This window comes from Choristoneura fumiferana, chromosome 8 (assembly GCF_025370935.1).
Source record: "Choristoneura fumiferana chromosome 8, NRCan_CFum_1, whole genome shotgun sequence".
NCBI classification, from domain to species: Eukaryota; Metazoa; Arthropoda; class Insecta; order Lepidoptera; family Tortricidae; genus Choristoneura; species Choristoneura fumiferana.
Genome location: NC_133479.1, coordinates 14291919 through 14364007, shown reverse-complemented (window position 1 = coordinate 14364007; position 72089 = coordinate 14291919). Strand labels below are relative to the sequence as shown.

General features: G+C 38.4%; 1 protein-coding gene and 3 non-coding genes across 4 annotated transcripts; 1 reads left to right on the top strand and 3 right to left on the bottom strand.

The window, feature by feature from the left end:
* Window positions 1-5084: 5084 nt before the first annotated feature.
* Window positions 5085-5157, bottom strand: TRNAR-ACG (transfer RNA arginine (anticodon ACG)). Its single transcript has one exon. It is a non-coding gene; the product is annotated as a tRNA-Arg (tRNA).
* Window positions 5158-13005: 7848 nt separating this feature from the next.
* TRNAS-AGA (transfer RNA serine (anticodon AGA)) lies at window positions 13006-13087 on the bottom strand. Its single transcript has one exon. It is a non-coding gene; the product is annotated as a tRNA-Ser (tRNA).
* A 10259-nt stretch (window positions 13088-23346) lies between these two features.
* TRNAR-ACG (transfer RNA arginine (anticodon ACG)) lies at window positions 23347-23419 on the top strand. The gene has a single exon. It is a non-coding gene; the product is annotated as a tRNA-Arg (tRNA).
* Window positions 23420-25047: 1628 nt separating this feature from the next.
* emc (Basic helix-loop-helix domain-containing extra-macrochaetae) lies at window positions 25048-30776 on the bottom strand. The gene is made up of 2 exons (XM_074091368.1): window positions 30313-30776; window positions 25048-26734 (listed from the first exon to the last, which is right to left on the bottom strand). Exons 1-2 carry the CDS (start codon window positions 30670-30672, stop codon window positions 26693-26695), a joined length of 402 nt encoding a protein of 133 aa, XP_073947469.1. The 5' UTR covers window positions 30673-30776; the 3' UTR covers window positions 25048-26692.
* Window positions 30777-72089: the final 41313 nt, after the last annotated feature.

Below are 72089 nucleotides of genomic sequence, written 5' to 3'. Positions count from 1 at the left end.
GTATTACGAGTACAGAAAATAAAGCAAGATCTAACTGTTGAGCAAGGTAATAATTAAAATGAGGCGAGTCGTCAAGTACCACTCAACATTTAACGTTTACGTAATTTACAAACTAGTTTAGAGTAGGTATCACATGTTCCAAATATGACTTTTTAACACGTTTTTTATGAAAGAAAACGTTTGTAAGTACAACATCTCGAACGGTACTGCATTGAACGCTTGGGGTGTGAATGAATGGTAATCGAATAGCTCACGGTCCGCAGCACTTGAAAGCGGCGCGGGCGCGGCGGCTCTCGCGCGGGAACAGCAGGGCTACTACAAAACTCGAAACTCGAAGTTCGTATCGTACCGTCCCTCTCGCTCTCGTATTAAATAGTATAAGTGTCAGAGGGACCGCACGAAACGAACTTCGAGTTTCGAGTTTCGTAGTAGCCCTGCAGTGACAGCGCATGATTGACGTGATTATCTCTTGGCGCATCTACACTCCATGTATCTAAAACCGCGAAGTTTTGTTTGATAAAAAATGTACACTAATCTTTTTTGCTAGTCTTTTGCTATCGCTTCACTACCATAGAACAATAAAAAAAAAGTAAATTCCCTATCCCAATGAATTTACCATAATGTCATTTGATAATATTCCTTCTGTGCACCTCTGGTACTCAAGGCGGTCATATAACCGCCAGGATACTAATTTTTCTCAAAAATCTCCGTAAAAGTTGACATTATTCTTTTCATCTCTCCTGTTCGGAAAGTTTGATTTTAGCCGGGTGGAAAATAACTATTATATATCAGGTGAAGTGCATAATTTATGGTCAGCGAAAAATTAAAAAGTTAAAAAGATTGCAGGCGCACTAGCTCGACATAGTACATTACTGTAGAGGCCGGCAACCCCACGTTCCGGCCGAGGCTTTTATAATGTTTTTCTCAAACATGACATGAAACAAAATAAAAAAAATAAGAAATCAAGCATGGCGGGATGCTAGTCTGGTCGCCCTGTTGCGTGCGCGCGTGTCGCACTGGCTGCTGGTGCGGCGGTTGCGGAGCGGGTGCGCTGAGCGCGGCGGCTGCGGAGCGCGTTGAAACAAAAGACGGTCGCATTGCCGGCCAGCGGCCTGCAAAGTTGTATGAAATCTCTTTGCAGGCCGCTAGAGAGGCCGCGGGTAGCCTGGCGAGCCGCAGCGCCTGCAGCGTGATACTATATTTCATGTCATGTTTGAGAAACTAAATTAGCGCGGCTATTTTTTTATTAATTTAAAAAGGCATTGAAAATGTTGGCACAAGTCGTATACAGCCAAGTATAATGGCCGTTATCACATATTTTGTTGGAACTCCGGATTTCTTTTATTGGGTCTGAAACAGCTTGTGCTGTTTTCGGTGGAAAAATACACCTGCAGTTTATTTTTAATGGAAAAAGGCGGGAAAGCATAAGAAAAATAAAATAAAATATTATAATATATATTGAGCAAAAGTTTATTTTATTTCAGAATTATTCCAACATTTTTGAGAAAAGCTTTAAGTATACTAGTCTCGGCTGGAATACCAATTGCTGGCTTCGTATTCATTAAATGGACTCGCAAGTCAGCCAGCAATTGCCTACTTCCAGGCCACGACAATAATCCACTTTTAATGATTTAGGGCCTAAATCATTAAAACCTTAGGCTGTGTTTTGTAAGCATGTTAGTCAGTCTGCTAGCTAGTACTTACCTAAGTCACGTTACTGTTTTGTAGGCATATGAGATAACAATTTTAATTCGCTTAGACGTAGCTCACAGGATGTAACCTACTATTTTTTCGTGAACCATGAAGATTATCGCATCAATAAAAAGCAAGACGTTTGTAAGGCAAAAGATCCAAGATGAGCGTTTAGCGCATCTTAGCGATGTCCGGTGCAGATAGGATTGCCATACATCAGGATTTGTCCGGACATGTCCGGATTTTTGATCCTTTGTCAGGATTGAGGCCGGACTTACCAAGTGTCCGGATTTGACCTCATTGAAACAAAATTAAATACTTTTTTGTTTTCATGATACATTAATTACACCGTTTTTTATTGCATACATTTAATTGTTTTTTGTTCGTATTGCATAAATTTTACTTAGATTTAAGTACAGTACGATTACTTGGAGTTAACACTTGACAGATGGGCGTGCCTACAGTAAATTTTCAACTTTTTCAAGTTTTTACATAATCTGCAAAACGTGGGTAGCGGTACACTAAAAATGGCTTTATTTGTATGACGTCAAAGTTGAAAATTGACTGAAGGCATCTGTCAAGTGTTAACTCCAAGTAATCGTACTGTATATTCTTGTTTTGTTTTTAATTTTTATTATTGAATTGAACTCTAAATTGACATTCTAAATTCTATTTTGTATTTTGGCTGACAATTTATTGTAATATGATTTATTTTTTGTATACATTTGACGATCCTTTTGTGAATTTCTTGTAATTAACTGGCATATGTTTATAATGTATTTTTTCAAAAGGTAATAAATAAATCTAATCTAATCTAATCTATGAGTGAAATGATAAATTAAGTAGTAACTAATCAACAATATTACTAAAAAAAAATTCAAAGCAATTTAACATAGTATAAATTACAGGTACTTAAAGAGATCTCAATCAATTATTTGCTTAGAACTAGTAGTTATTGTTATTTAGCTTCAATTACTAATCAATGAGTGAAGACCAAAAAGTTGCACACTTTAACGCAAGTATGTAGTTAGAATTGTGACTCGAAAATTAATCATCATGGTGTTCCTTTAACTTGCGTCAAATCTCTATTACAAGAAATGTCAGGACTTTTAGGGTGATGTCCGGATTTTTGTCAAGACTTTTCATTTTTTCATATGGCAACTCTAGGCGCAGATTGCCCTCTCAATATTTGCTTTCGGGCAGGATGTTTGCTACACGGTTAAGGCAAATATAATTTCGACATCATCTTAAGGTAAACTATAGCAGCAAAAAACGTTTTGTGTTAGAGACGGCGGATTTTATTACTTACAGATTTTTAATAAAACAATGCGCCTTAAGGCAATGGACAGGGACGGAGGTTTGTCTGTAAATTCGTTGTAATGCGTGTGAGTGATGATAACGATAAATGTAAACCTACATGTAGGGACATCCAGGAGATACCTAGTAAGAATTAAGACAATGAGTACAAAAGATTGAAAATGAAATCACTACGCAATGCTCTGTTCCTGCATGTGTTATTCACCGAGTTTAACAAAGTTTAAATACATTTCTGTCGTTCAAATGAATTGTTTTAGACCCGAAGTATTTCGAATATCTAGGGCAAAGCAAATAAATAGAGACATGAAAACTTGTTTATCATGTCAGTAAACAACAACAAAAAAAAAACTCATTTTGTCGCATGCTCCTTCGATAGCAGCGGTTTTTGTGCCGGTTGGCCATAAATATCCCGCGCGTCGCGGATGCTGCGCCCGCGCCGGTTTCGGCCGCTTATCGCGCGCTATCGGCGGAAGGCGCGCTCTTGACCCCGCGATAAGGGTTACACATAACCGCGTATAAATAGAACCAGGATAACGCTGTGTCAAGTCCAGGGGACGACAAGGGCCTGTTGTTGCTGCGAGTCACCGTAACACCTTAATATAACAGTTAAGTATTAATATATTTTTGTAGTAAGTAAGCTTGTTAGTTAAGTCTTCAGTTACTATTAGGTAACATAAACTTATAGCGAACGCATCCACATAAGCACTTCATTTTAACGGCTAAAATATCCACCTACGATCAAATTTTTTGTGCACCACGCAGCATTCATAAATAATTTAATTAAGGTTAATTGATGGTTTCAATCAATGGTATTATCAACAATAATTAGTCGTGATAAAGAAGCAAGTTTGTATGTAAAGTGACAAACATAAATGTTCCGAAACTGAGAAGCTACTTTCACTTGTACAAAACTTGTTCATTTTGTCAACCTTGTCCCTTTATTTTTAACCCCCAGCGCAAATAGAGGGGTGTTATAAGTTTGACCGCTATGTGTGTCTGTATGTCTGTGTCTGTCTGTGTGTGTAGCGTTTAAACGGATGGACCGATATGAATGCGGTTTTTTTATTTGATAGCAGGTTTTCTAGCGATGGTTCTTAGACATGTTTTATCAAAATCGGTTCAGCCGTTTTTGAGATATTGTGCTTTGAACAAACAAAGTCGGGGGGTTTCCAACTTTTTGTTAGGTTATTCTTTCTTTTACTTCATTGGGTTTTTTTTTATCTATTACAAAAACTAACATACTTGTAAGCAACTAAACACTTCATCATCTCAGTGATAACAAATTGGGAACCTAAGATTTTCTAAATGCTTTGACATTCCACACCACAACACTTAAAATAAAAAAATATCTCACCGCAGTTTTTGCCACTAAGAATGTTTTTAACAGTTTCAAGAGTTAACGTTTCGTGTTTAAAAATAAAACGGCCAAGTGCGAGTCGGACTCGCGCACGAAGGTTTCCGTACCATTATGTATACAACATTAGACTAATAGCAAAAAAAAAACAAGTTTGTTGTATGGGAGCCCCACTTAAATATTTATTTTATTTTAAATTAATTATTTTTTTTTAAAGAGATTATATAACTAAGTACTTGGATATATTTTTTGCTTTGAAGGGAAAATAAATGATTGAAATGGAATGAGAAGTGGCCGCCCGTGGGCGGCGGTCGTCGCTCTGCGATCAATAAGTCAAGCCTACTCGACCCCGCCGTGCTCGCTACCTGTGTTGTTAGCTGTTGCCATTATATTATACCTACAGACTAAAATTATTGCATTTCAGGGTATAATGGATTGACTCATTTGACTCAGAGTAAAATTGTAATACATTGCATTTAAATGTGACGTGACATAACATAAATAAATAAATAAAAGCTGTGAAATTAAATACATATACAGGTAGATGTGAATATTTCGTATTTTTAGGCAAATAAGTAAGTAGTTTGCAAATAATATTGTGTACTACCTACCTATTATCAATTAGTGTTTTTTTTTTACAAAATCTTAAGAAAAGCAGTTCTTGAAAATAGCAGATGATTTAAAGTACAAGAAAATGTAAACATGCAAAAAGATAAACGTGCGACCCTGCCAGGATTCGAACCTGGAATCTTCTGATCCGTAGTCAGACGCGTTATCCGTTGCGCCACAGGGCCAGTTGAGCAAGAGGTCGAAATTTTCTAAGAGCTGCATTTAGTAGTCTTGAGTTATGTTTAAGATGATTGTTCACTAAATACCAAACAGTTGCGATTGTTTTTGTACGTAGAACCTTAGTAGAACCAAGAACGAAACTGTCTTGTAGCTGTGTTGTTCTTGAAATAAAATTTCGTGGTGTAAGTATACTCTACGCAAGAAATGATTGGTTCGTAGTTCACTCATGAGAATCGGTCCGGTTTCATATTTTTTTAACAGGATTTCTTAATCGACATACTTGTGCAATAATAATTAGGAGTACAACAAACGATGCTGATTATATATATCCATATGGGTGTGTAGTGTAGTCATAATAAACATGTGAGCTACAACTGTAGTAGGCCGTGTGCATGTGGGTGATACAAAAGGGTTCATTAGCGGCACACGTGAGCGCTTTACTAATTAAAGCGAACTCAGGCCGAGTGGCGCGTGGCCTCGTTAGTGCGCGCGCCGCTCGCTCCCGCCAGCGGCGCCACTGACTACGCTTAAGCAGAAAAATCTGTTTTTCGCCTTACCAGACTATACAGGATGGAAAGTTGAGATGGGGCAGCAAGGGCAGCTCCTAGATCCCTTGCTGCTACCCGAAAATGCTCTTTGGAGACCATCACTAACTTTTTGAGTGATGGCAATCGACATTCACAGATTTGTTGACAAAATGTACAGTCAGTCGACTCGAAAATCGACAGATTTGTCTTTTTTTAATGTCAATCGGTCCCATTTCTATCAAAGATTAAAACACACTGTGAGACCAACTAAGGTTAGAGTACTAGAACTAGAACACACACAAATCAAAGAAAACTTTTTCCATACAGTTCGTAGGGTACTAATTTGCAAAGTGAAACTTTCGCATGTTGTTTTTTTACGAATATGAATCCTTTTTGCTTAAAGAAAATTAAACAGTATGTAGACAACTGATAACTGAGCATTTTAACTAAAGTTAGTGTCTTAACCCAGTATTGCTGCCCCATCTCAACTTCCCACCCTGTATGTACTACGAAGTGCAAAATTCGAACTTCGTATCTTGCCGTCCCGCTGACGCTTACATTATTTAATACGAGAGTGAGAGGGACAGAATGACACGAACTTCGATTTTTGAATTTCATAGCTTAGCCCCGCTGCTCTCTTTGAGCAACTTTGTATCTTTTGAAGATTATGCCATTGTAATAATTAATGTTGAGCATTCTTTTACTCTTATAAGTTATGTTCTTCTTAAATATTTTTTGAAGATCATGCTATCATCGTAACTTTCTACTGTTAGTTTTTTTTCTTTATTTTTATTAACATGAAAAAGCCTACTAATAGCTCCATAAGAGTTTGTGAAGGGTAATATATAATAATAATATATAATAAATAATAATAATGGAAGTAATCAGGTACCATCAGCGAAATATGTGGTCTACCACCCTTAAGTTGATAATCGTTAGCATGTCATAAAACAATAATGCCAATAGACGTGTCTGTCACTTTGAAAGTGTTCGACTTTAGCCACACATTCCTTTGATAGGGATTGGTTCAAAATTGATAGACCACTTATTTGGCTGATGTTACTCTAGTCTAGTCTAGTCAAAGAAGGCTTAGGTATGAAAAATCACTTTCCCAGAATACTTATGCACTTTTCTATAACGTATATTCTCTGAACAATGTATGTACTGTAGGAACTAGGCTGTATACCGTTGGAGATGGACTCGCACCTGCCGTGTGGCCTTGATACCATTGACGCTGCTGCGGCATTGGCTGTAGCTGGCGCGGCCTCAAATTATACCTTCCGTATGGCGTGCGAGATGTTCCCTGCTGTGGTTCTTGTGGGACTACCGTTGCTGGCGGTGTTTGCGGCGTGTTATACTCAGAACGCGGCGTGAATCCGAGAGGTGGAGCGTCTCCTCGCTCCCACGAAAGTTGATGATCTTTTGAAACATTAATCGGCAGCTCCACTTTCTGTGTTTTCATGTTCAACTCTGTATTAAATACATCACACAATTGAAGAATCGTTTTCCTTAGCTTATCCTTTGACGCGAACAATCTGGACGCTAATTGGAATTGCCATTGCGAATTAATAGACTTAATAAAATGCTTGATAAATCTGCTGTCTTCAGTGATTCCTGCTTTTAAAGCTAACCTTTCTAGTTCATAATAAAATGACAGTAGCGGTTCCTTTGGTTCCTGCTTTCTATAATAAAAAGACTGAGCATAGTCTTCTTGCGACGGGAATTGTTCTACCAATCCCTGCTTTATCAAATCATACGACTCCAACGTCGTGAAATTGGCCTTGTACCAGGACAACGCGGGCCCTTCTAAGTAGAGTGCGATTGCTACTCGCTTCTGTTCTGCGGACCAATTCTTTATGATCGCAATCGTTTCAAACTGGTGGATAAAATCGTCCACATCCTGCGAATCTTTCCGCCATCTTCTTTTCTTCTCCGCAATCAACTTTATTTGCCCGCAAATTCTATTAAACACTGGGATATAGGAAAAAATAAAATAACTCACAGTTGCTTCCTCAAAAATCGATACATTTACCAAATTGCTTCACATTTCATGCGCTCTGTTCACATGAAAGCTCGTCTTTTTAGCGAAAATCCTTCATAGACCGCTGTTATCTCTGCGGTTCTCCGTCGTCCTCTGAAGCGATAGCTAAAACATAAAAAGTACACCGACCGCGCCTAACTCCACCACTTGTGGGGACTTTAACTTGGTGAGAGCTTAGGTACTGGGGATCAACGCGCGTGACTTTAAACTATTAAATAATAACGTTGTTTTTCAATTATTTAGATTTATTGTGGAACTTATAAATACATTTACATAGAATGGCACCAGCCGCTTAGGCTATCGGGAGCAATCTGTGCTCCGGCATGTATACCGCTGTCAATCTGTTTTAAAGTTATATTCTAGAAACACAATATAAAAAAAACCTATCCCTTTATACAAAACTAGGTTAATCTAACCTGCCAGGTGGTCAGTTTTACCACCAGCATGCATGTTTTAGCACCTGCTGTTTTGCTACCTACTCTCCTAAAAAGTACCTACGCTCTTGGCTTATAACTGTAAGTAGATTTTCCCAAAAGTACCCTCGCTTTTTCAAACACACACTTTCTCGAAATATACACGTTTGTGACACGGTCGTTTATTTTTTATACATGATACATATACAAATACGGCTCTATTAAAAATTTAACCTTCCCAGAAAATAAATCTTGTAAATAGGTACATCTTAGAGAAAGCGCAAATTACGGGAAAGCGGGTTTTACGAGCGTAAGCCGTAAAAACATGACTGTGCTCTGGCTACCTGTTAAAATCACACAATTAGACGTCGTTTCTTAATCTCTCTTTTAAAAATATCTGCTAATATTTCGTCTCCGTGAAATATTCGACCTGAAAAAACATTTCATGGCATAGTTCCCATTACTATAATATTTTATTTTTACGATTTCCCTTGTCATATTAGTGTAAAGTAGTGGTGGTGAGCTATTTTTCATACTATAAAACTTTTCACGCAGGTCATTAGCGGTATAAATGAGGGCGACAAGGTCCTAGGCCATCAACGCGTCGTCGCCTGCGCTTGCGCCGGTTGTCTGCGCGCTGGCTGCTGTGTTCAGTTTTCATTTCCTCCGTAAAAAATATTTTATGGTTCTTTACTCTAGAATAACCCGTGTTGTCATTTTTATGTGATGCTTTCAATCTGCGAGAAATACTTGCTAAATTTAGTTGATTCCTATCCCAAATCCAACAAAAAAGTTACTAACTAACTTATGCTGATGGGCTTGAGTTTATTCTTGAAATAAACATCCAAGTTCTCATAGTATCTGTCAAGTTTTTGTTTAAAATGGGTCACTAATATAATATGCTTTCACTAACTTTATCTTTAAGTGGTTGCCAGAATGCGAAGTGCGAACAGCTTGGTTCAAAAGGCGATGACGTTTAGTGAAGTGGCCCTAGAAACACTTGGTTACGATCCATTCTTGTGTGCTTAGGTTTGGACAGACCTAATTAAGTACTTACTTAGAATATAGCTGGGGACAAATGGGTTTGAAACACTGAGTAGGTCCTATGTCCTATGCACAGGACAAACATAGCATAAGAAACTCAAATGAAGTTATTCAAAGTATGTAATGTTCGTTAAAAGTACTATTTACCTACGCAACGCTTTTTTGGGAGAGTCAAATATGTAGGTGCGAGTCGCGCTGCGTGGGCTGCTGTGGGAACCACAAACACGAGACGCAGTTCTGTCAAACAAGTCTTTTATGGGAAGCCTTGTTGAATTCAACCAGAGAGTTGTTTCATTAGTAGACGTTCTTGACAGGGCTTCAGGATTAAACTGCAGTAATCGCTAATAATTCAACAACCCAGTTTTGCTTTTCGTTCGCATACTTTAATTAATACAGTTAAAACATACCTGCGGCAATCATAATAGTAAACAAAGTATAAGGAAGTTTACTGTCGGCTCCGGCCTACACAACGCGAGCAGGTCATACGTAAGTATTACTATCGCATTACCGGTGGCGGGGTGTCAACTGACTGGCGCCAGAATGGCGGAATTCTTAGAACATGATACCCGTCATACGAGAGATTGTGTTTGTTATTCGACCAGCGTAAATTTTAGAATGCACAGAACTGATTAGCATTGAGATATGATAACTGAGCGGGTGTTGAACAAATAGAGCGGCCCAATTTGGTGCCCGTATTTATTAAACTGCCGTTGTCGGGCTCATCGTCCCTAATGCATGCATATGTCGTTGCTTCAGTTTTTCCGCCCTTAGTACTATGAATATTAATCCAGTATATTCTGACCTTCCACCCTTCTTCTAGGCATTTGTAAAAGCGGGGCTTATCGAAGGGGATCGTGAGGACTTCAGGGTTCATTTGTAAATGGTTATTGAGGCGTTGCACATTGTGTAACGCCATATGGAGTATTAGATTGGGACACTTGGGACATGGTAGATGCGGGATTGGTTCCAACAGGCACAACTGGCTACATTTGCGTGCAAACGTTGTTTTATACCATTAGAGACAAACTGTTTTCATTGGGTTTGGGTAGTATTCTGCTTAACAAATGGGATCTTGTAGTAAACCTAATAATAGACGTCCCATGTAATAAAATTACATTTTAGTTATAATATCTAATCATTCAAGTTCTTATTTAACTTGATAGTTTAATAATTTTGTTTGATAGATTTCTAAAATGACTTAGATTAACTTAAATTGAAAATACAAACTGAAATATAGATGCACAGAAAAAACAGAAAAATAAGACCATCACTGGGAATCGAACCCAGGTCCTCGGTAATCCGTACCGCGTGCTATACCGCTACACCACTGATTTTCAATTTAGGTATTACGGGATGACCGTAAAAGTAAAAATTTGGAATTGAAATAAAAAATACAAAAAGATTCCAAAAAAACAATCTTAATTAGATTAACTTTTTAAGTATTACATAATTGTTCTCGTTTAAGTACATAATTTACATAATTGTTCTCGTTTTTAGTGTAGTATAATACGCGTATGTATAATGTACACTGGATAAAAAATCTTAGTCATTTCTCGACAAAATCTAATAAAAAGATCGTTCCATCACTAGCAATCTTTTCCCATTATTGTGTCCATCCATTCATATCGGGTGACTTAATCAAAACGTGCACTTGTCGAGTGCTGGGGCCGAGGGCGAATATATTCATTTCGTCCGCAATATTTGTACATTAGAGGTCTCGCCTGGCTACGCTCCCTCGTTGTCCCTCCTTTGACTTCGCTATCTCCCGCGCCTAGGGTTGCCATACGTTAGGATTTGTCCGGATTTTTGAATCTTTGTCAGGATTACGGCCGGACTTCTCAAGTGTCCGGATTTTTAGAATAAAAAAAAAACATAATACATTTATTACACCGTTTTTTATGAGTGAAATGATAAATTAAGTAGTAACTAATGATCAAAATTAATAATATTATATTGTTTCAGAGGTGCAAACAGTTTAAAAATGCTTTCTACTGCCGGGAAGAGGCTCGGCCATCTTATCTTGTTTTGCTGTGTGCGGACCGCAGCGCCACGCCGGCACGTCCTTCAACCTACGTCAAATCTCTGTTACAAGAAATTTAAGGACTTTTAGGGTGGTGTTCAGTTGTCAGGACTTTTCATTTTTTCATATGGCAACCCTATCCCCGCCCTTTACTACGATTTTTTATTTTCAGAAATGAAGTTTCGGAATTCGAATTTTTTTGGTGCACTAAATTGTTGAGCTGCACGTCTAAAGCTTGTCTAAATTTTAGGGCTCCGTAGTCAACTAGGAACTCTTATAGTTTCGCCATGTCTGTCCGTCTGTGTGTCTGTCTGTCCGCGGCTAAGCTCAGAGACAGTTAGTACCTACTAGAAAGCTGTAATTTGGCATGAATATACATATCAGTCACGTCGACAAAGTAGTTTAAAAAAAATAAAAAAAATGTATGGTAAGTACCTCCCACTCATACCTTCCTAACAAATCTTGTTTATATACTTCTTCGTTACATCAAGTTTACGTTTCCTATCTTACCTTAGTACGGGACAGAGGGCAAGGCCATGGGAGGGCCGTCTCCTCGCGAGTAATGAAACCTTAAATCCCTGGTACAAACTCGTAATCCCCGGCGAAAAGTTACTGCAGGGGTGCCAGTTGGCCGGAGCTAATGCGGTTTAGTGTTTCATTTCAAGCCCAAATTGTGTTTTTATACACTGATAGTGTTGTTTTTGCGTTTAATCCTATTATAGTTGCGCTAAAGGGTATTCACACATGGTTCTTTAGCCGCGTATTTTATCTAAACAAGTAAGGTTAGATATCAGATATATAAAACGTGATGAAGTCGAGTAAGTAGATGTTATTCTACCTAAGATAAACATCCATACTTATATTATTTAAATGCGAAAGTGTGTGTGTTTAACATACAAATGTTTGTCCGTCTTTCGCGTCGAAACGGAGCGACGGATCGTCGTGATTTTTAGCACGGATATAGTTTATGGGCCAGAGAGTGACATAGGCTACTTTATATCTCGGAAAAATGCACAGTTGCCGAGGGAACAGCGCGCGATAACCGAATTCCACGCGGGCGAAGCCGCGGGCAAAAGCTAGTAAATTATATGTAATTCTTCTTTTTGTGTACCTACCTATCTGTATTGGACACATAATTTAACTGACCGTAAATAAAGACGATTTTTGACACGTCAATCTTAGAATTTCCAAGGCATCTTTCAAAGAGAGTAAGATAATATATTATCCTATTAGGTATATATTTATTTATTCTTGTTATTCAGTAAGTATTCAGTATTCTTACTGCCTGCTCTTATTTCTTGGGCGCATGTAATACGAGTACGAACATAAATTCTCGGTGAACAAAATGATTGGCGAATTCTCGTTAGACGCGAGCCGCCGTCGCTGAGCCGTAGGCGGCGCACGTGCACTCCGCTTAATGAGCCGACCGACGCTCCGCGGCCATCTTCGCTCCGATCAATACTTGTTTACGTTTGCTGACGTGATTCGCAGTTATAGACTTTACTTTATAATCATAATTAAGTATTAAATAAAAAATATACTCGTAATTATACTTATTATAAGTATTTAAGTTATGAATACACACTGAAGATATTTTTAGTGCCGTAATTTGAACATTGGCTTTTAGGAATTGTGCAGAGGATCATTGTATTCTGTGACTGTGGCAGAGGAAACGAGTCTGCTATTACGTTCTAGGTACAAAAATAATAAAGGAAACTAATATGAGTAAAGAGATAATTAACGATAAGCACTTGTTCCTAATTCTAATATTACCAACCTACATAAACATAACTGTAAAAAAAGAAGTCCGCAGTCGGTAGGATTCGAACCTACGCTCCCAGAGGGAATCTGATTTCTAGTCAGACGCCTTAACCGCTCGGCCACGACTGCCATGTCTGTAATGTCGAAATTAATGTTTAGTTACTAACACAGCGTTATGTGATATTGGCTGGACCGATTTTGCTAATTCTTTTTTTGTTGTGTTTGTTATTGTCAGGAGAAGGTTTTTATGAAAGAACGGGGGCGAAGCCGCGGGCAACAGTTAGTGCCTAATTAAAAACACTTTTGGAAAAAAACTAAAAACAAGGTATAGTACTTTTTTACCAAATTGCCTAATATAAATAAATACGTCCTGTCAAATTGATACTTGGTAAGTTTAGAGCAACGAGGGCTCCTTAGGAGGCACAACATTCGCTTCGCGTTTGATTCGTGTACCACGATGGAACCATTCACTATTTAGTGTAAGTACGCAAAAATAAGGAATTTTAACCTATGCTAACATAAGAATTGCAACGAGAAGGTTCCATTCCGGCAAGCAAGCGATACAGTTTTCGACTGTATCTACCTAAATAAAGCTAAGTTACTAACTCAAAATTAATGAAAGAAAAGAATGAAAGAAAAAGTTTATTTTGGCTTCAAAAGTACCACCTAAAACTAAGACCCAATGGCCAAATGGGGTGAGAAATCTTCGACGTGCCACAACAGAAGTCTGGTTTTATGATTGTAGGATACGGGGGGGGGGGGGTGTTTAACGGCAAAATTAATCCCAAGTAGTGAGCAGAAAACTATCTTACTATAGAATGAGACGCCATAAAGGTGTACAGATACTTGATTACTTCCGTTACGTTCTGAAAAAAGTAGACTTTGCATAGCAAACTACTTAGTTCTTAAATTACCTTGCACTTATGTAATTTATAATATACAAGCTGTTGCCCGCGAATCCTCCGCTCCGCGTACAATTCGTTTATCGTTATCTCGCGAGAAATATGCGACTTTCCGGAATAAAAACTATCCTATATCCTTCCCCGGGACTCAAACTATCTGTATGTATACCGAATTTCATCTCAATATGTTCAGCGGTTTAGACGTGATAAGGTAATAAACAAACAGAACAACTACCTTTCGCATTTGTAGATAATATTAGTGAGATCTACTAAAAATTGCCCATCATTTTATGTTTACGTATACATTGTATATCTGCCCAATGTTTGTTGTTTTGTTCGAACCCAGGATGTACTTTATAATATGAGTTTCATTAATCGCTAAATGCGCGCGCGCAGCGTATCGTGGACAATGCGCGATCGTACCCACACAATGCCCCGGCGTGGAAACCGGAGCCACGGCGACGGCTCGCTGGTTCTGTACTTGTTAGCTTTAAAGGCTTAATCTAATGGTACAGTCAGGCGACGTCATTTCTAGGCCATTATTTGCAGGGCTCTGTCATTGTGATATGTAAGTAAGTACGTATCAATCAAAGATAAATAAAATTATTTACTAAGATAACGCTCTATTTAATAAATGAAAAAGTTGTTCGTTATTGTTGAATTAATTGTTAAGTTAATTAAACATATGCTGCTATATCTGAAAATGCTAATTTTAAACTGGTTTAATTTAATGCCTTGATGTTTGGTTATTCCATGTAGAGCTATCATATATTTTTAAAATGATACCGTAGAACAGTTGTATTTGGAATGTAAGTATTCTTACACACATTGGCGTCGCACGAGCACGCGCTATATTTAGTGGAGCGATTGTGAAGCAATTTACATTTCATTCGGTTGCAACTCGTTTTGCAGTGCATTACTGTCACCCCGAGCTGGTCGCTTGCTATATTAATTTTGTTTGCGTGTTAATCCAATTTTAATGGCGTCATTTGAACCATTAATGTTTGTCCTATTAAGTAATATTGATGTTGTTACAGAGTAAAATCATTGTATGTGTATGAAAAGAAAATTAGCAAGAGCAATATTAATTTCTCTTTAATTTTGTTTAGAATATTTTGCACAAATGTGGACCCACCCACTTTAATTTTATGTATTATCTAATGTGGCATCTTTATTGGTTAATGTTAGATATAAGTTTGTTAGATCTAGGTTAAAGTGTACTGTTTGTGTCCAAATAAACATTAAAACATTTGAAAAACGAATTTAAATAAATTATGTATACATATTGGGTAGGTGTAGGTACCACTTAAAAAAATGTTTAATCACGTACCCATCTATAAAAATATATGTAAAATATTTAAATAATAATGAACGATTGATTTTTTATTTTATTATAAGTATTTTTTTTCGTTTAGGAATTTAATATTTTAATTTTATTTTATTGAACTGTGCCGTAATTTTATTTTTGGTCGACAATAAAACCCCCGACACAAAAAAACGCCAGCAAAAATATAAAAAACGGCCCAAAAAAACGCCGCCAAAAAAGGCAACTAAAAAATAAAAAATAATTATGCACTACCTAGCTGTTGCCCGCGACTTCATTTGCGAAGAATTCGTTTATCCCTATCCCGCGGGGACTATGCTGATTTCCCGCAAAATTAGCCTAAGTTAATTTAGTATAAGTAGGTACCTAGTAATATTTTTTTTATCTAAGCGTCGTCGTTGTCGGGGACCGCTAAGGTTAACAGAAACTAAAGTAAGTAGGTACATATGTTGTATTTTTTAAAATATTAACCTTGGTTTTATAAATTTTAAATTTAAGTTTTTTATTTAATTTTTTTAAAAAGTGTACTAGTGTGTTGGATATCCTGGCTGCAGCATCAGCTCATCGTGTTGCCACCATTGCACTGTATGTAGAATCAAATACTGTTCAAAAGAAATCAAACACGACATATCTGCTGTTATTTTTTCAAGAGTATACTGGTGTGCTGGATATCCTGGCTGCAGCATCAGCTCGTCGTGTTGCCACCACTGCATTGTATGTAAAATGAATTACTGATCAAAACGAATCCAAACACGACATATCTGCTATTATTTTTTCAAGAATATACTGGTTGCAGCATCAGGGCAAGAATTCCATAATCTTGCATAGTTATATAGCATACATTTGTGTTTAAAATTTTAGGTCCCACATATGTTTGAAAGTAGAGTAAAATATCCATTATGCGTCTAAGATTCCTACCGCAGCGAACAAAAGAGCTGATGATCTTGAAACGGCTGAACCGATTTTGATAAAACATGTGTAAGATCCATCGCTAGAAAACCTACTTTCAAATAAAAAAACCGCATTCAAATCGGTTCACCCGTTTAAGAGCTACAGTGCCACAGACAGACACACAGACATACAGACAGAGAGACACACATAGCGGTCAAACTTATAACACCCCTCTTTTTGCGTCGGTGGTTAGTAAAATTGTTTATGAATTATCATACTTCATTAGAAGTAAATCAAATAAGTAAGTTTTAAGATGAATATTTTTAATTTGATTTGACGGTCTAATCAAACGGTCGGATTTTGGTTCTAAGCTAACAAGCAAACGTGTAAACACTCCCTATTTATTGCACTAATCCAAGCCCAAAGTAGTTCTAAAAGAAATAGGTACTTTAGGTGTTATTATAACAATCTTACATGAATTCTAGTCCCCCATTTAATATTAGGTAAGTAACACCATCTACACGTTTTGTGATGACGTAATTAATTTATCACAGCACAATAGATTTTCCGTCACGCTTCGTTTGACGATATCAGTGAAGAAGTGGTTATGACGATGGACTAAAAATAAAGTGAAGTTACTTATAATTCGCTATAGTTTTACAGTATACGTTCTGCACACAATGCAGAGGTGACTGGGGCATTACTTCCGCTGCACCTAACTGTTGTTGAACGTGGAGGTACCTACAATATTAATGTTATATCGACTGAGGAAACTTTTAAGTTTCGAATCTATCGCAAAAATAATTTACCTAGGTACTGAGACTATCAAATTTATGAAATTTGTAAATACTTAAAGCGACTTAACCTGAACGCCTAAGATTGTCTGAAATGTTTCCGGGTTGAGCTGGAGGAGAAATAGTTATTCAAAACTAAAATAAACACATACCTACTTCTATGTACTCTTGGATTGTAAAGGTCGGGCGTAGTAGTAGGGTAAACAGTAAATACCGTGCCTCGAGGGAAATATGCGCCATGTTGCCCTTTACACTCGTTCAATATTTAACACGACAGCCGCCGTCCCGGCCGGCGTGGCGTGACTCTACGATACGACATCAAAATTAAATAACTTAATGCAAAGTTTTTAAACTTAGGATAGAAAACACTAAAGTTTAAGCATTATTTTGCGCATTGCATTGCATAATGTTCAAATTTGATAAACACACGTTACCATGACTCATTCATTAGATTCATCAATTAATGATCTATATCATGTAGAACAGACGATTCAATTCAATTGATAGTGAGCCAGTGTTTCAATACGTGATCATGATCAACTTAATTCAAATAATGTTTTTTTTTTCAGTCGAAATCTTAACTAGCAACCATTACTTCAGGGCTATAAGTACATTAAAAGTTAGTTCGTTTAGTACCATTGCGGTATGAATAATATATAAGCCGGTGGCTTGAAAGGTTAACGAGAGTCGAGTGACGTGCCCTCGGCGGCGTTACGGCGCTGCGGCTCTGTACATTGTGTGGAAATAACCTTAATAACAGAAGCTACGCTGCACATATCTTCTGATGCCGGTTAGCTAATGTACAATCGCACAAATAGGCTAAAACCATCATTAAAAAAATTGCACAGTTAAGCTGATAAAAAAACTGTCTTGTGTCAAAAGCTTAGTTCGGAGATACGCGTCTTCTTAGATCGTTCATGAGTTACATATTTACGTAATTATTTCAATTATATTTACCTACGAGTACGCTGACCATATATTTCATTGTTATATTTATACAACTGTTATAACCGTAGATAAAGATTTTATCGCAAGAAACAGTAAACGAGCAACATTCTTGAATCTGATCTACGTGCATGGAAAATTTATATTAGGGACACGTATCTACAACACTTAGTGGCTACATTCTTGTTGTGTACATACAATGTACACCTACATTTTCACTCGTGTTGTTCTTACGTAGATTGGCTAGGTTAATAATGGTGATGGTATATGTATACCTATAACTAAATGCAGGTACTAATTGTATGTTATTTTTTATGTTGGTACATCTAGGTAGCCACATATAAATTGTGTGGATCTAGGTATATGGATATGGATAACCACGTTATTCTATTTTTGCCACGTTCATTATGATTTTTGTCGCCTGTAGATGCATTTTCACATTCAGTGTGACACAATCCCAGGGAAAAGGAGTTCGTCAAATATCATAAGTAGGAATGGTCAAATATCTAACGCAATTCTTATTCGTATACCCGTTAGATAGATCATCAGGTATTTTACTTGACTGCCTGTAGAAATGAATGTAGAATGTGTGTTGATAATATGTGTAATTTTGCAGGTTACTTTATTAAGTGTGTCTTAGTTATTCGATATTTTTGCTGGTGACTGTACCATAATACAATTTTTTTAACTATAACCCCAGAATTACCGCCTCCACTTAGATTGGTATTGCATAAGTGAGCTCGTATTGTTTAGTCCACGAATTGCGTGAGCTATTGTTCGGGCTCCAGTCGGCTATGCGGTCATCTCGCTCAGCTAACAGCGGCGCATTGTTATGGTTAGTACCGCTTTGCCTCTGGTTACGCCTCTTGTTTCACGTGTTTGCAGTTTTTTAGAGCTCTTTAGTACAGTATTAGGAATGACGCACAACATTTTACCCGTCAGTCTAAGAGAACTCTAGAATGATGTCACTTTGCGTTGACTTTAGAATGATTGCTCAATTGGAAATATAATTTCTGCGACTTTGTCCGTCTCCGTTGTGTTAACTTGAGAATATTGTCTCCTACCTAAGACAGTCATGTATACTATACTTATTTTACTTTGTTAGTACTTATAACTTGTTGACTTTGGTTATTGCTTACTTACATTCAGCTTGCGATATTGAGTATAAGTAAGTAGGTTGTATTGGTAGTGGGCAATGTTATCATTTCCTTAGTCAATATTAAAGATTAACTCGACACAAAACCTGTACCTAGTGCGGTGCGCGAGTACTATGATAAAATCTAAATTTGTGAGATTGGTGGGTGGCTCAAGTGTCGTTATCAGCGTTATCACTCCGGTGCGCTCACACCGCGCAAGTGCAAACACCTGCCGGCTCACCTGTCATGCTGTACCGCTATATCTTAGACGTACTATGATAACACTACGGTTCCGGTTATAATCCGTTAATACTGATATAAAATTAATTTACATTATCACAGGCACATACCTATATATTATTCGTATGTGTGTTTGTATGATCATAATTAAAAACGAACGTTAAAAATCGGCGCATAATTTTTAAAGAACGTGGTCTCTGTGCGCTGAAATAGCGACTGGCAGTGTCAGTCTGCTGTAGCGGTAAATCCGCGTCTCGCCGAGTGCGCTTCAGAGTGTCACGCATATTCCAGTTTCCCGTGAAGCGATTCGCCGCGGTTTCAGCGCGATAAGGGACACCTGCGCCGTTATCGCGGTAACACTTGCTCTGTGACGTTAACTAATGTACGCCGTCAATTCCGCATAACAAACAAGCGGAAAAAAATGGCTGAAGTCCAGTCTAACTATGATTTGACAGCTTTAATCTGATTGTGCTTGTCTTGTCTTAACTTTGCTATATGTACACGTACCGGGTGTGGCCTGTAACACGAGCAAATAATTAAAACATAGATCGTAATCGTCAAACTGAACGACATTAGTTCAGCGACTTTTAAAAATACAGAAGTAATTAGTATATTTTTATACTTTAAAGTTTATTCGAAGAAGCAATGTATAAAGCAAAATGTTTGATGTTTATATAGCGTGACAGGAGGCGGCGTCAATTGGGTTCTAGGATGGCGTACATTGATAACAGTATTTATTTTGTATGAAAAAGGAAAATTTTAAAAACTCCATTATTTTAAAAAGTCACTAAACTTGTTCAGTTTGACGAGTGATATAACAAAGTTAAGACCATTTAGTCTACTATCAAAGGACAATTTCTCTGCAGTGACGCAGAATGTCTGTGTAAAGAAGAAGTTAAGTATTTATGTATATATTTTGTGCTATACTTTTGTCACCAAAATGTATTTCGTTACTTTTATAGACGGAACTTTAAAAAATATTTTCAGTGTACTCGTATTTTTAGAGCCGCAGTAGCTCAGTGGGTTGGACCTATAGCTTCTCGAAGTTTCTCGGAATTTATGTGTGAAATTGCTTTTCAAATTAACTAAGAGCTTTACAGTGAAAGAAAACATCTTTAGGAAATATGCAAACATGCGAAGACATTAAATGGTGTTTGTGTGGAATTAACGATCCACACTGGGTCCGCATGGAAATCACGGCATAAGCCCTCACATTCTGAGAGGAGGCCTGTGCCATACAGTGATACGGTATATCGGCAGAGATGACTTAAATTACCAATAATAAATATCGAGTCAATCGACAACACCTTGGATTTTTTATTTATTTTACATATTTAGGTATATTGTCGCATGTTCAAAAGAAATTTATTAAAAGAAATAATATGTTTTTGCACAAATTTGTGGGACAAACTCTATATTTTTGTGCAAATTCGTATGAGTGTTTGGTCATAACTAGGGACGCCACGAATATTTGTATTCGCATTTGCATTGCGAATAATTCGCATCAACATTCGCATTCGCATAAAACGAATACTTTGCGAATGCGAATGTGTGCAAGTCGTGACGTGTTTCGCCTGCGCCGGCCACCGGCCGCCGAGACGCCGACTCGCGCATGCGCAAAGCGCGCCAACCCGTAATACGTGATTAATTTTGACCAATAGAAAGCACTTTTACTTGTGACAGTGGCTTGTGATTTCTTGATAAGTTTTGTTTTGGACTTTTGGTATTATCACTCTTACGACTCAGTCAGTTGTTGCGCTTACGTAAATAAACAAAATTTGTGTTTTTAATAGTGTTTGGAGACTTTTGACTGTGATTTAAGATTATGGCACAAGTTGAGTTTTTAGTGTACTCCCTTTATATTCGCATTCGCACATTCGCGTCCTAAATATTCGCATCCGCATTCGCATTCGCGAATGTGATAGAAATGACATTCGTGACATCCCTAGTCACAACAAAGTGAGAGCGCTGAACGAACTATTTTTTATGTGTACTTACCGAACATTGCGTCAGAAGAGAGTTGTGGAGGTCAAGAGGGGAGACCTTTGCCCAGCAGTGGGACACTATACAGGCTACTTAAAAAAAATAAAACTTACCAAACATCTCTGAAATCGCTATTCGAGTGAATAAAATATTATTTCTATTTCTGTTTCAAAATGTTTGCTTATCTGTTCAATCTTGATTTCACATCTCTTGATTACATCTCGTATCTGAATTTATGTAAAAATATCTTTTATTTCTTAAAAAAGAGATAGTTATAATGTGATTCAAATCACAATTGCTAGATCCATTGATCACATCTATATGAAACAACCTCTTTATCCCTTTTCAGCAAAAAAAAAGCCAAATCTTTTATGAGTCTGTTACGCTCGCACCGAGTATGCACTTAAATGCAACATAACATGACTACGTATATTTTTACTATAAGTGTATCAAAGTATATATTAATTTTATTAATAAGCTAAGAAACACCGTTTTTGCATGTCACGTAAACAAATGCGTCACTGCAGTGTATGCCTACACACTTAAATCCTGAGTCTTAGGCACAAGAATTCTGACCAAATCATTTACTTATAGGTACGTTGCCAAGCGGGCAGCGTACACTGTTTATGTAAGTACCTACAGTCAAAAAGACTGAGTCGCGTTCAATTTAGAAAATTTTCGCAGTAAACATAACTTTTGTTTATAAGCTCTTATTAATATGATATTTATATGTATACCCATTACCATTGTGAAAACGATTCACAGTAGGTTTGTATGATAAATAAAACTATAAACTGGTCAAGTACCAATCGGAATCGCACACTTCGAGGGTTCGATACGTCCACTGTAAAGCGGGCAGCAGCGCTGTCTATTGCCAACTAAGAAGTCCCGATTCCAACAATGCGGCGTGGAAGAATAGGTAAAATAAACACGCTATTGTCATAAGAAAGAAAGTCGTCGTCATGGAAGTCCACAATAAGATGCATACTACATCAGAATACCAATCCTCAATCGACGGCCACGACCACTCTATCAACAGAATAATAATTTATAGCCCCATTTAGACCATGCAAGTTGATTACATCGCAGATTATTGAAGGACAATGAATTCAGTTGAGTTGATCAAACAAATACCGCAGTAGTGAAACTTGCATGCAAGTTCTCGCATGGTCGAAATGGGACTTAAAAAAGAAATCGGAGCAAATTGGCTGTGACCGGCCGCTACGGAACAGAAAAACATATAGAATGAGAGTGTCACGAATATTTATATAAGGATTACGTTTTTCCTTTTAAGGTACGGAACCCTAATAATCGACTGTAATAGAACTGAGATTGGCCCTCATTTCACAGTTAAAGCTTGTCCCTTACAGACATTTTACATAAAGGGATTTCTACAGGCAAGAGGATGGATATATAGACTCTATATCCATTATAGAGCGTGAATTCTAATTGAATTCTCACATTTAATTTACTAAGTGCACGTGTACCTAAAACTGAAAAGACGAAGGTCGTTAGCTCCGGTGCGGTGCGGGCACACCTGTTTAATGGAATTACCGCTATCAGATGTGATACGGCTTATCGCTAATCAAATAACACTGTACTTCACAGTAAGAGGAAGGTACTTGACAATTATGACTAAAGGTTTGGGTTTTTTGTACTAAAATGAAGCAATAAACTTAAAAAATGTTGTTTTTGCTTAACACGAAACCATAAGAACTCGGTCAGTACCTATCTATTCTTAGCCGGTACGTTTTTCTTACGACAACACTTTCCAAATAGTTAGGAAGACTTACCTTAAAAAAATTGCTAGTCAGACTACTGTAGATTGCTTCTGTATTATTATTCGTAGCTTTTGTGTAAAAAAGTTTTGCTTGGATTTATTTTACTATTGTCATTCGGATAGTAAGTAGTTTTGTAAACCATCATGAAGTAAGTGGGTAGCTAGGTACATAGTTTTTTTTCTGTTCATTTTGCGCTTAAGTTTCTTTCCTAAGAAAGCTTATACGTTGAATCACTGTACGCCTCGTGAATCCGCTGACACCCTAACCGCAGATTAGAGTATAATCGCAGAAAGATAGGCTTTAAATAAAAGCGCGCAAACAGTTTCAAATATGACAGAAATCGATAGATAGCGGCGGGAACCAAATTACATAATTCAGAACTCTTGCCAACTGGCCTTGTGGCGCAACGGATAACGCGTCTGACTACGGATCAGAAGATTCCAGGTTCGAATCCTGGCAAGGTCGCAGATCAATGTTTTTTTTATTTTTTTTAACTATTGCTTTCAGGCTTGTTTACCTGTCTTCAACAATTAGCTGTATTGTTTGCCGCTATGATGGCAATGAGTTAATGTTTGGCGAACGAGCGTTCCATTTAATACCGTTTTTTTAGACAGCACGCGAATCTCTACTTTGCTGAATGATCATTAGAGTATATTTTACATTAACGTACATTTTTCAACGTTTGTGGGCTAAAACAGTCCTTACTCTTGGCGCCTGAGAGTTTATTATAAGTTATGAGATATTTAACGTGTTAAATTATGATTATAAACACGCAGCTGACCAAATATTGTAGTTGTAGTCGCGATAATTGGCCGTGATGCAATCGCGTGATCTCGCAGATCCGTGACCCACGTTCACTGAGACGATTTTTTTTTAGAATAAGCATACTTGTGGAATATGCCTCTCTATCGGGTTATTAAAGATACTTAGTTACTTTTACTGGTTTCGTTAAGAACTACGCCGTAGGGTCGTAAATAACAGCTCTGTCAAGTTCATAATGTAAAAATATAACGTAAGTACAGTCACCAGCACCAATATCTGATACAACAAAGCGTGCATAAATATCATAGGACTCTATTTCTGTGCACGGTAGGATGTCAGATATTTTTACGCGCTCCGCTGTGGCAGATATTAATGCAGATGACTGTACGCTACTAAGACGTCAGAAAAATCTACTAACATATTTGTATAGTCGACCAAGAAACTGCTTTATCAATTTTAATGACAGTTCCTACTTCAGAAATAAAGCGTTCGTCCACCATTACCTCTCATATTTCGATTTCTAGATTTTTTTTACGAACAACTTGTACTATTAATTATTCTGTGGTACAACAGAAAAACCTACTAGACACTGGCAAAATTGTCCTCCGAAGGACAGAGCCATATTTAAAAAAAAAAACCTTAGGATGGTAAACCGATTTTTGGTCGACTATACATAATATGTAATGTACACCTTAAAGCCGCTGAAAATTAGGTCAGTGTATTACATTATAATGTGTTTAATACGACGGCTTTATTGATATACCCTATGCAATAGCGATGATAGGGATGTGCCTAACGTGGTTTGCTCCTTGCGTGTGCGGCGTCTAGTGTATATACTACCTACCGGCTGCCCTGCTGTATAAATTCCTATATGCAAACGGTCTGCTACTATGCGTTACATTGCTTTGGTTTTGTTTTGTACTTGCATGTCTTTTTCTCACATCCATAACCTTTTTACTTTGACGATACGCAATAGATCATGTTTTTTTAGTATCCATAGAGTCCAGTAGAGTCATACTTTGTCAGTTAATCATATATTATTACTAAAGTGAACAGGAAAGAAACGACATACCTAATGTATGTATGTAACGTACTTATGTATAACGCTTCATTGTATGTACATAAAACAGTAAAGTTGAAAATAGATTACAGGGCAAAACAAAATGTTCAAAGGCGAATTTAACCCTTCAGGAAACTGTTTCAGTGAACCTTTGAACGATTGATAGTTTTTTTATAGGATGCTTAGGGATCATCCATAATTTAAGGGGTATTACGGGTAAACATTTATATTTAACGGGTTAGTTCGCATGTTTTTAGTAAAACACAGGTGCTACTGATATCTTATTTTATTAATTTCTAATCTAAAACTTGGATTACTTATCAATGCTAGGTGTAAGTTAAGTATTACTCCTATTGTTTTTTAATTTCGAACAACAAGTTAGATTGATGTGAAACGAAGGGAAGTAGATATAAATAGGTTAAACCAATCAGTTTAAGCCTGAATGTGGGAATGATTGGAGTTAAGTGGCTCATGATTCACCTACCTACATACTTAGTTCGTAACTTACTCGTATTTTGTTACGGGCAACACTTTAATCACAGTGCCTATACCTAAATACAAGGTACATCTCCATGTGTTAAGTTTTTATTTACACTAAATAATGGTTCAGAAACATAATTATCAAGTTATGATTTGCCTTAAGCAAGTATAATACTGGCATACCTAGTGCGGTAGGGGCATATAATGATGTAGCTTAATCAGGTAAGGATTTGTTAATGAAAAAAAATTGTATACTTTCAAATCATTGTTTATTTCGGTTTCATTGATTCTTCTATTAATTTTAAATAATCAGTGCGGATTTAATACACTACAAAGAAAACAGTAATTAAATGAAGAAATAAATTGCGAAATACAGTTGAGAACTAGTAGTTTGTGACCTATTGAATTTAGACTGCTTGGAACCTTTTAGTAGTATGCGGTGTTTTTGACAAGTTTAAGTGGTGGGTTCTGGAGGGCCGGCCGGAGCGACGCGGATGGTTCACTGGAGGTCGGCCGGCCCCGCAGCAGCGGCCAGCGGCCGGCACCCGCGGTCGCACCGCACCGCATTAATTAACAAACAATTTGTACCAACGGCGGAACACCCCGCCTACACCTCATCGCTCAATAACTAAATCTATAACAGTCTATTTAAAATTATAATACACCATAATAAGAATTATATAAGATAATTAAAGCATTTTCACCTTATATTCAAAATAAAATCATAAAAGGTCTCAATTTGATAAGTTTCCGCTAAAATTTAATATTTTTTTTACATTATTTTCATACACTATTTACATACAGAGCGTGCCCGGCTCGATTTATAAATTAAATGATAACGCTCTCGCCGAGCACTCACATATACCTATACAATAACCTAATAGCAACAAAATCGCCATGCAAAATCACACTCTTGAAAATTTAAATTAAATTAATATAATTACTTAGATAAACCAACTTAAAATCGGTTTACATCTTTGATATTAATGGAAGCATCGTTTAAGAACTAAAAATCTAGGACTGATTTTAAAACAGTTATTCAAGATTTATTTTAAAATAAAACGAAAATCATTCTCATATGAAAATCTACAGAAAGTAAGAAGCATTATTTTCAAGTAGCAGTCCTGGCAGGGTTCAGAGGTGTTCTGCAAACCACTCAACACATAACATACATAGGACTAACAACTAGTAAAGCTTTTACATGAAAACAACAAAACAATCTTTCAGTGGTCGTCCACGACGGATTGCATTGCAATGCTGCAGTCTCCCTCACATAATGCCACAATTTACATTAAATTAACGTAGTACTTATATTGATCGTAACGAGATCGTACTTAGGATGTCTTCGCGCGAGGACCTGCCGCCGGCGCCTTCGCGCCGTGGCCTTCTCCACGAGGTGTGTTTAATTTTACCATAAATTATTAGTCTCTTTTAACCTAACACATCGGCCTGTCCTGCTGGCTCTGCTTTTCTGCTGCCTGTAACAATAAAAAACTTAGGTAAGTAAACAGTTGCAAATAAATAAAGGCCTGCCTATTAAATGAAGGGTTTGGTGTGACAGAAGGCGAGCCCTTGCCACCCACTGCAGGCTTGTCGAGATCGAGGGTGCAGTTACCAATCGTTGCACAGATGCGCGCGCAACGCACATGCCTCTATACTCTATAGGAAATATTGCAGAACAATTGGATTATTGCAGAAGTACAAATTCTTTAAATAGTAAATGCCTTCAATTAATCAGTGTTCGTGATTAAGTCCATCATTATTAAGTGGTCAATAGCGATTGTGACAAATAGTGTATCGGGTGTCACGCATCCCGCGACCCGCGTCCGGACATCTGCCACCGCATATGCGCTCCGTTTCATGACTTTTAATTCATTAGCGTTCTGACAATGGGCCAGTTATTTTACTACCCCAATTTGTTTAATAGGAACCAAAAAGAACTATTGTGAGGGGTACGTTAACAGATGACAAGTTGCAAAACGAAAGGTGTGAGTTATGCGAGCCGCACAGGATGTTTACATTGGCCGAGTGCTTCAGTTGCAATTTCAGCATTACTTTTTCGGAGTGAAGTGTTAGATTACTGCTTCCCGTCCGTACATCCGCAACGCAGCTGAGCGGGCGCACGTGGCCACACCCTATTTACGGACACATACCAAAGGGAGAGCACACATGTTCTGAACAGATCGGGACTTTGCGAGCACACGTGAAATCCCTTTATGTGACGAGCATTGTCGTCTGGATAATGAAAAGGTATGAGCGTCGCATTTATTTAGCTATCCGGCTACCGGCCTGCGTCACGTGTGCTCGGTGCGCAGCTGTGAGCGACCGTTACCCGCACAATGCCCTCGATCGATCCGTCGGCGATGGAATTGATCGGCGAAATCGTTGCACGTGTGCTAAGTTTTGCGGAGACATTTCGCGGCGGAGCTGCATTGTCTACTCGCCGCCGCCGTACTTTATTAGTTCGGAGAAGCGTAAAGGTGATCGTAAAACTTTCACATGCGCGATTTATGCGTGGCGAGGTGCGCGAAGACAGATATTCAGAGGAGCGGGTGAGCGTGGGCGCGGACACCTGGCGACTCGTTAGTGTCGCCTGTCGCGGCGGCGCGCCGTGTAGGCGCAGACCTGCCTCCCTTTGTATCTGACGAGCACTAACCCTTTACCTACTTTAAGATGACCGTATAAAGCTGATGTTGCCATTAATCTTTCGACGGTGACTATGATGTTGTAAGTAAGCTGGTTGGGAAGCTGTGCTTCGGCACTTAAATTAATTTTGTGGCGAACCAATGCGGGCTCGTAATTGAATGACTAATTGGTAATAATAATTTGTTATTTGATTAGGGACACATTATGTGTACAGATGGCTTCCTTAGTAAACAAAGTAAATGATAGAGATATAAATATTTGTGATTATCTAAAACACAAATCCTTATGAATTCAAACCTATATAACTATTGCTTGTTGCAAGTTCAGTCACGATTTTAAAAGATCAAATGAGGCAATAACATAATAGAGTACATAATAGGTTGCCTTAGTTGTAAAGGACAAGAACGTGAGTGAGAGCGGAGGGATCGAGAAGTACAGCGAAATGTCCCACGGCCTCGTGAGTTAAGGCAGCTGCGGCTGCGGGCAACAATTACCGTCGGCGTCGGCGAGATAGCGCCGTGGCGTATGCTCGTGACCGGAGTTTGTGGCACACGGCGCCGATGCCCCGCGCGATATCACCGTGAAATGCCGCCTCACGACGCTCACGTTGGTGCCTCGGATCCCGGCACGATCGTCTCGAAATTTCTTTTCGTACAATTAGATTTAACAAAAAGTACATTCGGTGCTGTCCGAACTCAAAACAGCATGAGAGCGTTGTAATATTTCCAGATTAAGTCCTTGTCTATATTGAAGAATGCGGTCCGATTAGTCAGCATTCCGATGTCATATTGTGGTAGGCGGTAAATTAGTAAATTCGTGCGATGTCGCCGGCGCCCGAAGCTTATTAAATCAGTTGTTTCTTGTTTATTAGGTAGGTAATATGATCTATGATTATAGGATTATTTTGATGCGATATTCTAAATTCTTTGCATAAATATATCAAGGATGAATAATAATCATCGTATTAACAACACGAGAGACTCCTTACTTTAACTGCTCTTCTATGTTTATCAGATTATACTTCGTTGGATCTTTGGCGCCGGTATGCGGGTGAAGGGTAACTGGTTTTCAAACATAACTATATATATTCGTAATAGACATTATTATATTAAATACGATACTATTTAAACTATATAGCATGCATGTGTATAATTGATAAAAGTTCGTTGATAAGCCTGACGTAATTATATAGATAATATGTATTTGCGGCCCTGTTCAATTGTATTTCATCGAATGCAGCATTTATATGTAAGCCCGTACAAGATTTTGAAGATGGTTTACTGGTTGGTCGTTTGTGTTAGTACTGTAAATTCTGAGCAACCCGTCGTGTCTCCTAAATCACGCTTGTTGTGAGCATTTCTCTTGCTTCCAACAACCGGCAGATATTAAAATTTACGTGGCACGGGCAAGTATTAACGAGCGCGCATGTGCCTGGGGCTGTAGCCGTACTCGCAAGGCGCTCGAATAAATCCTGCGCGCTGCACCTGCCGCGTTCTGACGCTGCACCGCTCTCTCTGGTGCAATTTTAGACAATTCAGGGTCTCAGAATCACTGCGTATCTTGGATGCGATGCGAAACAAATGTGAATGACGGAATGGCCATCTCGCGCAGGTGTCAGGCGGAATGTTAAACGAGGCAGCATACTTAAATACGTGTTGAATATTCAGATATTGTGTCAGTACACGGTCGTTTACGCGGCGCCGGCGCAGGTGGCCGCGCTTCAAGGCTGAAATTCAAAACAGTCGTCACGCATGCGTGAACAGCGGTTTAGATTGCGACTGTTGTTTTGCCGTCAAGAACACTACCTATTGCAAACTGTTCTTACTGTTACAAAGCGAATGAATGGACCTGGACGGTAAGTTTAAACGATGTGACCGAATGTAGAGTTGTTATTCGTTTTTGTACCTTTGTACTCATAGTACTGTGGCAAAATCAAGATTGATACCATGAGTATCTTAAAGTGTAGTGGAATAAGTTTGTAATGCAACGCGATCAATGTAAACTAGTGCTGGTGGCGTCTCGTAGTCGCACGTTGTGAAACTCAGCATCTCCGCTTTTACCTTCCCGCGCTTGCGAAACACGCAGGTGCGCGCGCGCCGCAAAAACAACGACGCGCCCGATTTCATTTACTTTTTATGCAATACTGTCTACAAGAGTAAATGGCTACTGCCGTCGTGTTTACGGTATTTTGAGGAGATTAAGTGAAATAAGTTTCTAGCTTTAAACATGATGAAAATTAAGGATGTTTCGTGATTTAAAAGTTATGTCCAAGATTAGTAAAATTGTTACATACGTCACGGAAAAATAAAGCGACGTTACAAATTGGCAGATTTGGATGCTTAGATAAGGGCACTCTTGAGTCACCATAACATTATATACAGTGGCGTGTTTGTGTGGTTAAGGTACTAACCGTGTGGTTTCTGTGTTCCTGGGATGGCGAGGAGCGGAGGATGGTGTTGGGCGCGGGCCGCGGGCCCAGCGGGCGGCGCGCGTTCGGCGCGGCGGCCAGCGCGCCCTCCGCGTCGAACTGCTCCATCGCGGGGTGGTTCTCCAGCGCTGACTGCAGGTCGCAGATGTAGTCTATCACGTGCTGGATCACTTCCAACTTCGAGATCTTCCGGTTCTTAGGCATGAATGGAACCAAGTCTTGCAATTTGGAGAGGTACATCTGGATCTCTGCGTTCTCGCCGTCCCGATGCCTCTGTATGCGGCCGCCAGCTATCGCCGGTACGGAAGCGCCGGTCGCGCACACTGCTGTTATCGCTTTCATTGTGATTTGTGAGTTACACTGAACACGAACACTGGGTATTATCGCGAGCGCGTGACGCGTGCGGCAAGTGCGGACTCGAGTGAGGAATGAGGAGATGCGCGGCGGCGCGTTGTATTTATGGGCGCGGGTGGGGCGCGGGGCGGGCCTCGGCGCTCCAATGGGCGCGCGGGGCGAAGCCTGATTTTCCCATGGCGGCGGCGGGCGCCGCGTCTGCCTGCGCTGGGCGGCCCTGACTAAGGCCGTTGCGCTCGTGACATGCACTTTGTCCTGCATTGTTGTCTTTTAGTTTCATTTTACAGACAAAACAATTCTATATAACTGCTAATCTGCATAATCAGGCTAATAATCAGTAGTAACTTATATGAGCTGATTGATCTTTATTTTAGTAGTTAATTCAGTAAAATTACATTTATACAAATACCTAATTAGTTAGTCTTAGATTTTTCAGCAACCATTTTCCGGACACATTAAACAGAATGCAAAATAAAGGATATATACAAACTTAAACAATTGCAACTCATATATTTTATTGTTTTGATTTTAATTACCCTTTACCTTTATTAATCAGTTTACCTGCAGAAAGTGTACGGAGCCGTAGCTGCGTGCGCGGACGCAGAGGCTGCGCCGGCGCGGGAACAATAGCCGTACGTGACGGCATCCACTTGTCGCGGTCCCACGGCGACAGGTCCTGCCCCAAAGGACCCACGCAGCTTCATGCACGACAATAGCGACAAAAAACATGTTGGGAAACCTATGTTTTGGTCAAGGTCCAGGGTTAAGTATGTATTCTTTTGTGGTTCCGTACAGGCAGTATTAATTAGATTATGAATTTATGTTTTTGTGATCAATTAATTACTTAACCGTACTCACTCAATTTATTTTGATTGGCTGTCTTATTTTACGATTGGATGGTGTTATAAACTTAGTATGTTTTGTAAATTTACTTAAAATTATTTCTTTTTGTTTTTCTTGCAGGTGAATGACTAGCTGAATTTAAGCATTGCAATGTAATAATTTAGTTCTGAAAACTGAGATATTTATTATTAGGTAGTTCAAACTAAGGAACCATTTAAAAATTAGGACAAACAACGTCGAGAAATAAGACAGACGTAGAAATATAAATATATGTTATTTTCGACGTTGTTTGCTTATAAGCAAAAAATAAAATCAGAGATATCTAATCTATCCTACCTATTTACAGACTTAATCATAAGTACCTGAAGCAAAACAAACAAAGTTAGTCCGCCCGCACTTGGCTTGGTTATCTTCGACGAAATTGGCTTTTTCATTTAGTGCCAATCGTCACGACGGAATGAGCAAACAGGTGAGTTATCAGTTCCGGCATCACATTATACGAGTAGGTAGTATGTATATACTACATACTACCTACACACACACATATATATATATATATAAATATTGTAAAATGTACGTGGTAAAGTTGGAAAAATAAAGACGATAGAAAAAATGATCATCATCATTTATTTTAATTGGTTGATGAAGATCAGCAATTTACTGTATGTAAAATAAAATATTAAAAACAAGAAATACAAAAGTTGAATTAAGCAGGAACATTGAGTGTGATCGTGATCGTGCTAATTGACTTCAGAATTTTTAAAGTGAATTCCGATCAATCCACGTTTGGTCGTATTTAAGCCTCTTGGCCCTCACGTGAGCCGTAAATGGCTCCCATACGACCACACAAAGAGGTCCGAATCGTAATAACTACGCAGTGACCATAAAAAACAAGCGCTGCAAAAAGTCGAGTCACCTTGGAGGCGGGAGTAAAGAACTCAGGTAGTGAATTGCTTCATTTGGTGTGATTTGGAACGGCATTTAATTCTAAGTGAAGCGGTACAAATAAAGTAATTTGCTAGTGACGAATAGTAAAAGTAACAGTGCTCTGGTTCCGTGTATCCGAGTGACAAAACGGAGCCTCTATGGCATCACTCGTATGTCTGTCTTTCTTTCCGTCTGTCACAGCTCTCAATCTACCAGACTGATTAAATTGAAAATTTGCGTACTTTAGTTACATAAATTACACAAATAAATAAACTTTGAAATTGGTTGGGGAGCTGAAAACAAAATAAAAGAAAAATAGCAAAACGTAGATTGGTTGTCATTGTTGAAATACAATTTGGACGAAAAGCGTATTCGACCTTTTTTATTTTTTATTCGACGAGATGGAAAACGAGCAAGTGGGTCTCCTGATGGTAAGAGATCACCACCGCCCACAAACATAGTACGGCTGTACAGTACCCGGCCATAAAGATTGCACATCGTCTTTGGAAAGAGCCTCGGTTAATTTCGGCTTCGTAGAGCGTTATCCTCCTCCACTCTCAACTCCTCCGAAACGGCTTGACCGATTTTTATGTTTTTTTTTGCGTATATTCGGTAGGTCTGAGAATAGGACGTAAACTATTTTTCATGCTTCTACGTGGACGGAGTCGCGGGTAACAGCTAGTTTAATTAAATTATACAATAAATCAAACGTATCAATCTTTCAGCGGGCTAGTGGGTGGTTCAAATTAGAAAAAGGCAGTAAAATATTTTTCCTGGAAATCTTTGTTGACTGGCTATGATATGTAAAAAAACTATTAGGATAATATATCATAAATATACATTAGTTGAACAACAACAATAACACTCTGTAACTACACAAATAACAACCTTTGTAATGACACTTTGATATTCACACGGGCCCGTTTGTAATGGACAATTTATTTCGTCAATTATGTCAAACAGAAAAACCATCGCAGGTAGAGCCGAAATTGTATTTACAAGTTCAAAGACTCAAGCTCTGCGTATCAATATTGTCAACACACGTACGGACTTTTAGTGCACTCTTTCCGGCTTGGTATCAAAAGCACCTTGTCGTGCAATTTGTTCTGGAGTATTGTTTCAGGGCAGCAGGTATTCTCTTTTGTAAACTAAAGTAGCGAGAGCGACTAGTAAAAAAAAAATCACACCGCCACATAAACCTTGAGAACTTTTAAATAAGGTAAGGTGCTTTTATGGCTGTGTAAATAGACGATAAAGGTGTAGTCGCAACAAAAAAATAATTGCTCAGCGAGCAGTACTGGCGTCTCTAATCGCTTTGTTCCATCAGGTGAGAAAATAGCGAGACAGGACAAAATTGGTCGGCACATTTTGACCGGGACCGTATACCAGTTATTAAGCCACTTGAGCATAAAATTTATTGCCTTCTCTACTTGTGATAAAAAATAAGTCAGTTGCCAACCGAGAGAAAATAAAACAAGGATTGAATTCAACAGTAGACCTAAAAAGCAAAGCACATTCAGTAAAGAAGTGATGAAGTGAGCCTGAGAGTTTGTAAAGCCAGCTATTATTACTTACCTCACAGAACTGACAAAAAAATAAAAAGAAGTGCCACGCTATTTAAAAATCCGAAATGATATGGCTTAAAAGCCATATTTAGGTCGTTAGTTTTCAGATGAAGTCCTCACTAAAAATCAGCGCCACGGCTTGCCGTCCATGGCAATATGCTGTGGGGACCTATTTAGCGACATGTATGTCTTGTCTTTCTTCTATTGTTATGTTAATTGTGATGTTTTTATGGCGTTATTTAAATGCATTTTCTTTCTTTCTTTTATTTATTTTCCTAGCCCAGTGTGTAACGAAATTAACTGAGTTCAAAGAGGATTGTATTGCATTGGCGAGTGGAGAGATAATACGAAAAAACGTGTGTGAGTGAGAAAATCATGACATCAATTATGGAAGTCTTATTACCTATACCTATTAGTTTTGTGACAGAGAGATACAAATTATTTACTTTTCTATGTAAGTTAGCTACTGAAACTTTAAAGGCTAAACTGCTGCTGAGGGGCTATTTTCACTCATTTTTAGGGTTCCGTAGTCAACTAGGAACCCTTATGGTTTCGCCATGTCTGCCGGTCTGTCTGTCTGTCTGTCTGTCCGCGGATAAGCTCAGAGACCCTTAGTACTAGAAAGCTGTAATTTTTCATGAATTATATTAGTCACGCCGACAAAGTGGTTAAATAAAATAAAAAAACTTTTAGGGTACCTCCCATACACGTAAAGTGGTTTTTTTTTACTTCCACCCTATTTTGTAGGGTATCGTTGGATAGGTATTTGAAAATGAATAGGGTTTTGGAAAACCAGTTTTTGTTATATTGAATATATTCGGAGACATCCACTCCGAAAGTTCAAAAAAAATTATCGCGCTCTAACTTATGAACCACACATAATCTAAAAAATATGAAAAAAAAATCACGAAAGTGTTTAATAAACAAAACTTTGTAGGAAAATTATTTTCAACTTAATCAGTTGAACAGTTTTTAAGTTTTTGTAAAAAATGATTTCTCAGGCAAAGTTATGTAAGTTAAGGCAAGGTCGGGAACTACGGAACCCTACACTGAGCATGGCCCGACAATCTCCTAAAATTTACCATAAAGAAACCTCAGCAGTTCTGTGTTTGTCACGCCGTCACTCGTAATGGTGACTAATTATATCAGGGCTCTATCACCCATTTAAATAGTGAGTCCAGGCATGGCCATGGCAAGTTTCTTGTGATTATCACTTGTTTATGAGTTATTGGTAAATGTAACCACTGAGGTCAATATGACCAACAAGAAAATTCTGTACCAATCTGAACTTCGTGCGCTGCATAACGACACGTTGCAGAACTGTGGAGTGGACGTTGTGTCTAAAATTACTTTTCAACGCAGGATGTAAGCAAGCTGCTGTAGCTGTCGTGCGTATGCCTTGAGGCAAGTTGGACAGTTAAGCTTTAGCTTTTTTTTGTTACGCGATTAGGGCTTTATCTGTGTCTTAACAGAGTGAATAGGGCGGCGGAGGCTCACCCCACGCGTGCCGTGGGAGTGCCGCGCACGCGCCGCTCCCATCGCGTGATACCCCCTGATTGACCACCATTACTCGCCCGTATTACACTCTTTGTGTAAACGCTTGCCAATGCGCTATACAATGGAGCTCATTTCAGCTGGCACTGGCAGAGTGTAAACAGCAAGGATTAGATTGGCGATATTGTGTCGGATGCGAAAGCAGTTTGTCGTTTGTCGAATAAGTAGATCAGACTTTTTTTAACAAAAAAGTAAAACCGACTCCAAAAAAATAACAAAAAATGGAATCGACTACAAAACCCTTGAAAATATTTTTCTAGTTACGTACTAGCTCGAAGTAGGTGCCTCAGCACGAGCCAGCAGGAGTGGAACAATAGTCGTCTACCTCACCTACATACTATGGGTTTCAATCCATACTTACTGCTGAGTCGTGCTGAGTCACCGACTTCGAGCTAGTACGTACCTAGAAAAATATTTATTAATTTATTGAATCAGGCGTTACTTTGCGGAGGTCCATATCAATGAACTAAAATAATTTCCTTGCTCACCCGCGACCTTACGATAGCTAAGCTTATGCAAAATATGCGTGTTCATGCAGTTCCTCCACCTCCACACTGTAAGAACACACACAAATCACACAAACCCATCTATCACCACCACCACACTACACTGACGCGTTTCGAACTCAAACAGAGCTCATCTTCAGAGTGACACAACCGTACACCATGCTACCAGTTGTTAGACTAACGAACCACAACCACCGTTTTAACTTGTCACTGTAACTCCCCAAGTACCCACATACGTTTTATGAAACAAAACAAAACTACCCACAAATTATTAATAAATTTTTTAACCGTCCTTCAAAACTACCTTGATTTTTTATTTATTTACTGTCAAGGCATGTTTTATTAACTACCATTGCTGAAATTAGATCCAAGCCGTAGCAAGGGAGATGAAACTAAATTTACCTGCTCATTAATAATAGACCCCATACTGTTGTATCTAATTATCTCCATGCATTCTAAAACATCGAGACGAAACCCCTTGCCACAATAATGTAACACTTCATACGAATCGGAGTCCGATAAAGAATTTTGCCAAACATTTGTTGGAACTAAATCATTCTTTATCGGACTCCGATTCGTATGAAGTGTTACATTATTGTGGCAAGGGGTTTCGTCTCGATGTTTTAGAATGCATGGAGATAATTAGATACAACAGTATGGGGTCTATTATTAATGAGCAGGTAAATTTAGTTTCATCTCCCTTGCTACGGCTTGGATCTAATTTCAGCAATGGTAGTTAATAAAACATGCCTTGACAGTAAATAAATAAAAAATCAAGGTAGTTTTGAAGGACGGTTAAAAATTTATTAATAATTTGTGGGTAGTTTTGTTTTGTTTCATAAAACGTATGTGGGTACTTGGGGAGTTACAGTGACAAGTTAAAACGGTGGTTGTGGTTCGTTAGTCTAACAACTGGTAGCATGGTGTACGGTTGTGTCACTCTGAAGATGAGCTCTGTTTGAGTTCGAAACGCGTCAGTGTAGTGTGGTGGTGGTGATAGATGGGTTTGTGTGATTTGTGTGTGTTCTTACAGTGTGGAGGTGGAGGAACTGCATGAACACGCATATTTTGCATAAGCTTAGCTATCGTAAGGTCGCGGGTGAGCAAGGAAATTATTTTAGTTCATAGAAAAATATTTTCCAGGGGTCGGTTCCATTTTTTGTTATGTTTTCTTTATTTCTCACTTTTTAGTGATACGTAGCCAAAGTACATCTCACAACGATTCCATTAAGCCCAAACACGACTTAGTTACGTTGTTTTATAACAGAGTTCCGTTGCCTACCTTCTGGCTTCAGCATCAGATCAGTTCGAAAGAATCATTAACTTAAAGCTTCTTCTTAGTCGCTTATCTAGGTATACATATTAATCATGATCGTATAGACAAGCGAGCATTACTTAGCTTTGATGAGTTCCATTGGTCATCTACGGTCTTCTTCATCAGGTTCAGGTTACCAAATGATACTTTCTGAATGTAAATGCTCATCTTAATGCTAAAAATTTCAAAATCGCTATAGTTGTGCCTATAAAATTTGAGGTTTGCAAATCCCATCATCAGATCTTGACTTGGTGACAATGGGACCACCTCGGAAGAATACTCTTTAGAATAATAAAAAAATAATTTTGAAATCGGTCCACAATTGACTGAATAATCGGTGAACATACATAAAAAAATACTTAGATCTTTTACTTACACTAAGCGAAGCTTAAGCGTGTTTTTTTTTATAAAAATTAAAACCGATTACAAAAAATCATGGAAATAATTTTCCACCAGTCTGAAGTCGGTCGGTGCCTCAGCACGAGCCAGCAGGCGTGATTGAAGCCCAATATACTCGTATAGTTGTAGGTGAGGAAGACGATTATAGGTCCACTCCTCCTGGCTCGTGCTCAAGCACCGACTTCAGACTGGTAGCAAAATATTTTCATGGTTTTTTCGGTTTGGTCGGTTCTATTTTATGTTATTTTTTTTTACATGACATCACATGTTGATTTGATTCATTAATGCCAAAATGATTTTTAAATTCAATACCGTGTTGCACACTTGTAATTGTAAACAAGAAAGAGTAATTTGGTATCCATGAACAAACTAATAAAAAAATTCGTAACCCTAATTCACGAAATATCAATAACCTTCCCGCAGGCTTATTGATATTGACAGGCGTATGCAGTAATTCAATATTCAGGATCATACAGCACCGGCGGCTACGCCGCACTGGAGTTATTGCGCGCGTGTTCTTGTTGTCACAGTGTATAGTATTCGCTGCCCCTGCGCGGGCGTTCCCACGGGAGGGCGCGAGAAATCCCTTAATTCGGGCGGGACATGCAGGTGCGGGCTCATTACGCGCTTTCCCGCCACGTGCCGGCGCGTGCGACTGCGTCTAGTGCCTATACAGGATTGCCTTTCTCATTATTGGATATATTGATTGAAATATATGATAGGTAAATCCTTTTGTCATTGAATTAGTTCCCCGTCTCAAATAAAATTAATGTAACCCTGTAGTAGGTACAGTACGAAAAGGAATTGTTGAGCCACCTGCCATGTGCGTATTTTGGCCATGTAACGCTATTCTGGTTTATTACTGACAGTCACGGTTCACGATGTAACATAGCGTCGCTTTGGATGTGACAACACTAACTGTAACTTTTAGCTCATGCTGTTGTAAACCCCACAACCTGATAATGTACGGCTTACTGTGTTGGTGTGCAATGAAGCGTTATTGTATTGTATGGTATTGTAAAATTTTGTAGGTAGCAGGTTACCTCGGTGATACATTTAGAAAGACGATAGGTTGTCAAAATATTTAGTCTTTGATTACCTACTCGGTTAACATAGGTAATAAACGGTTTCGGTACACGACCACCAACAGTTCGAAACCACGAAAAATGTGAGGTTGGAAAATCACAAGTTCCGATGGGAAGCGGCGGGTTCTCGTGTGAACGGCGCGCGTGGGAGCGCCGGCGCCGGGTCACAGGTCGCTCGGGATAATTACGGCTCGAGGTGCGCCCGCGCCGCGAGACCAGTGTCCGTCGAACGCGAGCACACTCACGATTTATGCTATTGATTATGTTTTCCATGGCAAAATGTAACGTAAATATCATCATTATACCAGCTTATAAACGTCCCACTGCAGGGCACAAGCCTCCTCTCAGAATGAGAGAGCTTGGGCCGTAGTTCTCACGAGGGCCCAGTGCTGATCGGGAACTTAACAAATAGGTATCAATTGAACTTCCTCGCACGCCTCCTTCAACGTATTTATATGTTTAGTAGAAGAAAGAAGTTACCATCAATGCTCTTCCTAAAATGAATCACGGTTTGTTACATTCAGTCGAGTGCTACATAATTACCTATGACTAATTAAAGGCTCACTGATTGCTTTGTCGGAAATCACTAGCATCCTTATTTTTAAACAGTATCTCTTATCTCTTACTTTGACATTTAGTTTTACCAGACATTGACAAAACATAAATGAACCAAAGTATTTAATTTTGATCCATCAGACAAAGCAAATCACAGCGAATCCGACATTTCGTACCGTTACCTAATAATCTTGGTACCCGTTTTAGATATAATAACCACTAAGTTATACTCGTATATAATTGTTATTTAAATCAGTTAATTTCTTCACCCAGCTGCTTGACTTTATAGAAATTATAAAAAAAATATAACGCATCGAAATGAATTAACAATCGCCAACCTTTGACCTTCAAGATTCGTATTCATGAGCTCATCAAGTTCATAAATCAAGTTGTAAGTACACGGCCTCTCGTGCAAAACTGCAGATCATCTCTGATTACGTGCATAGTAATTCAACTTACATAAACATCAATTTTCAATCTTGGGAACCGTTATAACAATATCTGTTATGTTCGTGGTAAAACTGAATAAGTAGGTGTGAATTAAACAATTATTCGGATACGCATTACAGGAGAATAGTGTAAGCGTGAGAGTGGTAGGTAGCTTAGGAGTACTGAGTAAAAGGAAATAATAGAAAAACCTTGTAGGTACATACATGTTTGTAAGCACCCGTGCGTGTGGTCACGCCTATACTGGGTATGCGTATCGTTAAGAGCTCACAGAAATCTACAGAGTTAATAATAAACAAAACATTCTCAAAACATTAATTTTTTCGTAGGCATGACGGGAGACGGTAGAAGTCAAAAGTGACACAAGATACCTCTTATGATCATTGTTAAAACACTAAAGACGAACGTGTTAAATAGGTAAGTAGCTATAATTTAATGACCTTAATCATTAGAGGATTACAATAAATGTTATCTGTAATTACAAGTTAATTAAATCTAAATTATTCAATATTATCAGAGTTCCTAATAGCATTGCTCATTTCGGTGATGGATGGCAGCCGATTCACCACCAACCCCGTCTGGAGATTAATAACATGGCTTCAATAAAGGCGGGGAGGTTTTAATTCGCAATAAGCGTAAAAGGCATTTAATAATGCACACGACCGTCCACGTGCACGTTGAGGAACAAATACTCAGCAGCAATCGGAGTAATGAGTGAGCGGGGGAGGGTTATGGTGGGCGCGGGGGGCGCCACGTGCCCGTCACGTGACAGTTTTACATTTCCACGCGCCAGGGCGAGGGTGGCTAACTAAAAATGTAATACATAAAATCTTCATATTACTAGTGTAGGATCGCGATTTCCAAAGCAATAATAGATTGTAAAACAAGAGCATAAAACGCACCACTTTACTCGAGGCGTTTATATGTATGCACAATGCACTAAAGACGCAGGCGAGGGTTGATGGTTAAGTTGAGGGAAAAATGAGTTTTATGAACAAGTTATACACTCTGCTTTTCACTTTGATTGCGAGGAAATTAAACAATGAAATCAAAAACTCATTTACTAGGTACCTTTTACAAATTTTAACTTAAAATTAGTACTTATTATCTAATGTTGTTAATTTACTTATTACTTCATATAAAAAAAAACCTTTTTTTTATAAAATTGTTCGTACATGGCTGCTGGCCGTGCTGGCGCTTGATTGCATTGGCTTGGTCTTACACGAAGATTTTACTTTATGCACTAGAATGTAAAAAGTCATTTTAGGTTACCTAAATTTTTTTATGTAGGGAGGTATATTTTTTACTTGAGGTGGAAAGTTTATGAATACTAACAAATATATCCGTGGATATTTTATATTTCGTATTCTGAGACCAATTTCCTATATTTTGTTGGAGCCATCAATGTATTTTTACAAGTATGTGTACTCGCTTTAAATTAATCATGATTGCCAGCTGCTGATGCTAACCCGCATGACCTCCGTGACTTGACATCGTTGCTGATTAACGAAGTGATCGGACTTCTTTTGTTTATTAATGAGTTTTTCTACTCTTATGGAATGAGGCAATATAATATGACAAATAATACAGAATTTAATTGATTACAGACGAATTAATTTGTCACAGTAGTTCCATAAGGTTTTGAGTAATAGGTACATTTTACTTTCACTATTTTAAAGCAAATGGATTGCACAGTGTACGCGAAACTCCCACATAATCATAACAAATACTGTGCCAGTTTTCCCACAATCGGCATTATAATAAACACTAGGGATCAAATCGGATTGAATCACCCTGCTCGGAACTCAGACATCACCCTACAATCCACTGTAAGGCGACCTCTTAAGGCGCTTGCAAAAAGAACAAATGTTCTTGAATGGGTCGAAGAATGACGGCTCTATTTAAGCTGGTTATTAGTTCACGCGGCTATGGGGTGTTGTGACACGGCGTGGGAGCTGCTTCTATTGTACAGGCACTTAACTCGGAGTGATAAAAGAGCTATAGGACCATTAGATGCATTCGTTTTGCTCATTCGTTATCGTTGATGAATGGATACGAAATACAATGATTTCGACACAGGGATTAAGCTCCGTCGTAAGCCTCGGTGACATACCGCGAATCACGTTATTTATTCCCATTCGTCGGTCTTACACATTACTTATGTACCTATAGAGTTTTGTTTTCATTCGTCTCTATTTTTTCCAAGAGTTAAGGACCATTACTTAAGCAGGCCCTGCTTTATTAAATCTGTGTGCACAAACGAGTATTTTTTTTTTACTTCAGCCCTTCTACGCACTCAAACGCACAATAAGAGATTACTATCAAATATATCGAATTTGCAATGCTAAACACATATTCGCATAGTTCGGTACTTGTGTGCTATTAACAAAACCAATGAGCCGTAGAAGGTTTATTGTGCCTTTTGAAGTGCTAAACTACCACGATAATAACAAAGTCGGAGCCGGGGTGAAAGCCAGGTGTAGGCTAGGTATGTGGGGCACGATATCTTGATTCACTTTAAACTTATGAGGGTTTAATTCATATTACAGCTTTTTTTACTGAAAGGAACGCCCTTAAACCTCTGGCGTGAATTATTCGTGACCCTAATTGCAGATGATGCGATACGGTGCATTGTGCGAGTTGACGCCGTTATTGGTTTATTTGTTAACTTTTTTCTCAGCCACTGTACACAGGGTATTTGTTTGGGGTTTTATGTTGTTTATTATTGTTGCTTTCTTAGACGGTGCATTGTATAATACCGATGACGTGCTCAATGCAGGCTCATTGAAAGTTACATGAGTGCTGAAAAATTTGTTATTATTACATTGTAACTTGTGGCAATTTATTGTACAAATGTATCTAGTTTTTAACCCCCGACGCAAAAAGAGAGGTGTTATAAGTTTGACCGCTATGTGTGTCTGTCTTTCTGTTTGTGTGTCTGTCTGTAGCACCGTAGCTCTTAAGCGGGTGGACCGATTTGAATGCGGTTTTTTTTTATTTGAAAGCCGGTGTTCTAGCGGTGGTTCTTATAGAGATTTTAATAAATAATATGTAATAGCCTCATATCCAACCCCAAGAAAGCAATTTTATGGGCGCACAGGGGTCTTTACTGCGTCTACACGATCTCCTTTGGCAGTCTGTAGCACACCCACATCACATTTTGTAATATTAAAAATAATGAAAAGATACTAAATGTAAATATTATCATTTTAAGTATATTTTACAAATTAAAATAAGCGACTGAAATATAATGATGTTATATATTTTTAGATTCGGCTTAGTAAGGCCTTTCATTAGCTACCACACACAAACACAAAAGAACAAAAAAATAGTAGATTGATAACCAAGGGTGGAAAGTGACCCATTTCACCCGAGATATTTCTGGCGCTCGAACGAAGTGAGATTGCCAATAGTTGAGGGGAAATGGGTAATTTCACCCGAGTCAGACACTACTTTTTATTTCGACTGTGAGGAAAAAATGAGAATAATAATAAATTGCATTTACTTATATCCAACCTCTAACAGTACCTTTTCGACTGGCCACTTGCCACAGGCGACTATAAAAAAAAATCGAGTTGGTCACGATCGAGGAGCTTGAACGCCGAACTTGAGCTTGTTGAAAACTGGAGGTTGAACGCCGAACGAAGAAGTTTGAACTTTATTACTTATCATATATTCCATCTCTTTCTTTCACATTTCATGAGTGACTGCCATCTTTTTCTTAACCTAACTAAAGAAAGAGATGGAATATGTTCGTAACGTAATAAAGATCACATTTCTTGTTTCAAACGGATGTTCGACGTTCTAACTCCAGTGTTGTATATAAGCTCCTTGGTCACGACGTGCATCTAGATGGCCATGCCGAAACGTGAAAAAAACGTGTCATTGACGTACCTCAATTATCTTCGACTCCGAGGCTAACCGAAAATTTTAAAAAATACTTTCAACCCTAGAGATTAAAACGAAATTTCCCACCCTTTTTAAAGTTTAATTTTCTACCCATGAAAATTAAACCTTCCGAACAGGAGAGATGGAAAAAAATTCCATGCAAAAAAAATGACGTCAAACTCCTCTCCTTTTTTTTCGTGCTACGGGTCAAATGGATTCGTATGGCCTAAAGAGCAATCGTTCCGATTTTCATGCTTTTAACACCATTTGCAGCTTTTTTTTGGCGTACCGCTAGCACTAGGTACAAGGTATTTTCAAAAATTCAAAACAGCAATTTCGATACAATATTATAGGGAATAGACAATAATGACGAGATTTCATTAAGCTAATTTTGTCTACGAGTTAAGCACCGTACGTATGTATACTGAGTATTACTGAGAGAATAAGTGGCTAAGCTGGCTCACTGAAAAAAGCATAGCTGAACTAGTTATGCTACTTGACGTTTAGCCAAAATTTACTAATTAGGAACCAAAATAATACTAATATTGCAAAACTGATTTTGTAAGACATCACCTAACTTTTAGCTACTAGTAAGCCTTAGTTTTGTAGTCACACAAATTATATAACAAGCAACAAATTTTTTTGCTACTGTTTTTTTTTCAGTGCTCCTAAATAAATGTTTATCTTGAGTGTACATTGCCTGGGTAAAAGTTTATCTTGAACCGACAGAAAATTAAAAATTAAAGAAACGACTAATGTTAAATATTAAAGTTTGAAGGCTAGACAATATTATAAACACAGTTTTTATTTATGAGAGTTGCTTAATACATTTAAAAAGTTAATACAAGTAAAACACGTAAAACAGAATTTCTTTCTATTTACGGTACTTACGATGACATAATAAAAACAACGAACGCAATGTTTTATGGGATCTCTCGTTTTGCGTTGAAAACGCAACATTTGTTTGGGCTTAACAAGGTGTTAGTAGCTCCCCTACAGAATCAGTACAGCACAACTGTGCGTATGTGAATCGCGGCGTCGCGCATTTCACACAATCGCAGCTGCGCTGCGCCGGCGTCGCCGCGCAACGTACAGCTGCTTACTGTATGCAAACGTCTAATAAACTCACTATTTTTATGACCTCATATTAGTACTGTCGCATTGTTGCAATGCTGGCGCAATGCTGGTTGGGCGTAGAGGACGCCGAAGCAGCAATAAGTTTGTATAAGACTCCGCCTAGTAGATAATAAATTACGCTATAGCTAAAGTCAAAACTGCACGCAAAACTTATAGCATTTCCCCATTGCGTTGGTTATTTTTTTTTAAGGATTGATACCATCCTTGCTTGTGTTTAAAATATGAAAGAGGCAAGTGTGAGAAATCAGAAACTTTCTTTCAGTTCCTTCAGCTGCTCTGGTCGTGTATCTACTTATTACACTAGATACTTTGTCAAAACTGCTATGACATCTGAAGAATTTTAAAAAGTAAATACATATTTTTAACTCAAAACAGTTTGCATCCTTTCTAGATAACTGCAACAATACAGTAGTCTTGATGCTCCCTTCGACATGAGGTGTATCGCCGGTCTAAAAGCAGTTCCAGCTGCGAGCCATGTGCGAGGAGGTCCGGCTATTCAAAGACAAAGCGTCGTTGTGCACAATGCAGCGCCCGCTATATCGGGCCGCGCACGTGCCGCGCATTTGGCGCCCAGGCGAGGGCGGCCCGCCCAAACCGGTACTAACACCATCGCTATAAAACTTGCGTTCTTTTACGCACTTTTTCTTAGTCTATAAATGGTTTTATTATCTCCAGCGGTTGTATTAGATGTTGATCATCAGGAAAAAAACGCCAGTGTAAGAAAGGCAGCACAAATCTCTACTTAAAATTAATCTCATTGTTCAATTCAATTTTAAAATAAAAAAAACACGATTATACCGTTTTATAGTCACAAGTGATGGAAACGGGTTATTCGTTAGAAACTTGCTTAGAATTTCTAAGTGTATTTAGAAGTGTGTAGATTTTGAAAATAACCGTATCATAAATCATAATTGGGGCATTTCAGTTCAACATTATCTACTTGTGATATTAATAACCGTTCATTAATCCATCTCAGACTTAACTGTTTCATGTAATAAATAAATGTAGGTATCCTGCATGAAACACGTTCTATCAGGCGCATTCAGGCTTACACCGGCCCCTGACACATGCAGTGATTAATGGCAGCAACACTGTGTCAATATTTGCATAAGAAGCGGGCAAGAAAGGAACATAATCAACTCCAGATCTCATTCGCGTACCTACTAACGTAAGTAGGTACATTACTTTGATGACGTTCGTCTCGAATTACGTTTTCAAGTAACAAAGTGGTTGCATTTAGAACCTTATGCCTCTAACCTTAGCAAATAACTTTCAAAGCTTGGGCTGTTAACTTACCCTTACATTAAATAGGATTTTACTGTGGTTACGTCTTAGTTCAAATTTGCAGAGCAAAGTCAACTCGATCCTATGCCCAAGTCTCGTAGTTGAAGCTGGGACCAGAAGAAAACTTGTTGGACGCGTCAATAAAAATATTCATTGACTCATACTCTATTTAACAGTTGATGAGACGGCTTTCTGGGATAGATCAGGGTTGTGCATTTAAGGAGACTGTTAATAATTTTTACTACAGGTTAAATTAACATTTTTCATCTATATAAACATTCATCATCCCAGCGTCCCACTGCTGGGCACAGGCCTCCTCTCAGAACAAGAGGGCTTATGCCATAGTTCCCACGCGGGCCCAGTGCGGATCGGGAACTTCGCACGCACCATTGAATCGCTTCGCAGGTTGTGCAGGTTTCCTCACGATGTTTTCCTTCACCGCAAAGCTTGTGGTAAATTTCAAATGTAATTCCGCACATGAATTTCGAAAAACTCAGAGGTGCGAGCCGGGGTTTGAACCCACGACCCTCTGCTTGAGAGGCGATAGGACAAACCGCTAGGCCACCACGGCTTCGGCATATTAACATTATTAATTATTGCGGTCAAAACATGAAAGTGTACTTATTATTAAAAAAGGTTTTCTTATGCTTCTTTAAGTTATTAGTTAAACTGTTGGAAAAAATGTGTTTTATTTAAATTACATCACCCTTGCATTACTTGTATGTTGATTAATTTAATTAATTAACATAGATTAACATGGTAAAAAAACTTGCAACTTGTTTTTTACCCAAATCCACTTCCAATGGCCATCGTGATTTAAAATTTGGTATATATAGAAGCTTCCATAATACAGAACTTTTAAGTTTTTTTTTTACTTACTTACTGTTTTGTGTGTCATCCCTGACTGGATTCGTCCACGCAAGCGGCCTGATTGATGCAATGAAAAATGACGCGACAATGTTTTGAGAAATTGCGCGCTTGAGATGGACAGCGCGTCTCGCCAGAATAGAATTTTATGACTTGCATAATTTAATATAAGCCCGTCAACGTCGCGGAACCGGATCCCTGTAATACTTTGTACTGCTTTTGTTCGGTTATTTGATTAGGGAGACGGCCGCTCCTCTCACCAAGTGACAATCTGCGACATTGTCAGTTCCTTGACTCAACGTTGTATCATTTATCTGCATCTGGTTTTAAGAAACTAACAAAAGATGATGCGCTTTAACTTTAAACAGCGTTCATAATTTTCGTAAACTATGTGGGTGTTCTTATCTCGCTGCGTACATTAATGATTCGTTCATGTCGGCAATGAGCTCTGAAAGAAGCCTTGATATTAATATTGGTTAAAAAATATTGGTTTTTAAACTTGTCAGTTTTCGTTTATATTGTTTGTAGTTTATTTTTCGATATTTATTTTTGTGTATTAGGTTAGGTACTTACGGGTTGTCACATAGGCTTAACTTTCTCAGTCAAATCATTGTCAAAACAAAGTGTAAGTAATTCTAATTACTGTCCGGAGAAGAATTAGTTAGGCTACGAGTACAAGCTAATGGCAAGTCTCGGTAATGAGAGATCAACGGGCATTATCATCGCATGTCTTCGTCATCATATTTTCAAAACGTTTAATAGAATCATTTCTCCTAATGGGAAATCTAAGTGCACTATTCTTAAAACCTATTCACAATTAAGTAAGTTGTATTTTGAAAACTCATTTACACATGGAAGATAAGAAGATAAGAAGTTTTGTTGAAGAAAAAGATTGGTTGAGTTCATAGTATTTCTGCACTGAAAAGTGTTGAAATGAAGCATACTTTCTGGATTATGAAAATTCATGTGACATGGAAACTTCCCTAACTACAACCTGACCTAGAAGTACCTAATCAGATTTAGTTAACTATTATAATGTATTTCTCATAGATATTATCCATTTTTTGTGCGATTTATAACAATTAAACAATTTTAGTGAAAGTTGATGCATGTCGACATTACTTAATTCAACTATGTGAAGTCAAGACAAAAGTCTCGGCCGGAAGACGCCGTTCGTTAGCCAGGTGTCGGGTGCAGGCTCGCTGTCTATCATTTTTCCGCTTCAGATTGCTGTTATTTTTAAACAACTTATTTTTTCGTGTGCTAAATTTTGTATATTCAAGAAGTTTCTATGCTTCTCAGTAAAACTGGTTTAATTTTCATGTAACTCAGATCGCTCGGGTTATTTAGCAGCCATACCTAAGTAGCCGTTACCCGCGACTCCGTCCGCGTAGAATTCGGTTTTCACTATCCCGCGGGAACTACGCAATTTTCCGGGATATAAAATAACCTATGTCCTTGCCCGGGACGCAAACCATGTGTATACCGAATTTCATCTAAATCGGATCAACGGTTCAGACTTGATGAAGTAACAAACAAGCAAACAAACAAATAAACAAACAAAAAAACAGACACGAATTTCCGCATTTATAATATTAGTGGTATGTACCTACTAGCAAGCGGTTTGAACCCTGCTTATAGTTTCCCAGCCCGGCCTTGAGCGGAAGCGGCTACCCGTCACATTTGGCGATCACCTTTCTTGCTAGTTGTAAAACATTTCATAAAACGTATCACGGCCATGTGCGCCGGCGCAGGCCACGTGGGCCACGTGGGAGGAAGCCCGAACCCCGCACATTTGTGCGCACTCGCAAATCTGTGCAGCACATTGCTGCACTAAACTGTTATCGCGGAGATAGTACTAACTCGCAGATGTGAAATTCTCTTTCATTATGTTTGAGTTGCATAGGTATAACCAGTGCAGGAAAAGAGATTAGCGACATCTGCTATTTATACTTTAATGATGTTTTTGTGAATAATGGTATATCATAATGCACAGTCATTTTATTGTTTTTTTAACTATTTTGCTGCTCGTGTTGATGGTAGCAAAAGTAAGGTTCAAACATGCCTTTTTATGTGTTCCATCGAAGTTATCAGAAGCGGTAGTGCGCCATATGGTATACGCGATAACGCAGTGTTTCATTTAATGGTGTTGTCCGTATTGTATTCTATAGATTATAAGAGATAAGAAAAAGCTACTCCGTTTAGGATAGCTTCTTATATGTTTCACATATAAAGAAGTAATTATGTCTTTTATACCCTGATTTACTTTAGAAGAAGGGTTGTTACATTCTTCTTTTCATATTTATTTTGATCACAGGTAGGTATATAAAATTTGTTATATTTGTCATGAATATATATGGGAATAATCTTGTATTGGGTAAAAAAATGAATAAAAAGTATATTTTCAAAAAGTAAACAATAAAAAAAAATGTCTCTACAATGAACTAAATTAAAAATTCAAATAATAAATTATAAAATACACTTGTAGCCGCCTATTGAAAATAGATAATAATAATAATAATAATAAATTCATTTATTTCGGGGAACTTGGCCCATAAATATAGGTAATTATTTTTTATATAAAAAGCAATAGAAATTCTATTGCAAAAAAACCAGTATTTTCAGTTAAATGGGTATGCATTCAGATAAGTTTGTTTTAAAAGTATTTTTGAACAGAAAAATATGATCAAACGTATGTTGATTCAAACATATGTACTTAAGTTAATGGATTCAAACGTTAGGTACTATCATATGTGGAGGACCATGTTTAAAATAAAATGAATAATTAGAAATTGATGGATGGATCATCTTGAATATAAGTATGTAGGTATAATCAGGATTAACGCTTCGTAAACATGCATTTTCGAGTACGGCAAGTCAGGCTTGTACTAAATCCAGACGATAACAGTAAGTATATTAGAAACATAATATAATAAATAACACTAGTGAAAGAGGGTTGATGAACGTTTTAAGTAGGGAATTGTAATTTTTATAGTTAATCATATAAAACTATTTGAAAGTAAGTTTTAATAACAACATAGGTACATATAACCACGTAACATATAAGCTGGTGATATCGCGACAGATGCGCGCTGCGCTATCTGTGTAATGAGCAGCGATACGGTTCCTGAAACTGCGTTATTAGTCCGCTCTCACTGGAAAACACGATTAATTGTCTTGTGCCTGTCGTAGATAAACTTGAGTGCCACATATGCCATTATTTTTGTCACGTAATGGATTCTTTCAGCATATTTGCAAAAATTTTGTTGATACATACTACATACTACACATTCTACTTTTATTATTTTCTTCCTGTTGTAACTAAATATTTACCTAACAAGTTATCACTTGTTACGTAAGGTGACGATATTTTCGGTTCAAACCTTTGCTTAAATACTTATCATTTAGCCGCAAGCCATATATATTTTGTAACGAGTTATACAAGGTAGTTGCCGAGGTAATAATGGTAACAAAAGCGCATAAATTGAAAGATAGCCGCGACGCACGTGTGCGCGGGCGCAGCTGCGGTAGCGATGCGCCGCCACTGCGATCGATACAGATTTGCACTCGGCTATTTCATGACAACAACGTATATAACTCTAATTTAAATTTAGTTTTTATACCTCACACCTGTGCTAAAAAGATGTGTTTTCGGAAAGGCCAAAATTTGAGATTCAATCGTCGCGTTAAATATTAAAACTAGGCAGGTCTCTGACCTGAAAAACAACATGGGTAAACAAACAGATGTCGAAGCTAATTTAACTTTACAATGAGCTTTGGAAGACAGTAGAAATCTGCGCAGCAGACTTCCACGTGTTCGACAGTAATAAGGTGGGAGCATATCATAAAAATATAAAAATGTGCTTTCTTTGGGAAACAACTGCGGCCCCGAGGTCTGTTCTCACGTACATATGGACTGCAGGATTTTGGGAAGCATCTTGAACCAGAATCTGTCTTGCAGATGGTTGCGGCCTTTTCAAAGTCGTGTTCCAGAAATATCGAAATGTAATGCATTGTCTGTTTATATGAATTAGTGTTTTGAAAAGGACTTCTGAATACAACTTAAGTTAACTTACCTCGCTCCTTTTCACGGCGCTTTAGCTCTACCTTATTACGTTCTGTACAAAAAAAAAACACAGAGTAATTATTTGTTTTTTTTTTCATCAATTTTACCGTCGCACCATACTTTATTATTAGCGGGCTATTCGTAGCATTTCCCGTCCGCGCCCACGTCGCAATTGGCAGTGTCAGGCGCGAGAGTGACACTCTGTCTACGGGAGTATCGCGGTGGGTGACACACTGACACTTCAGGAAATCTCGCAACTAAAAAAAGTTTAAAAGATCACATTTATTATTTACTGTAATACGCAGGTGCTGTTCTCTTTGTTAGCGATGCATATTAACTATTGCTAATCAATAATAGTTGTGTCACGTTTGATTAGAATACAAATTACAATAACTTCGACAAATTTTGCGCCATAGTCGCTTGAAATAATCGCGTATTGTAATGTGGCATCCGGCGGACGATGGTACGTGTCCGGTTTGCATAGTGTGTGGCAAAGATTTGCAAGTCTGATGTGATGTGATGGCTTCGCTTAGTTACTTCAGAATAACATCATACCTACTACGAACGATTCTTACTAACTCAATGACAAAACCAATAACGTAAATTATTTTTGTTGTTTTATATTTTTTACAATAGTCAGTGAATTAGATATTTACGATAGAAACAATGACCACATTGAGGATATGTGTATTTCAATCAAATAAATTATTAAGAGAGGAACTAAGACAGGAGACCTTTACTGTCTTAATGTTAAAAATTCCTGAAATGACGTTTGTTACTTAGATTTATATTTTTATTTTTACTGCAAATTCGGCAAATCATACGCAAAGGGCGTCATGCAACGCATGTGCGTATCAAATGTGCGGAATACAAGGAGGCATTGACGGCGGCCGCGACAGCGACACCGTTGTGGCATCAGCCACGTGCTGCGCAGATTGGACACATGTGCTGCTGCCGAAAGCGATAGTGAACGCTTTGATACGCTCTACATGTAGAGCAAATAAAGCCCGGGCTGCGCTAAGCTCAGTCTAGATATGAACTCCTCCATTAGCATTATGTTATGTACCTATTGCGGTTAGTAACCATGATCACACGTAATTCTGATAAAGTAATTCAGTACATTTGTGTTCAAGGTAAAGTTTGTTTGACCATTATGTAAACTTTAGCCGTATGATCCCGTCGTTGGATAAGCGTTACGTGCGTGGAATCCTTTCGTCCGGGCGCACACAATTACGTCATTTAAAATTGCAATCTTAGCCATCTACGTCGGTTTACGAAGTCAGAATGGCAGATAGGGCACGTTTCAGTGTGATTGAAGACAATAGTCACGAGTGGCCTCGCGATTATTATCTCTTTGTAGTCCCCGCGGATGCCAACTGTCACTTCAAAAACGAAGCTTGACTACCGAAAGTCTGCCGGATCACCGTTCCATAAATATCGTAAGATACTAGTTTAAAAATAAACGGTCAACGAATACGGTGGGCAATCAAAGACAAAGCGGTCGTCAAAAGGTTTTGTATAGTTTAACAACACCTTATTGTAAATAGTCGGGAATGACGCATGCGCATGCAAAGTGGCCGCCGATCCTCCACTTGTCGCATGCAAAGCAGGACACGTGCTTCCGGAGCCAAGGCCTATGGTTGCAAATTTTCTACCATTGTGTTTCGACATGTGATGTTTAAATAGTTTCATTTCATCATAACAGTCAATTCAGTAATGACAACGCATTTTTTTGCTGGAGTCACATATAATTCCGAAATTTCAATGTTAAATGGGTATGCTAAGGTATTTACTCAAAAATCTAAGTTGTTATTTTTAAGTAATCAAGAATCTACTGCTGATTAATGAATAATGATCCCAGCTTCCTTTTGGTTTTGCATGTGCGTCGCCTGGCTTCTATTAGGGCGTCAGCCATGTGGCGGCGCCCAAAGAGTCGCAGGCGCAGCCCCGAGTGCTGTCAGTGCGTCTGTTTGTACATGTGCACTGTGTCTGCTAGTGCTTCTACTTAGTATACAGTAAGCTTCAGAGAGTGTTTGAAGGACTCTGTTAAGAACTTGTAAGCAGTTATCTCGTTCGTTTCGTTGTATTTTGACACTAAATGTACAGAGCTTATATTTAATTGACTGTATAGCCCTTACCCGCGACTCCGTCCGCGTACAACTCGTTTATCGCTATCCCGCGGGAACTATACAATTTTCCAGGATAAAAACTACCCTATGTCCTGCTCTGGGACTCAAACTATCTGTTTACCGATTTTCATCTAAATCGGTTCAATTGGTTTAATCTCATTCTGAGAGGAGGCCTGTGCCCAGCAGTGGGACGTATTGTATTAGGCTGGGATGGGTGTATATAATCTAACACTTCCACTTTAGTATCAGTAAAACGATACTTACATCACTGACAACCATCAGTTGCCAAAAACCAAATTGCTAGCACACAATGAAATCATAGTCGTGAACAATAGACAGACGATAAATTCGAGTGTACTTTATTAATAGGCAGGCGTGGTGTTTCACAAATAGTTATTGGCAGGGGACACGTGGCCGCGGCTGTCATAGCTGCACCGCTGCGCTGACGCACCAACAGTTTCTAAGCAAACAACTTAACAGCGTTATGACAAGAAGTTCTGCGTGGCAGGGCATTTGCTTAATACAAATCTAAGACAATCTAAGTGATGTAATACTGAACTGAAAGCTTACGAACACTGTGAATAGTTTTCTGTCGTAATTTATACACGCTTCATGACATTTTGGTAGGTAACACAACAAAGGCACAGTTATTTATAAATTCTGGAAAACTAAAAATATTTTATTGTTGTTTCCATCTGTGTTAAATAGCTTAAATTTTTATATAAATGTTCTTAAGACCCAGAGGCCTTACAGTCTAACGCACTGGCAAGCATAATCGTTATCACCGCTTCTTTCTGTCACACGGTATAGCACGAAGATAGAAAGAAATGGTGAATGCAACCTCAGGTAAATAACAGCTGTTTAAGGCTCGTCAAAAAAAGGTGTCGTCGTCGTCGTATTAATTTACTTCTGCTGCTGACTGTCCAATTGTAAAGATGCACATGAAATAACCGGCTGACAAGTGATTCACATTTTTGGTGGATTTATACAAGTACATATTACTTACACACATTATCAGTCCGTTGCCTCGTCGTTCGCAGACATGGGGTAGGCCTCAAAAATCGGTATAATGTATGTATGACTACCGTTTACTCGCGGCTTCGCACACGTAAATCATTAGATACAGCAGTTGAATTGAAATTCCGGGATTTTATTAAATTCTCGTTGCAATTAAATACATAAATATCACGGGACAATTCACACCAATTGACCTAGTCCCAAAGTAAGCTTAGCAAAAAGCTTGTGTTATGGGTACTAAGCAACGGATAAATGTAATTATATAGATAGATACATACTTAAATACATAGTAAACACCCAAGACCCGAGAACAAACATTCGTTTTTCTCATACAAATATCTGCCCCGACACGGGAATCGAACCCGGGACCTCAAGCTTCGTAGGCAGGTTCTCTAACCACTAGGCCATCTGGTCGCCAAATAATTACATCGTAGTTTTCGTTGTCGTTAAATTAAAACACCCATGCCAAATTTCATGACTCTAAACCCAGCGGTTGTTATTTCGAGATTTTATCCCTATCCCGTGGGAATATCGGGATAAAAAGTAGCCTATGTGTTATTCCAGATGTCCAGCTATCTATATACCTACCAAATTTCAACTCTAAGCCCAGCGGTTATTAGTGCAAGATTTTATCCCTATCCTGTAGGAACATCGGGATAAGGTTTCCTCACGATGTTCTCCTACACCGCAAAGCTCGTGGTAAATTTTAAATGTAATTCCGCACATGAATTTCGAAAAACTCAGAGGTGCGAGCCGGGGTTTGAACCCACGACCCTCTGCTTGAAAGGCGATACGAGGTGAAACCACTAGGCCACCACGGCTTATACTCGGCCACCACGGCAAAGTACCCTATGTTTTAATCCAGGTTATAAACTAACTTTTTGCCAAATGTCGTCTAAATCCGTCCAGCCGTTTCAGCCTGAAGAAGTAACAAACATACTCACTCACTCACAAACTTTCACATTTATAATTATTATTATTATTATTATTATTATAGTAGGATTCATGAAAGCCATTCTATGAAGGCTTTCCTATATAGCTATTTCATTAGAAATGATATGTTGAATACTTGAATGTGCTCGGGTCTAAATACTTTGAGAACCATTGACCTACACTTACTTAGCCATCGGCGATCTTCTTAGGTACTGAAGTTGGTTTTTAAGGTTTCGTAGTCCTACACGAAATTCTTATAATATAGTTAGTTTCCACGACACGCGTCTATTATATCTAAATTACGGGTGCCATCTATTTGGCATACTTTTTAATATCCGAAACTGATTACGCATAACAGGTTTCGCATAATTTATTTACGCCGAATCTTAAACTTGCCGAAATTTAGTTCTGCATAATTCTGTATAAGCCGAAAAATGGTTTACCCGAATTTTATTATGTATAATCTTGTTTAGCATATATGTAATTTAGCCGAATGTTGATAGGCCAAAATCCTGTCCAAATCTATGTTCGAAAATAAATTACCTAATTACTATTGATGACTAGAAAAATAGGTTATTAAGGTTAGAATTGTATTTGTAAAGGAACGAACAGCCACCAGTAAAAGAGGCACTGGCATTAAGATGGGGGACAGGGGGCCAAGCCTCCCGCAAGGGGGCTCGGGGGTAGAGCCCCCCGCATGTAAACAACAAACATAATCTTACGAAGGTTTTTGAAAAAAAAAGAATATTTGATACTTGGATGGGCGAAACAGTAAAGGGGGGACGAGGGGCAAAGCCCCCCGCAATAAAGAAAACCCAGGTAACGTGATTGCTCAACTGTAGGTTAGGTTAGGTAAGTATTTTGTCAAGGCGCGAAGTGCCTTATTAAATAGGCCGAATAGGAGCTCCGCGAAGCGTAGCTCCCTCGACTTTGCCTCAGAGTCTTTAAATAAGTCGTTAAAAGTTACATTAAGTATACGAAAGTAACTTTCTGCGTAACTAATTTATGCGTAAGTAATTTTCTGCCTAAACAATATTCGGAATTCACAAATTATGCGTAAAGCCCATTCGGCTTACATTGGTTATGCGTAAGAGAATTCTTCGGCATAAATACCATTATGCGTAAACAGATTATGCAAAATAGAATTATGACAAAAAGTATGCGTAAACAAGGGGAAACCTAAATTACAGCTTTCTAGTACTAGCAGTCTTTTAGCTAAGATGCAGACGGACGGGGTGGACGTGTATATACATACATTTAATACTTAAGTATTATATTTATTTTAACCACGCCGATTAGTCTTAAAATACCTTCTTAAAAAAAACTTCGTTAAGTCCATAACGTATTTGATAAGACTTTCAAAAACATTATAAGTATGTTAAGATATTTTTTACATTTAGGGATCTATTTCAAAATTTATTGGAGTCTAGTCTCCCCCTCTATAAGCGAAACCGTGGTAAACCAAGCGGCTTCTGCATACAGCTAAAGGAAGGAGATAGAAGGAGAAGGTAGGAGGACAGATATATATACATATATAGATAGATATATATTGGTAAAATAGTAAAGTGGTATTGTACTGAAGAAATAAAAGATACAAATCGTGAATATCGTGATGAAAGAATTTGTTATGGTTTGCGTAGTCGTGACCATCGCACGTGCGTGAACGGCGCCCGCGCCGGCTGCGCGCCGTCAACGCCGACCGCTTGTTATTCTAATTTAAATGTCACTAGACATTGCTTTGTTACGATACATGCAGGCGGAGATGGTACATAATGTAACAAGTAGTAAACCACAGCGTCTTCTTTTTCCCGATATTACTTTATGAGATATGCGGTGAAGAAAAACGTCGTGAGGAAACCTGCACAAACCTGCGAAGCAATTCAATGGTGTGTGTGAAGTTCCCAATCCGCACTGGGCCCGCGTGGGAACTATGGCCCAAGCCCTCTTGTTCTGAGAGGAGGCCTGTGCCCAGCAGTGGGACGTATATAGGCTGGGATGATGATGACTTTATATCCATAAATATTTACATATTGGTCGACATCGCTGTATTATACTCGTACCGTCGAAATAGTTTTAAACCCATGAATTTTATGGTTCTGTATTTATAATATACCTAAAGTGTACTCTGTACTTACTTGTATCAACTTTTCAGTTGGTGTTAAAATTATGTGTAAAGCATATGTTAATTATGTACGGTTACATATATTTCCTTTTATTATAAAAATAAACAGATCCATATACACAAATATTTGTTGTTTATCCCAGATACCATATTTTATAGTGCTGTGCTAGTGCTATGTGTGCTTATAGTTAGAATTAATAGGTTTGAGGAAAATTTTAAATTAACTATATATTATGCCAATTGGCCGTTAAACCAGTTTTATTAATTTGCTACTAATTATTCTTTTGTTCAATATAATTTTATGACAATCAGGCTTCAAGAAGCTGGATGCAAGTTAATCATACCGACGTTAAGTCGGACTGTAAAAAACTCTGGTAACAACGTGCTCTGTCATACAAAACGTAATTTATAGAGCGGTTGGATTTTACAACTAAACCACCGCACATTTACGTACAAAATCTGTGTATATGTGCGATTTTGAATTCTATAGTCTAAGTCAATGGATTCGTTACTTTATGTGTGACGTTATTTAATAGTTGCCCGAATTTTAACAGCGACACACTCCTCTTGAGTAAGTTTGATGGTTATTTTATAGCCGAGTTCTAATTACGAGGTTTCCTCTCTAGAATACTAGGACAGACCGACTAACCGATTGTTTGTAGGCACGTTAATATTTAAGTGCGTAAAAAGTTTATGGCTGTTCGTTGAATAGGTAACCCTTTGTCGGGCAGGATATTGGATCCAAGCGCGACTCCGCAGGATCGTGTGAAATAGATTTAAGAAGCAGAGTGTGAAATCAAACAAGCACGTAACGTTATTGTAAAGCCGATAAACAGCATACGCATTATTATTGCGCACAAAAAAAGCTAACCCAAATGCCGAATATGCCTTTAATTTTGTCCGACTTGGTTTTTATCAATTTTTGAACGTTCTTAAACTAAACAGACGGCATAAGACATTATACATTTCCAAACACTATCAAATTCATCACGCTATCAATTTTGTGATTAATATTCAGACAATATTTACGCATTTCTCAATAATTTCGCGGTTTTGGGGTCCATCATATCGACTGCAAGACGTTTAAAATTCAATATATTTTGTCGTAAATAACCCATTTTACGAGCCTTAAATCCCAACACATGTCAAACAAATTGTTGCCACTTTGAATGTGACGAGGGCGCTCAAATAAAAGATTTACTACGGCACTAACATTTACTAAATTTCGTTTTTATTTTGCTTCGTCAAAGTTTTTGACGTAAAGGTTTCAATTTACTTAAGTAGAAATTAGTTAAGCAGTTTACGGTGATGAGTTCCGTTTGTTCGCAATATAAATTTGGTTGTATTGTTATTTCAGAAAATTGGGTACATCAGTGATGTAGATAAGTATTCTAAGTAAATTGACTTGAATTTTGAACTGAAACATAGATGATATTATATTCCACTCTACTAGTAACCGATGTACGGGTTTTTGTAACTTGGCGGTCTAAGAAGACGAAGTAACGATTAGATCAGTAAAGTTACATGTGTAGTTTTGTATGTTTGATTGTTCAGTTGGTGTTCTCAAAATATATTTTTATTGTCACTTTATCCCCCGCCGCATCACTGACGTGTAAGAATAAAAATCGGTCAAGTGCGAGTGCGAATGACTCGCGCATGAAGGGTTCCGCACCTCCGTACAATGTTTTAAAAACAAATAGTTCAGTTCTATCTCTATTAGTATTTTGTGTCGTACCGGCGGAGACTTAGTCTACTATCCATTGGTAAACGGATATAAACCTTATTTGCAACGCAATAAAATCTACATGTGTAAGACTGAGTCTCCGTTGGTATGGTACCTATACATATTTTGTGTTTATGTTTAGTTATGTAGTTAGTAAGCATCACTGCACAAGAATTTTAGCATCAGAGCGCGACGCCAACAAACTGTTTTACAGTTAGGCGTACTGATAATAAATTGTTATGTATGTGCTAATATTAATAAATAAATAAAAATAATAAAAGCAATAATTAAAAAAAAAAATCTAGTACAAGCTTTAATGCTGGCGGTACTTTTTACCCCTGGTTACCAAAGTAGGTAGTCGTCAAGACGAATCAACTGAGACCAAAATCGATGCAGTCGTGTCGTTTTATTACAGAGTTCCTATGGCCAACATCTAACTTCATCATCAGATCAGCTCTACGTCATAATAATATTGCATTGTCATCGGATTTATACATGCATGCAAAATTTCAGCTCAATCGGTTGAAGATATCCACTTCAAATTTAAGTTAAAATATTAATTCCACCCGAATAAACATAACTAGTTACATTATAATACATTGCAAGTTAATAAAAATTGGTCAAGTGCGAGTCGGACTCGTACATGAATGGTTCCGTAAACAGTTCAGTAAAAGTTTTTCTTAAAATTCTTCTAATATAAGCTTTTTTTTTGCTGACTGTACTTTATGCCCCTGGTTACCAAAGTACTCGTCAAGACGAATCAAACGAGTCCAAACTCGATGCGATCGTGTCGTTTATACGACGTTTAGAGTTCCTACTATGGTCACCCGCTAGCTTTATCATCAGATCAACTCCATTAATTGCATTGTCATCGGATTTATACATGCTTGTAAAATTTCAGCTTTAAAATAAATAAAAATTTCATTTTTAATACAAGCTTTTTTTGCCGAATGTACATTTTGTTAGCTGTACATGCATTGTCATCTAAACTACATATCTTTACCAAATTTCAAGTCGGTACTATTAACTATTGAGGAGGTCCCTCCTGCAGAGACGATCCTGGCAGAAGATGTGGCTTAAGATGTCACTACCAGATTATTGTATTGTCACCAAATTTACATAAGTATTACAAATTTCAAGCCGATCGGACCACTGGAAGTGGGTCAAATTTAGTTTCCAAGATTTGACCCAAGCAAACAATAAATAAACAAACAGGGTAAGCTAAAGAAAAGCTTCTAAAAATATCGCCGAAATGTAAGTACTTGTGCAAGTATTTAGAATAAAAAACAATTTGAATTCTCATCCTCTTTGGTTCTGGCTGTTTGCTCCTGAAACCACTGCCCGCGCTGAGCGAGGCTCAAAAAAAATGGCTGTCAGCTCAGCTCAGCGGTTTATTCGCGGGAAATTCGGCGGACTTCGTATGTTGTGTAAATTAAATAATAAGAAGCTCACTAGTGTGAATAAATTTTAAACTGTATTTTAAACCTTGTAAAGAGTGTTAAATACTTAGTATGTTTTTTTTAGTGTAAAAAACAATAGGTAAACATAGTGATTAGTATGGTGTGGATTTGGGGAGCGCTTTATCAAAGTTGGCTTCATTGAGGTGTGTGGTTCATAAATTGCTTTATTAATTTTGCACAAAAACGATTAAACCACACAATCAGACAGTCAGTACATTATATTATCGAAGCTTATATAAAACATCATTAAAATCGCAAACTTAAAAGGTAAATATTCAACCGAAATAGCTAGTCGTTGCTAGGCGACTCGGTCGCCTTAGCAACGGCTAATAACGTCTAGCAACCAAAAAAACGCTGAAAAAAATACGTTTCTTGTATGACGACCCCCTTTAATTTGTAACTTTATTTTTAGTATTTGTTGTTATAGCGGCCACAGTAATACATAATCTGTGAAAATTTCAAGTGTCTCACTTTTACGGCTTAAGAGATAGAGCCCTGTGACAGACGGACAGACAGACAGACAGACAGCGGAGTCTCAGTAATAGGGTTCCGTTGGCACCCTTTGGGTACGGAACCCTAAAAATTGGCTAGTTCTGTATCCCGGAGATTCCATAAATCCCTTCTATGATCCCGAAGAACACGTTTGCCAAATTTCAAGTTTCTATCTGCATTGCAATGGGTTACTGTGTGCGTTATCTGTCAGTCAGACAATCACGTTGCTATTTTGTAGGTAGGCATATAAAGATGTTTAAAAGATTTTAGACCTCATATTACTCATCGTACTTAATGATTGAAAATGGGCACTAAGCGCTGGAACAAAACATATTTTTTTTCGTAGCGCTTAGGTAGGTAAAGACGCTTAGTATTGGAGGCGTGAGCAGTGAAACATTTTATGATTAGGTTCGATATCGATAGGTTCGTAACAATCAAATATATTCCGGCTAGAGACCACGACAACTGGGCTTTGGGAAATTCCACTTAGGCACATTTGCAGATGTATTAAATTTGTTTTATGTAAATAACGTTTTACATAACGTTAAGTATAATAATATGCTTTACCCACGAGTTCCGGGTGCGGGCGAGGAGCTGACCGACATTCGCGGCAGCTGCCAGGTACAAGGCCGCGCGAAGAGGAAGGACCGGCGTGACCTCAAAATGGCTACCTATTTGCATTATTCATCGCCCAACGTTCCATCAAGATGCTAAATTCTAACAAAAATGAAGTCGAGAAACTATGCCAATTAAGGTTTTTTTCCTTCAGCAACATTCTATGACGGCATCGCATCCGTAAACAAAATAAAAGCAAATCAGCTGTCATATTAAAGATATTCTCATTATAATATCGATCGATTTACATAGCACAGCCGGTTTTTCGTATATAAAAACAGTTATCTGGTTGGCAAGGTCGCCGCGAGAAAATAATGGCCAGCGAGCTGTTCTGTAGCCCGCGGCGCCGTCTGCGACGACCACTACGCCTATACCACAAACGCGGTTCAGATAGAGCTGGGTACATTATTAAATCTGCAAAAAAAAGGTAAAAACCTTATTTTTGGCTTATAATAGGGATGGAGTATTAATAATAATATTATTGGACAATTGATTACAATTAACCTAGTCTCAAAGTAAGCAAAGCGTTTACTGTGGGCTAGGCACCGAATACACATAACATAGGTACTTAGTGTACATTAATGTACATTAAAAATCCAACATTCAAGAGCAAACATACATTTTTTTGCACTGATCAACGATTTAACCCATGACCCTAAGCTTCGTAATCAAGTTCTATTATCAGGTTATAACTTTCGTTGAATAAAGTATTTTATTAACTCAATAAAAGCTAATAATCATTGAATTTGAAGTAAGAAGTAATCGTTAGACTAAGGCATAACAACAAGCTATTTCAAGCGCGGCTATCAACAGCGCAACGATATGAGATTTTGCATATTTATCTCACTCTGCCACATTGTTGGAATTAGCTAATTTTATGGAAAGTTTTTAACGATATACATTGATATCACCTGCCGTCCTGCCTATTCAGATTTAGTATGATACTGGTAGTTAATAACTGCCTCTGACCTGTGGCCTTATTCAAATGTTATGATCTGACTGGGTAGGCTATTATGAAATTGGAAGCACAGCTGTGCGTTCGTGGAGACAAGACAGCTCTATGCCATAACGTGTCAAAGGTTGCATGGTGATTGGAGGTTGTTAAAATTGAGTTTGGTAGGTAGGTACTTAAAGAAAATAAAATGTTAGTAATTATTAATTTAAGTAGCCAATAAAAAGCATTGCAGTAGAGTAGGTAATGCGGGTAAACGTAAATGTGTATGAGGATGGATTCCGGCCCACACGTGCAGCCATTCCAGTAAACGATTTGTTTTGATGGCCGCCGCCGCGCGGGCGCTGGCCGCTGTGTGTGACACCATCACTTAACGCATTGCCCTGTTTAATTGTTATGTAGTTTTCATCAAACACTCAGACTCAAACAATTGTCAGACTGTAGCCAAATATATTAATATTCCATCAGTATAAGGGGTCATCCATAAATTACGTCACACCAAGTTTAGAAATTATGATTCTCCTCTCACCTTGATACTTACATGTGTTACTATGAAAACTAAAAATATTTAGTTCATGTCTCACAATTCACCGGACTTCCTCTCCCCCTAAACGTGTGACGTCATTTACGGATGATCCCTAACATGGATGTAGGTAGTTCTGGAGAGCTACTGCGAAATTCGAAAATCGAAGTTCGTATGGTACCGTCCCGCTGACGCTAATATTATTTAATACGAGACAAGAGTGAGAATGACGGTACGATACGAACTTCGATTTTCGAATTTCGTAGTAGCCCCCCTGGACGCGAGTACAATTAAGTTTTTAGTAATCTTCATAAACCACATTGCAGTAGTCTATATAGGTACTCATCCGTTGCTTAGTTTTCTTTTAATTTTAATCTATGAACATGTTACATTATAAAAAGTATTATATTAGCAAGCTAAATAAATATACATCTCCATCGATATTTTACAATCCAGGGTATAGAATAGGTACCTATGTATAATTGTTTGTCTCAGTGTTCGTGCGTAAGCGCAGCTGCGGCGTGGCCGCGCCGGCGCCGCGCGACCTGACCCGCGATATCGACGACGCCGCCGCGCTTTATTGTCGTCATGCTGCATAGCACGTCGTCCGAAAAATTCCGTTATTGTGATGCCAAAAGGAATTTTTTCAACGACCCTCCTCCGATTTTCCCTCCACCTCCACACTGTAAGAACACACACAAATCACACAAACCCATCTATCACCACCACCACACTACACTGACTGACGCAATTTGAACTCAACCAGAGCTCATCTTCAGACCAACACAACCGTACACCATGCTACCAGATGCTGGAATCACACCAGATGTCTAACATGAGATGGGTTTGTGTGATTTGTGTGTGTTCTTAGATACAGTGTGGAGATGGAGCCTAGGAACTGCATGAACACGCATATTTTGCATAAACTTAACTATCATAAGGTCGCGGGTAAGCAAATAAATTATTTTAGTTCATTGATATGGACCTCCGCAAAGTAACGCCTGATTCAATAAATTATTCAGTTGTATGTACGTGTTAAAAAATTTACGACTCGGCCAGGCCCTATACTACGAAGCGCGAAATTCCAACTTCGTATCTTGCCGTCCCGCTGACGCTTATGTTATTTAATACGAGAGTGAGAGGGACAGTACGGTACGAAATTCGATTTTCGAATTGCGTAGTAGCCCCTCAGGACCAATCGCGAGTGGCAATGGCAGCGCGGCAAGTGTTTTCTCTGTTTGCGGCAAGCATTTCGGTCGAGCAATGATCAGGGAAAACGATCGCAGCGCCGCACCTTATAAGTCAATGTAAAGAACTTATAGGTATACTCGACTATACCCTAACCTAACTCGACTGCAACCTATAGAACAGAATAATAATTTTGATACTTAGGTTTAAGGCGTTGTGGTCTAACTGAACAATGGTAGATAATTTTTAAAATTTCTTTTAAGTACTAATCATTAGGAGGTCATACATACGAGGAGTTGAAATTTATGCCAATGAGAATACTAGCAGACGCTAACTTTAAAAGTTTTAAGGGACACAGTGGTATCAACCTCGAAGAATTTACACAAATAATAAATAAATGAACTTATTAAGTATTGCTGACTAGCAGTAATAATATACACAATAGATGATAAATTAAATGATGCAAAACATTAAGAGAAATGAGAAAATAATAATTGTTCGGGCCAATATTTAGTTTAGACTCAAATCTAACTAATTAAAAACAAATGCGCGCGGGTAATTTACCACTTTTGCAGCTTTGTACCGTGACAAACGAGACCTGAAAGGCCGCCTCTAAAAGATATTGTCCCAAGTTGTGCAAACGTTAGGTATGTAGTTAAATTTTAATAAGTGGCCAGTTGCGACGACGGAAAAGTTGGTAACAGTCATAACATAACATTATCAATGGCCAGCTATTTCCCTGCGCGGCCAGCTGCGGCCCATTGATCGATCAGCATCCTGATTCTGTTCATATATAAGAATACAGTTAATAATATTACGTTTTACTAAAAAATCATAGTTGATTGCTTTCAAAGGCCTTTTTGTATCTATAGGTACACGAATAACGAGAACAAAGGGAAAAATCTTAGATATTTGTAACGATTATTTATTTCATAAATGCTCTGGTACGTGCTAAAATTTTCTGATACAAAGCACTACCCAATAGACTAGCTTAAATTGCGTGTGAACATTGACTGCCTTAGTTTCCTTCAACTATCATTCTATAGGGAACCGCTTGTTTGCTTGTAGCCTCATTTAAACGTCTGTTATATTAAAATTTCCAGTGCAGTCGACAGCGCAGAATGGCGGCGCGGGCGCAGGCGACCCGCGATAACCCGCGAGGCGCCACTTTCTGCTCCATTCATCTCGGCTATCGACGCCAACAGCTGTTTGTTGCGACGCGATTAGTTTAATTGCTTGTTCTATCACGCGCTCTCTTGATTGCTTACGCAACATAACATTAATCAAACTTGTGTGTTATTTGTCGTTTTATTAAGGCTATTGTAATTTGAAACGTTGAAATTAGTCGCTTGACTCGTTGGATGCTTTAAAATTAAAAGTTTATTTACAGCTCAAATCTATTTTTTTTTCGATTTAGTACTTGTTCGACTACGCAACGCATAGTAGTGACCTGCATACAACAATAGGTATAAATTCTCTACAAATAATAAGTTCAAAATATTTGGTTAGAACTGTCGATTATCTTTACACAGTCTCTTCCTAACAAGCACTCTGTAACAGAGATAAAAAAAGATTGATTTGATATGGTCTTAAAGAAGTGACCGACTAAAACATGAAAAATATTCGCCGAAACACATATACGTAAACAAAAAAAAACCTACTTTGCGGAGGTCCATATCAATGACTGTTTTTCTTGGTCTTACGTTGGATCGTAATTTACAATGGAGCCCGCATATTTCTGGTCTTGCTGGTAGATTGAGCTCTGCCGCCTATGCTGTATGAAGAATCAGGCAATTTACCAACGTAGAAACTGCCCGGCTAGTTTATTTCAGTTATTTTCACAGCATAATGTCCTACGGTATGCTGATTTGGGGCAAGGCAGCCGACATAGAAACTATCTTCATTTTACAGAAGAGGGCAGTCCGGTCGATCTACAACCTTGGCTCCCGAGATTCACTTAGAGAACGCTTTAAGGAGATAAACATCCTCACAGTAGCTTCACAGTACGTACATGATGTGATATTGTATACACACAAGAATATCGAGTCCTTTAAGAAAGTGTCAGACGTACATGATATCAATACTCGTAATAAGCACAAGCTTGCAGTTCCTAAATTCCGTCTACGGAAAGTAAGCAAATCTTTTGTGGGAAACTGCGTGAGATTTTACAATAAAGTTCCTGTAGAAGCATGGAAATTGCCACACAACTCTTTTAAAGAATACATAAAGAGTGCACTCCTGAACAAAGCTTACTATAAAGTTGAGGAGTACTTATGTGATGATGCGACATGGCCAAAACTGAAAGCCGATGAAAAATTGGGATGTTGATGTGTGATGTGATGTACTCGTGTTTGTGTGTGCGCGCGCGTGTGTGTGTGTGTGTGTGTGTGTGTGTGTGTGTGTGTTTGTGTGTGTGTGTGTGTGTTTATGTCGGTGTATTTGTATTGTATAGTGTTGTGAAGTGTGACTTGGCAGTGTCCCGGCGCATTTCGTGTCTAGTTTCTGGTTCTGTTGCCGTTGTCCGCGTTGCAGAATTTAATTTATAATATTTATTAGTTTGACATTTGGAGACCGTATACATCTCCATTTCTTTATTTTAGTAATTATTATTAGTTTTTGACCTTGGAGGCTTTTTACACCTCTGAAGATTGTATAATTTAATTAGTTTACTTTGACATTTAGAGACTATATAAAAGTGCCCATTGCGGCCTATTTACTGAATAAATCATTTGAATTTTGAATTTTGAATGAACTAAAGCCTGCTATTTGCCTTACACTTCTGTTTTAAAATTCACACTAGGTAGGTAATAATGACTGTTAGATGAAATATATATATGACTCGTCGGTAGGTACATAAATACTTAGCTGCTTAAAGTCGTAAACAATCTGCATATCAAATTTTCAATTTCAATTCCTTACGTTTCCGAAACATAATTCTCAGCGTTGGATACTCGGAACCTAACAAAGGCTTTTGTTTCCAGTCGGGCAGAGACCGCGTTTTAGCTTACAGCCTTTTTGCTCCTGTTGCATTCTTATAGTGCTGACCTGCGAATCGGCTTAGACCTAAAGAACTGGTTTTGCGTGCCTCAACAATCTGAAAAATATCTCGCTTGCATTATAAACCGCGACTGCTTTTATATTAACAAAAGGTTTAGTGTCGTCGTCGACACAAACATAGAATGTAACTTGAATCGAAAATGCTGAGCTGCTTCCACACAGGGTGGCGTTCCACTTTCAGGCAAAGCGCGAAGCCTGCGCTTGCGCTGCGAGCTATCAAACTAATCTGACAGTACTAAAATGCACGTGTGCTCGTGTATAACTGATTCTGTAATAAAAAGGGAGAAAACGAATTTAAAAAAGGAACGTACATTTATCCAAACGTATACTCTTTGACGTCAGAACATGCATCGGCATTTAACGAAATTATAGCCTTATCGCATATAGAGTGCAGTGTGACGAAGTTTAACGTTTAGTTGCTTGGTCACCTACTTAAAAGACGATGCATTTTATTTTTGCTTCGAAAGCGAGAATCGAAACATTTCTCAATAATTTTATAGCGAAAGAAGTCACGTCACACGCAACACTTCTCAGCTCGTTGCGATGGCTCATCGTGGAAATATAAACCCGGTAGACAGAGGAATGGTGATTGACGGAGGCTGCTGCGGTCGAGGTCACGGGCACGCTCATATAGAAGTGATCGATGACCTTTCTTTCTGTGACATCATTGTTCTAATACTCATTATGACCATAGTGTGCCTTGCTATCTATAGTCTGGTTAAGATGTTGACCAGCTTGTGCGTCAAATACGTGAGGCGGGAAATTGAGAAGGAGTTGACCACGCTGCATCCACCGACAGCTACCAGGGAGGTGGGAGTGAGGAAAGTGTAGTGAAGTGAAAGAATGTAATTTTGTACACGATTTCATGTTACATAAAATAGCTTTAATATTTTAAAAGTGCTGTTTTATTTATTTATTACAAAGTCTCAGTGTAGGTAAGGTAGGTAAATTGACAGTATCTGTCCTTCCTTTCTGTTTAATTAGGAGGCTCCTTTACTATGAAACTCTGATTAAGGTTATCAGAAGACTGGCGAACAAGTGTAATTTCATAAAATTGATGTTCCAGTCGAAGAGGCTCCGTCACAGCCCAGCGGAGCGCGGGCTCCCGGGAAGGGCCGCAGCCATGGCCTGCACCGTGACGGCTGGTCGGGTGCCTTATGATTTGTTCGAGACGATAAACTTGTGACCAGAGACCGCAAATCCTATGCCTCATTATAATTACACGAATTCAAGATAAGACCAAATAAGCTTTCTATATCTGACGGAATAATACCTATTAATTTGAAATTTACTACTGTAAATTCGACTCGCAAGTTTGTATGGTCACCGCTAACGCTAATTAAAACGATTACGTATTCCATCCCACTAATATTATACTCGTAAATGCGAAAGTTGTAAGTCTTTTTGTTTGTTTGTTATATACCTCTTTACGTCTAAACCGCTGAACCTACTTAGATGAAATTCGGTATACAGATTGTTTGAGTTCTGAAGAAGGACATCGGATAGTTTTGATAGCGAGGGATAGCGATAAATGAAATCTACGCGGACGGAGTCGCGGGCAACATCTAGTATAGAATAATACAGAAGATGTTTACAGTCGTCAACCTTTATTTCGACAAATGACAAAGTTAAAGGCTTGATTCGATTCGAGGTTGTTTCGATTATTTCGCAATAAGTAATATTCAACGTTGTTCTGTCTTTAGTAAGACTGCTTCATTGGTATGGATAGACGTTGAGTAGGTAAAATACTGATCGATTCAAAACAATGCTGAAATGTCGGTATGTCTTCAACCAGTCTAGTGATTACATCAATCACCCACCTAAATTAGACTTCCGGGGAGGGCGACCAGACGCAGTTCCTCCCCCAACGTCTTTTATTCAATTGTCGGACTCACTAACTTCTTGCTGTGATTACTAAGCTTGCGACCGTTTCCTCCGCCTTTAGGGTGTTAACGCACCGTGATTCCTCGCCGCACCTTTTTATTCATACTTCTTCGTTTCACTCTGATGCTTTTTGGTGAATGACCGGTGAGAGTAAAAATGAATTGCAGGATTCATGGTCAGTAAGCAAAGAAAGACGTTACTACATTTTTTTAAATTTCAATTTCAACAGCTCTAATCGATTCAAGCGAGTCGTTCACGGGACATTTATATCGGCCAATCAGGGCTCAATTTCCACAAATGATGTCCAATTACGCGAGGGCGCTTCAATATGCGCCAATTACGTGTCGCCGCGCGCGCACCTGGCTCACGATTCGCGTGGTCACGCGCAAAGTTGATCGTAAATCCTTTTGCGATGCAAAGTTATGCAACTTCACTTGACATTCCTTGGGCTAAGCTGTAATTATTTCACGGATTTAATGTTAAGAATCAGTAAATCTGTGTCTAAAAGTAACGAAATCTTGTTTACTCCATTAAATTCGATGATGTTTCGTGAACTTAGGAATACTTAGCAATTGTGCAATGTGTTTCATAAATAAATGATGTTAGAACTTGCGACATCACGACAGTAGCGTCTGCCCGAGGGATCTAGTGGCGGAAGTGCCGATTACCGCCACTAATGAGGAAACAGTTACGTGCGGCGTGTATCCTGCACTTCGCTATTAGTGCTTTAGTGGACGCGCCGACTCCTCGCCCTAAGAGCATGTCGAATACGGCGTTGGCGGCGTCATTTTGGATATAGTTTGCTTTAATCTCCATGTTATTTACATTGCAGATAGAGATTTTTGCGAATTGCTAGTAACAACTGCTATTGTGAAAAGTCATTATGAAATTAATTAAATTCACTTTCGTCTATAAAAATGCTCCCTTTAACAACGGTCATCCACGGTCCGAAGGATGCGATTTAGAGAGTGCTCACTGGGCCGTCGCCGGCAATGCAGTGGGAACTTCTTGACCTTAATCAACGGCACCTGTCGAGGGCGAACAGTTCCTTGGGGAATCTTAATCATGGGAATGAACTTAATCGACCAAGGGTCCGCCGCAGGTGCTTTCGAAGATGTGTAGTGACCGCGCGAGATGACATTAAGCAAAATACAAAGTGCAATAAAGAAAGTGAATTAACGAATTCAACTAAGTTAAGCAGAATATAACAACCATATATTTCCTTCCACAATAGATGTCGACACTTGTTTGCCTCTCCCGTTGTTTATCAGCACACCTTTTTACGTGTTTTCTCAGGTTTTTGTAGATTACGGTACTCGCCAATGAATAATCCTCTTTGAACCACTACCTCTGCAATAACCCGTAATATATGAGTAGAGTAATTAACTTCGTTAGATACTGAACCGGGAAAATAAATATATATTATGGCATTTTACCCATTTCAGCGTTCGCGTTGTTAGCACGCGTTCAATTCCTCTTATTAGTAATTCCGTGGTAATAACAGATGTATACAACAACGATGTTGCATATCAGAGTAAACAATCCCTTTGTATACCGGTTCCCGCCGAAATTTTGCGCTGAACGCCACCGTTTGTCAATGGAGTGGGCAACAAAGCGCCCATTGACTGGTAAGGGCACAGGGCACAGGGCACACGGCACCTGTAGAGGGGTTCCCCGGCGCCATGTGTGCAGCCGCTCACCTGGTGAGGAAATCTCACCCCTCACCCATCAGGGTATTTTGTTCTGCGCACATGTCATCGGCGGCTGCGATCGACAGATGCTAAAATTCGTTGGTGACTGCTGATGTGGTGTTGATTGAATATTATTAATAACAAGACATATGTAGGTATTTACAATAATATTTCATGTGAAAACTACGAGTAGGTATGTTGTAAGATTATTCAGTTCATAAAATTATAATAACGACACGCAAATGGATCGTATTTTCTATTTAAACAATCTGAACTACTGAGAAGCCTGCAAAATTAATCTCTAAGGGGCCTGTTTCACCACCTGGCCACTAACTTTAAGTGTCAGATAAAAGTAATGCCGTCTTTGTTTATTCGGTATTCGGACACAACAAACAGATCCGTCACTTAAAGTTAGTCAACAAGTGGTGAAACAGGCCCTAAACATGTTAAATATTTCATTAAACAATCCAAACTTCATAAAAGCACGAAAATATTTAGAAAAAGTGAAAAATTACTAACATCTAAAAATTTATCGCACAAGGTTTTTGTTATGCTAACACAAAAATCAATCAAAATAAGTATATTTCTGTACGCGTTTTTTACTCATCAGTTTGAAAGTTTGAAGCGTGTCAAGCCCGGGTGTGCATTTTTTCACATAGCTAATATAATGCTATTACCGGAAGTCTGAAAATATTTCTCATAACATTTTACATCATAATGATCACTTTTCATAAAAATATTTAATACCTACTAACGATCGATTGAAACTCATAATCATCAGAATTCATAATACCGCTAATCATACGTTACACCTTGTTAATTCATAATAATACTAGCAGTTTCCCGTGACTCCGTCCGCGTAGTATTTGTTTATTGCTATCCCGGGGGAACTATGTAATTTTTCGGGACAAAAACTATCTTATGACCCTCCCAGAGACTCAAACTATCTGTATACCGAATTTCATCCAAATCGGTTCAGCGGTGTAGACGTGATTGAGTAACAAACATCGAAAGATCCAAAGATCTTCACAAACTTTCACATTTATAATATTACAATACAATACAATACAATAACTCTTTATTGCACACCAATACAGTAAACAGTACAGAGAAAACAAGTATATACATAGAGTATAAGTATAATATTAGTAGGATTTATTTGACTACTAGCCTGTTACCCG

Bases quoted from the DNA above. Each gene is read 5' to 3' on its own strand.
- emc (XM_074091368.1), bottom strand. From the start codon at position 30,672: ATGAAAGCGATAACAGCAGTGTGCGCGACCGGCGCTTCCGTACCGGCG. The intron at 26,735-30,312 runs GTTAGTACCTTA...TTATTGTTACAG, and splicing joins AGGAACACAGAAACCACACG to GCAGCAGAAAAGCAGAGCCA.